General features: G+C 48.1%; 4 protein-coding genes and 1 non-coding gene across 7 annotated transcripts; 1 reads left to right on the top strand and 4 right to left on the bottom strand.

The window, feature by feature from the left end:
• Positions 1-15,178: 15,178 nt before the first annotated feature.
• On the bottom strand, positions 15,179-23,146 carry LOC141023425 (uncharacterized). Of its 3 annotated transcripts, none has more exons than XM_073500382.1 (4): positions 22,516-23,146; positions 21,851-21,987; positions 21,089-21,190; positions 15,179-16,569 (listed from the first exon to the last, which is right to left on the bottom strand). In XM_073500382.1, exons 1-4 carry the CDS (start codon positions 22,580-22,582, stop codon positions 15,499-15,501), a joined length of 1,377 nt encoding a protein of 458 aa, XP_073356483.1. In that variant the 5' UTR covers positions 22,583-23,146; the 3' UTR covers positions 15,179-15,498. The 3 variants fall into 3 exon arrangements, 2 of the variants coding, with proteins under 2 accessions (XP_073356483.1, XP_073356484.1); XR_012184851.1 differs by having other exon boundaries at positions 16,282-16,569; positions 21,089-21,276; positions 21,749-21,987; XM_073500383.1 differs by lacking the exon at positions 22,516-23,146 and having other exon boundaries at positions 21,089-21,276; positions 21,749-21,882.
• Positions 23,147-23,236: 90 nt separating this feature from the next.
• Positions 23,237-27,407, bottom strand: LOC109737073 (uncharacterized). The gene is made up of 3 exons (XM_073500381.1): positions 27,193-27,407; positions 24,735-26,245; positions 23,237-24,174 (listed from the first exon to the last, which is right to left on the bottom strand). The coding sequence occupies exons 1-3, from the start codon at positions 27,284-27,286 to the stop codon at positions 23,647-23,649; spliced, it is 2,133 nt and encodes a 710-aa protein (XP_073356482.1). The 5' UTR covers positions 27,287-27,407; the 3' UTR covers positions 23,237-23,646.
• A 270-nt stretch (positions 27,408-27,677) lies between these two features.
• Positions 27,678-40,164, bottom strand: LOC109737074 (hydroxycinnamoyltransferase 4). The gene is made up of 3 exons (XM_020296297.4): positions 33,408-40,164; positions 29,122-33,321; positions 27,678-28,753 (listed from the first exon to the last, which is right to left on the bottom strand). Exons 2-3 carry the CDS (start codon positions 29,539-29,541, stop codon positions 27,857-27,859), a joined length of 1,317 nt encoding a protein of 438 aa, XP_020151886.1. The 5' UTR covers positions 29,542-33,321; positions 33,408-40,164; the 3' UTR covers positions 27,678-27,856.
• Positions 40,165-40,453: 289 nt separating this feature from the next.
• On the top strand, positions 40,454-42,314 carry LOC109737071 (uncharacterized). The gene is made up of 2 exons (XM_045228639.1): positions 40,454-41,491; positions 41,559-42,314. Exons 1-2 carry the CDS (start codon positions 40,454-40,456, stop codon positions 42,312-42,314), a joined length of 1,794 nt encoding a protein of 597 aa, XP_045084574.1.
• Positions 42,315-44,124: 1,810 nt separating this feature from the next.
• Positions 44,125-46,414, bottom strand: LOC109737075 (origin of replication complex subunit 6). The gene is made up of 8 exons (XR_012184850.1): positions 46,187-46,414; positions 46,056-46,102; positions 45,891-45,948; positions 45,731-45,811; positions 45,475-45,586; positions 45,114-45,385; positions 44,508-44,601; positions 44,125-44,402 (listed from the first exon to the last, which is right to left on the bottom strand). It is a non-coding gene; the product is annotated as an origin of replication complex subunit 6 (transcript).
• Positions 46,415-70,795: the final 24,381 nt, after the last annotated feature.

The raw sequence follows: 70,795 nt of genomic DNA, 5'->3' as shown, positions 1-70,795 counted from the left end.
AACTTTCCCGGTGGCCGAAACTGGACTTCTTATATATAATTCTTCACCTCCGGACCATTTCGGAACTCCTCGTGACGTCCAGGATCTCATCCGGGACTCCAAACAACTTTCGGGTTTCCGCATACTATTATCTCTACAACCCTAGCGTCACCGAACCTTAAGTGTGTAGACCCTACGGGTTCGGGAGACATGCAGACATGACCGAGACGCCTCTCCGGTCAATAACCAACAGCGGGATCTGGATACCCATGTTGGCTCCCACATGTTCCACGATGATCTCATCAGATGAACCACGATGTCGAGGATTCAATCAATCCCGTATACAATTCCCTTTGTCAATCGGTACGTTACTTGCCCGAGATTCGATCGTCGATATCCCAATACCTTGTTCAATCTCGTTACCGGCAAGTCACTTTACTCGTACCGTAATGCATGATCCCGTGGCTAACTCCTTAGTCACATTGAGCTCATTATGATGATGCATTACCGAGTGGGCCCAGAGATACCTCTCCGTCATACGGAGTGACAAATCCCAGTCTCGATCCGTGCCAACCCAACAGACACTTTCGGAGATACCCGTAGTGCACCTTTATAGTCACTCAGTTACGTTGTGACGTTTGGCACACCCAAAGCACTCCTACGGTATCCGGGAGTTGCACAATCTCATGGTCTAAGGAAATGATACTTGGCATGGAAAAGCTCTAGCAAACGAACTACACGATCTTTTATGCTATGCTTAGGATTGGGTCTTGTCCATCACATCATTCTCCTAATGATGTGATCCCGTTATCAATGACATCCAATGTCCATAGTCAGGAAACCATGACTATCTGTTGATCAACGAGCTAGTCAACTAGAGGCTTACTAGGGACACGTTGTGGTCTATGTGTTCACACATGTATTACGATTTCCGGATAACACAATTATAGCATGAACAATAGACAATTATCATGAACAAAGAAATATAATAATAACCATTTATTATTGCCTCTAGGGCATATTTCCAACAGTCTCCCACTTGCACTAGAATCAATAATCTAGTTACATTGTGATGAATCGAACACCCATAGCGTTCTGGTGTTGATCATGTTTTGCTCTAGGGAGAGGTTTAGTCAACGGATCTGCTACATTCAGGTCCGTATGTACTTTACAAATATCTATGTCTTCATTTTGAACACTTTCACGAATGAAGTTGAAGCGACGCTTGATATGCCTGGTCTTCCTGTGAAACCTGGGCTCCTTGGCAAGGGCAATAGCTCCAGTGTTGTCACGGAAGAGAGTCATCGGACCCGACGCATTGGGAATCACCCCTAGGTCGGTAATGAACTCCTTCATCCAGACTGCTTCTTGCGTTGCCTCTGAGGCTGCCATGTACTCCGCTTCACATGTAGATCCCGCCACGACGCTTTGCTTGCAACTGCACCAGCTTACTGCTCCTCCATTCAAAATATACATGTATCCGGTTTGTGACTTCGAGTCATCCAGATCTGTGTCGAAGCTAGCGTCGACGTAACCCTTTACGACGAGCTCTTCGTCACCTCCATAAACGAGAAACATATCCTTAGTCCTTTTCAGGTACTTTAGGATATTCTTGACCGCTGTCCAGTGTTCCATGTCGGGATTACTTTGGTACCTTCCTACCAAACTTACGGCAAGGTTTACATCAGGTCTGGTACACAGCATGGCATACATAATAGACCCTATGGCCGAGGCATAGGGGATGACACTCATCTTTTCTCTATCTTCTGTCGTGGTCGGGCATTGAGCCGTGCTCAATTGCACACCTTGCAATACAGGCAAGAAACCCTTCTTGGACTGATCCATATTGAACTTCTTCAATATCTTGTCAAGGTACGTACTCTGTGAAAGACCAATGAGGCGTCTTGATCTATCTCTATAGATCTTGATGCCTAATATATAAGCAGCTTCTCCAAGGTCCTTCATTGAAAAACACTTATTCAAATAGGCCTTTATACTTTCCAAGAATCCTATATCATTTCCCATCGATAGTATGTCATCCACATATAATAAGAGAAATGCTACAGAGCTCCCACTCACTTTCTTGTAAACACAGGCTTCTCCATAAGTCTGTGTAAACCCAAACGCTTTGATCATCTCATCAAAACGAATGTTCCAACTCCGAGATGCTTGCACCAGCCCATAGATGGAGCGCTGGAGCTTGCATACCTTGTCAGCATTCTTAGGATCGACAAAACCTTCCGGCTGCATCATATACAATTCTTCCTTAAGAAAACCGTTAAGGAATGCCGTTTTGACGTCCATTTGCCATATCTCATAATCATAGTATGCGGCAATTGCTAACATGATTCGGACGGACTTCAGCTTCGCTACGGGTGAGAAAGTCTCATCCTAGTCAACCCCTTGAACTTGTCGATAACCCTTAGCGACAAGTCGAGCCTTATAGATGGTCACATTACCATCCGCGTCTGTCTTCTTCTTAAAGATTCATTTATTTTCTATGGCTCGCCGATCATCGGGCAAGTCAGTCAAAGTCCATACTTCGTTTTCATACATGGATCCTATCTCGGATTTCATGGCTTCTAGCCATTTGTCGGAATCCGGGCCCGCCATCGCTTCTTCATAGTTCGAAGGTTCACCGTTGTCTAACAACATGATTTCCAGGACAGGGTTGCCGTACCACTCTGGTGCGGAACGTGTCCTTGTGGACCTACGAAGTTCAGCAGTAGCTTGATCCGAAGCTTCATGATCATCATCATTAACTTCCTCCCCAGTCGGTGTAGGCACCACAGGGACATCTTCCCGCGCTGCGCTACTCTCCGGTTCGGAAGGGGTGACTATCACCTCATCAAGTTCCACTTTCCTCCCACTTAATTCTTTCGAGAGAAACTCTTTCTCCAGAAAGGACCCGTTCTTGGCAACAAAGATCTTGCCTTCGGATCGGAGGTAGAAGGTATACCCAATGGTTTCCTTAGGGTATCCTATGAAGACGCATTTTTCCGACTTGGGTTCGAGCTTTTCAGGTTGAAGTTTCTTGACATAAGCATCGCATCCCCAAACTTTTAGAAACGACAGCTTAGGTTTCTTCCCAAACCATAATTCATACGGTGTCGTCTCAACGGATTTCGACGGAGCCCTATTTAAAGTGATTGCGGCAGTCTCTAAAGCATAGCCCCAAAATGAGAGCGGTAGATCGGTAAGGGACATCATAGATCGCACCATATCCAATAGAGTGCGATTACGACGTTCGGACACACCGTTTCGCTGAGGTGTTCCAGGCGGCGTGAGTTGTGAAACGATTCCACATTTCCTTAAGTGCGTACCAAATTTGTGACTTAAATATTCTCCACCACGATCTGATCGTAAGAACTTTATTTTCCTGTCACGTTGATTCTCAACCTCACTCTGAAATTCCTTGAACTTTTCAAAGGTTTCAGACTTGTGTTTCATTAGGTAGACATACCCATATCTACTTAAGTCATCAGTGAGAGTGAGAACATAACGATATCCTCCGCGAGCCTCAACACTCATTGGACCGCACACATCGGTATGTATGATTTCCAATAAGTTGGTTGCTCGCTCCATTGTTTCGGAGAACGGAGTCTTGGTCATCTTACCCATGAGGCACGGTTCGCACGTGTCAAATGATTCGTAATCAAGAGACTCCAAAAGTCCATCTGCATGGAGCTTCTTCATGCGCTTGACACCAATGTGACCAAGGCGGCAGTGCCACAAGTATGTGGGACTATCGTTATCAACTTTACATCTTTTGGTATTCACACTATGAATATGTGTAACATCACGTTCGAGATTCATCAAGAATAAACCATTGACCAGCGGGGACCATAAAACATATCTCTCATATAAATAGAACAACCATTATTCTCGGATTTAAATGAGTAGCCATCTCGAATTAAACGAGATCCAGATACAATGTTCATGCTCAAAGATGGCACTAAATAACAATTATTGAGGTTTAAAACTAATCCCATGGGTAAATGTAGAGGCAGCGTGCCGACGGCGATCACATCGACCTTGGAACCATTCCCGACGCGCATCGTCACCTCGTCCTTTGCCAGTCTCCGCTTATTCCGCAGTTCCTGTTTTGAGTTACAAATATGAGCAACCGCACCGGTATCAAATACCCAGGAGCTACTACGAGTACTGGTAAGGTACACATCAATTACATGTATATCACATATACCTTTGGTGTTGCCGGCCTTCTTGTCCGCTAAGTATTTGGGGCAGTTCCGCTTCCAGTGACCACTTCCCTTGCAATAAAAGCACTCAGTCTCAGGCTTGGGTCCATTCTTCGACTTCTTCCCGGCAACTGATTTACCGGGCGCAGCAACTCCCTTGCCGTCCTTCTTGAAGTTCTTCTTACCCTTGCCTTTCTTGAACTTAGTGGTTTTATTCACCATCAACACTTGATGTTCCTTTCTGATCTCCACCTCCGCTGATTTCAGCATTGAATATACCTCAGGAATGGTCTTTTCCATCCCCTGCATATTGAAGTTCATCACAAAGCTCTTGTAACTCGGTGGAAGCGACTGAAGGATTCTGTCAATGACCGCGTCATCCGGGAGATTAACTCCCAGCTGAGACAAGCGGTTGTGTAACCCAGACATTCTGAGTATGTGCTCACTAACAGAACTATTTTCCTCCATTTTACAGCTGAAGAACTTGTCGGAGACTTCATATCTCTCGACCCGGGCATGAGCTTGGAAAACCATTTTCAGCTCTTCGAACATCTCATATGCTCCATGTTTCTCAAAACGCTTTTGGAGACCCGGTTCTAAGCTGTAAAGCATGCCGCACTGAACGAGGGAGTAATCATCAGCACGTGATTGCCAAGCGTTCATAACGTCTTGGTTCTCTGGGATTGGTGCTTCACCTAGCGGTGCTTCTAGGACATAATCTTTCTTGGCAGCTATGAGGATGATCCTCAGGTTCCGGACCCAGTCCGTATAGTTGCTGCCATCATCTTTCAGCTTGGTTTTCTCTAGGAACGCGTTGAAGTTGAGGACAACGTGGGCCATTTGATCTACAAGACATATTGTAAAGATTTTAGACTAAGTTCATGATAATTAAGTTTATCTAATCAAATTACTCAATGAACTCCCACTCCGATAGACATCCCTCTAGTCATCTAAGTGAAACATGATCCGAGTTAACTAGGTCGTGTCCGATCATCACGTGAGACGGACTAGTCAAGATCGGTGAACATCTCCATGTTGATCGTATCTTCTATACGACTCATGCTCGACCTTTCGGTCCTCCGTGTTCCGAGGCCATGTATGTACATGCTAGACTCGTCAAGTCAACCTAAGTGTATTGCGTGTGTTCCGAGGCCATGTCTGTACATGCTAGGCTCGTCAACACCCGTTGTATGCGAACGTTAAAATCTATCACACCCGATCATCACGTGGTGCTTCGAAACAACGAACCTTCGCAACGGTGCACAGTTAGGGGGAACACTTTCTTGAAATTATTATAAGGGATCATCTTACTTACTACCGTCGTTCTAAGCAAATAAGATGCAAAACATGATAAACATCACATGCAATCAAATAGTGACATGATATGGCCAATATCATTTTGCTCCTTTGATCTCCATCTTCGGGGCACCATGATCATCTTCGTCACCAGCATGACACCATGATCTCCATCATTGTGTCTTCATGAAGTTGTCACGCCAACGATTACTTCCACTTCTATGGCTAACGCGTTTAGCAACAAAGTAAAGTAATTTACATGGCGTTATTCAATGACACGCGGGTCATACAAAAAATAAAGACAACTCCTATGGCTCCTGCCGGTTGTCATACTCATCGACATGCAAGTCGTGATTCCTATTACAAGAATATGATCAATCTCATACATCACATATATCATTCATCACATCTTCTGGCCATATCACATCACATAGCACATGCTGCAAAAACAAGTTAGACGTCCTCTAATTGTTGTTGCAAGTTTTTACGTGGCTTGTATAGGTTTCTAGCAAGAACGTTTCTTACCTACGTAAAACCACAACGTGATATGCCAATTTCTATTTACCCTTCATAAGGACCCTTTTCATCGAATCCGTTCCGACTAAAGTGGGAGAGACAGACACCCGCTAGCCACCTTATGCAACTAGTGCAAGTCAGTCTGTGAAACCTGTCTCACGTAAGCGTACGTGTAAGGTCGGTCCGGGCCGCTTCATCCCACAATACCGCCGAAACAAGATAAGACTAGTAGTGGCAAGAAAAATTGACAACATCTACGCCCACAACTGCTTTGTGTTCTACTCGTGCATAGTAACTACGCATAGGCCTGGCCCATGATGCCACTGTTGGGGATCGTAGCAGAATTTTAAAATTTCCTACGCATCACCAAGATCCATCTATGGAGTATACTAGCAACGAGGGGAAAGGAGTGCATCTACATACCCTTGTAGATCGCGAGCGGAAGCGTTCTAATGAACGGGGTTGATGGAGTCGTACTCGCCGTGATCCAAATCACCGATGACCAAGTGCCGAACGGACGGCACCTCCGCGTTCAACACACGTACGGAGCAGCGACGTCTCCTCCTTCTTGATCCAGCAAGGGGGAAGGAGAGGTTGATGGAGATCCAGCAGCACGACGACGTGGTGGTGAAAGTAGCGGGGATCTCGGCAGGGCTTCGCCAAGCTTCTGCGAGAGGGAGAGGTGTTGCAGGGGGAGAGGGAGGCGCCAGGGGCTGTGGTGCTGCTGCCCTCCCCCCCCCACTATATATAGGCCCCCTGGGGGGGCGCCGGCCCTGGGAGATCAGATCTCCAAGGGGGGCGGCAGCCAAGGGGGAAGGGGGTGGCTTCCCCCCCAAGCCAAGTGGGGCGCCCCCCACCCCCAGGGTTTCCAACCCTAGGCGCAGGGGGAGGCCCAAGGGGGGCGCCCCAGCCCACTAAGGGCTGGTTCCCTTCCCACTTCAGCCCATGGGGCCCTCCGGGATAGGTGGCCCCACCCGGTGGACCCCCGGGACCCTTCCGGTGGTCCCGGTACAATACCGATAACCCCCGAAACTTTCCCGGTGGCCGAAACTGGACTTCCTATATATAATTCTTCACCTCCGGACCATTCCGGAACTCCTCATGACGTCCGGGATCTCATCCGGGACTCCAAACAACTTTCGGGTTTCCGCATACTATTATCTCTACAACCCTAGCGTCACCGAACCTTAAGTGTGTAGACCCTACGGGTTCGGGAGACATGCAGACATGACCGAGACGCCTCTCCGGTCAATAACCAACAGCGGGATCTGGATACCCATGTTGGCTCCCACATGTTCCATGATGATCTCATCAGATGAACCACGATGTCGAGGATTCAATCAATCCCGTATACAATTCCCTTTATCAATCGGTGCGTTACTTGCCCGAGATTCGATCGTCGGTATCCCAATACCTTGTTCAATCTCGTTACCGGCAAGTCACTTTACTCGTACCGTAATGCATGATCCCGTGGCTAACTCCTTAGTCACATTGAGCTCATTATGATGATGCATTACCGAGTGGGCCCAGAGATACCTCTCCGTCATACAGAGTGACAAATCCCAGTCTCGATCCGTGCCAACCCAACAGACACTTTCGAAGATACCTGTAGTGCACCTTTATAGTCACCCAGTTACGTTGTGACGTTTGGCACACCCAAAGCACTCCTACGGTATCCGGGAGTTGCACAAGCTCATGGTCTAAGGAAATGATACTTGACATGGAAAAGCTCTAGCAAACGAACTACACGATCTTTTATGCTATGCTTAGGATTGGGTCTTGTCCATCACATCATTCTCCTAATGATGTGATCCCGTTATCAATGACATCCAATGTCCATAGTCAGGAAACCATGACTATCTGTTGATCAACGAGCTAGTCAACTAGAGGCTTACTAGGGGCACGTTGTGGTCTATGTGTTCACACATGTATTATGATTTCCGGATAACACAATTATAGCATGAACAATAGACAATTATCATGAACAAAGAAATATAATAATAACCATTTATTATTGCCTCTAGGGCATATTTCCAACAACAACATCCATAGTGCATAGTATCATAAAGTAGTATCATAGGTGGTCTCATTTATTGCCATGCATGACACATAGTAGCATAACATTTATTATGTTACGGTATCTACCTATGTTACCATGACTCTCTCTTTCTTCTTTAATTATCTGCCACGTAAGCATGTTTGCGAGTCCCAAGTACATGATACTAGTTATGTTACCCCCACTATGGCCAGCCTAATATCTATTTTTGGAATATAACCTCAGTCGAAAATATTCAAGTATTAATTGTCTTTAATGATTGTCATTACATTCAGCTTTTTGAAAAGGAGGATAACCTCCGGCCTCTGTATCAGAATGACGCATGCAGTCATATATTATTATATTGCAAAATCCAGTAGCCGAACATCATCGACCGGAAATAAAGCAAAAAATAAACCCTGAGGCCGTATACCTCGCGACAGTACCTCCTCCAGATAGCCACTAATCCCTATGATACAAGACACCACATCTCTACTCCTATAAAAATACGAGTTGGTGATGATGGCGTGTCTGCCTTCACGCCATCTATGCCACCCGATCCGCAATGTATGGCTGAGATCGAGACAAGCCATGTGCCACTTGAACTTTTGCAAAAACACCATGTGCTTAGTGTTGGGGAACGTAGTAATTTCAAAAAAATTCCTACGCACACGCAAGATCATGGTGATGCATAGCAACGAGAGGGGAGAGTGTTGTCCACGTACCCTCGTAGACCGAAAGCGGAAGCGTTAACACAACGCGGTTGATGTAGTCGTACGTCTTCACGATCCGACCGATCAAGTACCGAACGCACGGCACCTCCGAGTTCAGCACACGTTCAGCTCAATGACGTCCCTCGAACTCCGATCCAGCCGAGTATTGAGGGAGAGTTTTGTCAGCACGACGGCGTGGTGACGATGATGATGTTCTACCGACGCAGGGCTTCGCCTAAGCACCGCTACGATATTATCGAGGTGTAATATGATGGAGGGGGGCACCGCACACGGCTAAGAGATCAATGATCAATTGTGTGTATAGAGGTGCCCCCTGCCCCCGTATATAAAGGAGCAAGGGGGGGTTCGGCCGGCCAAGGAGGAGGGCGCGCCAAGGGGGGAGTCCTACTCCCATCGGGAGTAGGACTCCTCCGTTCCTTGTTGGAGTAGGAGAGAAGGAAAGAGGGGGAGAGGGACAAGGAAAAGGGGGCTGCACCCCTTGTCCAATTCGGACCAGGGGGGGTGCGCGCCTCCTTCCTTTTGGCCTCTCTCCTCTATTCCCGTATGGCCCAATAAGGCCCAATACTTCTCCCCGGCGAATTCCCGTAACTCTCCGGTACTCCGATAAATACCCGAATCACTCGGAACCTTTCCGAAGTCCGAATATAGTCGTCCAATATATCGATCTTTACGTCTCGGCCATTTCAAGACTCCTCGTCATGTCCCTGATCTCATCCGGAACTCCGAACTCCTTCAGTACATCAAAACATATAAACTCATAATATAACTGTCATCGTAACGTTAAGCGTGCGGACCCTACGGGTTCGAGAACTATGTAGACATGACCGAGACACCTCTCTGGTCAATAACCAATAGTGGAACCTGGATGCTCATATTGGCTCCCACATATTCTATGAAGATCTTTATCGGTCAGACAGCATAACAACATACGTTGTTCCCTTTGTCATCGGTATGTTACTTGCCCGAGATTCGATCGTCGGTATCTCAATACCTAGTTCAATCTCGTTACCGGCAAGTCTCTTTACTCGTTCCGTAATACATCATCCCGCAACTAGCTCATTAATTGCAATGCTTGCAAGGCTTATAGTGATGTGCATTACCGAGTGGGCCCAGAGATACCTCTTCGACAATCGGAGTGACAAATCCTAATCTCGAAATACGCCAACCCAACAAGTACCTTCGGAGACACATGTAGAGCACCTTTATAATCACCCAGTTACGTTGTGACGTTTGGTAGCACACAAAGTGTTCCTCCGGTAAACGGGAGTTGCATAATCTCATAGTCATAGGAACATGTATAAGTCATGAAGAAAGCAATAGCAACATACTAAACGATCGAGTGCTAAGCTAACGGAATGGGTCAAGTCAATCACATCATTCTCCTAATGATGTGATCCCATTAATCAAATGACAAATCATGTCAATGGCTAGGAAACATAACCATCTTTGATCAACGAGCTAGTCAAGTAGAGGCATACTAGTGACACTCTGTTTGTCTATGTATTCACACATGTATCAAGTTTCCGGTTAATACAATTCTAGCATGAATAATAAACATTTATCATGATATAAGGAAATAAATAATAACTTTATTATTGCCTCTAGGGCATATTTCCTTCACTTAGACAGAATTTTGGAGCAGGGACATCCCATATAGTCTAGATGTTCTCACATACAGTAAAAAGACAAGCTCGAGTCCATTCTCCTTCTCTCGAAAAGGATACAGAGTCTTCTAGACCCTTTCCAAATTCCTCGCAAACGACCCTCCCCTTTCTCCCAGCGCCAGCCGGCGTTGAATTGGGTGACGATCCCTCCCCACCCGAGCTCGGAGGTCCCGCAACCATGGTCACCCATACACAGAGCTCGGAGCTCCCGCAGCCATGGCTGCCCGTAGACAGAGCTCCGCCCTCTGGATCTCGCATCACCGCTCTCCTCTGCTGCCTCTCGGACTTCCCTTGCTCTGGATCCATCCACCAAGAGCCCAGCCTCGCCGCCAAGTCCTATGTCCCGACGGCAAGCGCCGCCGCATCGGCCCCCCTGCTCGACTGCGTCGGCTCTCCTTCAGCTTGTCGCATGGTGGGTTGCGCCAGCCTGCCAGCCAGCCCCGCAGCCCCTCGCCGAGATGGGCCCGACTCGCCCGAGGCCCACGAGGTGAGGCAGCCGCCCCTCCTCGCCTGGTGAGGCAGCTGGAGAAGAAGCTGCGGGACCAGAGGCTGCCGCAGGACGAGATCATGTGCTGCTGCTGTATCTGGTGGTTTTAGAAGGGCTGTGCTGGGAAGAGGAGGCAGTGTTGAGAGTCCTCGATCTGGAACAGGACAAGCTTGGGCTGCACCGGTGTGTTTGCTGCTGCTGAACTTTTCCGGGGCATTGGAGATGCGGAGGAGTTTTTCTGGGGGGATCTGCTTGTTCCCGGTACGTCATGTGTTTCTCCTACCAGATCAAAAAAATTATCAATTTTTGGAGTACAGTTGTGTATCAAATCCGTTCATGATTGAAATTATGGTCTCCCAAACATGTGATTTGTGATGTTTAGGAACGAATTGTTTGTTGATCTGCAAAGGGGGATTCAATTAATTTTTAGTTGTACAAGAAGGGAGAAGGGGGATTCAGTTAATTTTCCTCCTCATGATCAAAAGAAACAAAATCTTTGTGGATAGACGGGGTTCACGTTAATATGCAGACTACTGGTAAGGGCATTAAAACTTATATTTGCTGTGAAATGGTTGTAGATGCTTGATTACGATATTTTCAAGTGCTGTAGGTGTAAGGCTGTGGGAAAACGTTTTCATGGTCTAATTTTCTAATTAATGTATGGTACATCAGAATTTCTGGTCCACTAATGCCCCTCCATTCATTTCTAATATAGGGAACAATAAACAATTCTAGATTGTTTACCACTGTAATTCTGATTTATTTATTTTAGCATTTTAGGTGTCTTTTGGGTCTATTTACCTGACACAGACATAAGCATTTTCAAGCTCTTGAATGCTTGTAAACCTAATGAACATGACAGTCTAAATGCTTCTAAACCTAAAGAACTACATAGTCACGATAATTACAAATTTAGCAATGCTTGTAGGGTGCTTCGTTTCCTGATTATGCGGCATTCGATTGCATGCTATCCTGATTATGATGTGTTGTCAAATATGACAATATTTCATCAAAGGCCATGTCCATTTTGTTTGTAATTTCACAAGTACATGATCAACTTATAAACTGAAATTTTCTACTGGTAACATATATTTTAAGCACTGCGGTCATCAAGTATGCACATTGCCGCCTCTTTGGACTTGCGCTTTCTGTATGTCTCCACAAAGTATACCATGTTGGTTTTGAATAATTTTGATTATAGCTTAGTGAACTGCAGTTGATTGTTGTAGTTGAATGTATGCACGAGACATAAATCCTGGATTCTATATTTCGTCCACCATGTTTGGACCTACAGGATGTTTTTTTGCCTAATTACTTGACAAACCCTTAAGTGAGAACATACAAGTATACAACAATGGTGTGCTGAAGGTGTTCGGCGATTAATATTTCCTCTCCAGGGATAAAGTAAAATAAAATCATGTATGTGAGTTCTTTCTGTTAAGTGGACATTCCAGCCGAAAAAGGGCAACAGTAGAACAATGTGGCAGTCTGTTAATTTATTTCCTTGATATGATCCTCTCTTCCAAATGGCCAAATGTGACCGACTTCCTATATCTGAGTAATCATCGCAGTTTTTTTTGTAGAATGCATGTAAGCTCCTCTGCAGCGTTAGTCTCTGTAGACAAATTTCTTTTGCGTGTGGTGCAGGTCTTCACTCAGCCTTCTTTTGCAAGTTCCTTTTCTGTGCACAGAAACACCAAGAATAAAGCTTTGTAGGGATAAACAGGACTTAAAACAAACTAAAATAGAAAAAGTAATTTGTATTTATCAGGCAAGTCACACTTTCGGAATGTATACCTTGTAAGCTCAAGTCACACTTTCGGAATGTATACCTTGTAAGCTACAGATTATATTCATACTACAGCTTGAGTCTGAAATTGTATCGATACATGAAAATGTCATGTGTTCCAAGAAAAGTATGTTAGCTGTACAACCAATTTTGGTGTGCATTTCTTATTTATTTATTTTTGAGTTGGACGTGTGCATTTCTAATTAGAAGTAGAAGAAGAAAGATGTGACATGGACTTCCTAAGATTCACATACACATAGTTGAATAGTATACTTAGTGAAATACTAACAAAAATCAACAATCTTATTTATTTTGGCGACAAATGCTGGAGTGTCATAGCTGTGCGTAGCATTTCGTGAAGGAATAACATAAATGGTGGTCTGGACAAACAAAAATTGAATATTTTTTTAAGCTTCTTGGAGTACAAAGCATCACACAAATTTTTTCTTCATGAAATTTTGCGCACAACCAAAAAAATGAAATTTTGTTGGAGAGCAGGATTGCACATCTGACGGAAGATAAATATATCAATATGGTTAGACATGAGACCTACTCCCGCACAGGTCAATCTCAACATGCATCTTTTTGTTCCGTGCAACGCACGGGCATCTTACTAGTAAATGAAAAATACACACACTTTATGCTATGCCTTCAAGAAGGGATCGCTGCACGTGCGCCGATGATGGCGAGTCTACCACGAAGTTGAACTCCGGATTCTCATCCCCAAAGCCAAACTTCAATTCACCACCTTCAACAAGGACACGACACATGCGCGCGATGACATAGTCTGATCAGAGATCTTGTGTTTCCACCGGAGTGTACAAACTCGTCGCTGCAGCGTACCATCTGCCCTTATCCGTCTGCCGACGCCTCGATAGCCGGATACCTCCGGAGAAGACAACAGAAGACAAAGACGTCTCATACCGCCTGCCTCCCGCTACTGTCGCATCACCTTCGATCCGACAGCAACAGGCTAAACATGACACCTCCGCCAGAGCCACCGTGCATCACTTGCCGGTAGCAGGCATGACTTGACGTCTCCATATAAGACACTATGCGTAGCATCCGCCGACAACACATCCACCGGTGGCTTCACCTGCCGGCGACAGGCACCGCCCGATAACTCCGATAGAAGCACATGTTTCATCTGCTGAGCCGCATCGAACCTGATCTGTTGACGGAAGAGACGTTCCATACCGCCACCAACCTTAGAAGGCCGTCACCACCTCGAGATCCAGACTTTGAATCGCCCACATGATCTCGGAGTCCGCTGTCGTTGATGAAGAGGGGTCGCCGCCCCGATTACGGGCGCTACAGGGAGCACCCACCGTCGCACCAGCCGTTGTTGTCGTCGCCCATACAACAGCAACCGCCGCCGCGATCCCGCATCTGAGGTCGCAACCGCCACCCGCACCCCGTCATCCAACATTAAGCGACGTGTCGCGCCCCTGCCGACAACCCGTGCAACCCCCATGAGCTACCACCACCGCACCGACCCGAAGCACGGGAGGACCCAGCCGGAGTCAGCAGCCACCGGAAGGAAACCCCAGCCAGGGACCGCCACCGCCGCCGGTGTGGAGCCCAGCGCCACCCGAGGTGCCGGCGGCCAGATCTGGCCGCACCAGATCGAGCCACGACGGCCAGCCCGGGCACGCGGCGAACGGCCCCCCATGCAGCCACCAGGATTCGCAGCGGGTGTGCGGCACGCGCGTGACCCCGCCGCCGACGCCCATGGCCGCGCCGCCACGCCCCGCCGCCAGCGCGCCGCCACCTGCTGGAGATGCCCGCCCGCGACGAGCCCGCCAGCTGTGGGGAGAGAAACTCTCGCCGCCGCCGACACCGACCGGGCTTTGCCCGGCGGTGCGCCTCGGCGGCGGCGAGGGGAAGGGATGGAGAGGAGGGGGCCCCTACCGGCGGCTAGGGTTGGCCCGCCCCGGTCGCCCGCGGGAGCGACTCTGCTGCAGTGTTGTTCACTCAAGTACTCTGACCAATAATACATAAATCATTTTGCTAAACTTTGAAAACTTCTTTCGAATACGAATTCAAATGTATGCTCCCGCTACACTCGTCCATGTTGGTTAAATTTATGGTCAAAAGTTAAATCATGAAAAGTGTGGACGCACTACATTATGAAATAGAGGGAGTATCATGGAAGCATGTAGACGGCTGGTATCACTGGATATTACCCCTGGCAGGGTACCACGCAACTACCTCTCAGTTGTGAACTTGCTCCAGTGCGGCAGCTGTGATAAGTGCAAGTGATCATTGTCTGTACATGATGGATTGATTGACGGTGGATGACAATAGAGATTTCCTGAAAACCTGTACCATAATTTTTTTAATGGACAAAAGATTTAACTTTCAGCAATTGAGGGGAGTTAGATTTTGGTTCAAATTGTAGATTAGTGGCGGTCTCAATTGTAACTTGTGAAACACCAAGATTTAATGGAAAATAATCATCTTGGTTTTGGTTCACATATTGCAAAGTAATTCATCATAATATATTCTGTCGATGCAAAAAAAATTATGATTATTTACACTATCTTTTGAGGCTTGTATCAGGGTGTCATTTTTTCAAAGAAAATTTGTAAGGGAAGCCCCTAGAGTATAAGTAGGAACTCAAATCCATGAGGACTTAACCCAGATGGTGGGATTGTATGGCAACTCCCCTCAACCAAATGCATTGGGATCACTTCCTCACGGTGTCATACTGTCATCTATAGGCTGGGATCACTATTATGTTGTCCGGGCTTTGCAACCTCTACAACTGCCATAGATGCCCAGATCGACAGATAATTTTTATTTCTTTTCGTCGAGCTTTTCCCGGTGCTTCTTCCCAGCACGATGTTGTATCAGCATTGTACCACTATTGCACTGCTCACAGAAATATACTATCTGCCGTTTCTCCAACTTTTCTGAGTTCGCATTCTTCCTGTTAGAGCAATCTGAAAGTAGTTCATTTGCAGCCTTACGACTGCTCGCTTTCACGGTCTTGCCTTTTCCGAGTACCTCCTCTATCTTCTGTTGGTGCCTGCTGCTTCTGCAATGATCCTCAAATTGAGATTTAGAGTTACATTCGGCCTCGCACATTGTGCAATTCCATTCCGAGGGCGGTTTTTGGTTCTTGGCCATTTGTGGTGCATTGTTTTTCTCTTCCTTGGTTTTCGCGCTTAAAACCTGAATGTTTAGTTGGTGTCTCTTGCCTGCAAGATGGTTCTCCAAGTCTGATTCACAAGTACACTGAGCTTGGCAAATTCTGCAGGCCCATCTTGAATCTGGATTCAGTTTTTCTTTCCTTGCCATGCTCTTGCCTTCAAGCAAGGACTGAACCTTTGCTTGGTGTCTTATGCCCCTCAGGTGGCTGTTCAAGTCTGATTCGCTGGTACATATAGCTTGGCAAATGCTACAGCTCCAGGCTGATGGTGGCTTCTCTGAACGCTTCGGCACATTGATGGCATGCGATTTTGCTTCCCCCGCCGCGACGTTCTTCGGCATGGATGTGGCTGAGATGTTCTGCCGGTGTCTTTTGCCCTTGAGGTGCGCTTCCAACCCCGATTGGCCCGAGCCAGTTGCCTGGCAGGTGTTGCAACTCCATTTTATTGAGGAGGTTTTCTTCTGCTCTGTACCAAGAGAAGGTTCTGCTGCTGTTGTCGCCTTCTGACCACTTGCCGTAGCTCTTTGGTCCAGTGTTGCTACATTTAACAAGTGCTTCTGCCCAGCATAATGCTGCTGCAAGTTCTGCTCACTAGTTGCTTGCACCTCACAGACGGTGCAATTCCATTTCATGGGTGTTTTGGGCTTCTTAACCGGTATGGTTATTCCTGTTAGTTCCCATTTCTCCGCAACCGATGTCTTACTCTGAGGAACAGCCTGCTTGATAATTTAACTAAGATCATTAGTAAGTGAACTGAACCTATGAAAACAAGGAGAACAGACTTGCTACTGAGTTACATGCAGTTCTAATAGGCCATTGGCAAGTTGACTTGTAAGAGCAGTTAAGCTATTATACCAAGTTACATGAAGTTTGGTCAGACCAGTAGTAAGTGATCTTGAAAACATCTTTTTTTCTTTAAAAAACGTGCACCAGCCTTACAGCAACAACCAGAAAAACTAAAGAGAAAACTAAGCAAAACAGAAAGAACAACATAAACTAAAATCAAGTACTTGGGCAGTAAAATCTGTGGAAAGAAGAACAATAACACAGGATCCCCTGGATTTACAGGAGGAAAATCTGTGCTATATATAGGAGGTAAAAGAGGAAAGAAAGGCAGAAGAAAATGAAAGGGTTGATTTGGAATGTTAGGGGCTAGGGCCTGATTCTAAAAAGTCCTTCATTAGATCTAATATTTGTGATAAAAGAATTGATTTTATTGGTTTACAAGAGACCATTAAAAATGAGTTTACCAAGAACGAGCTGAATAATCTTAGTGGAGGTAGAAAATTTGACTCAACCTAGAGGGAGAGCAGGGGGTATCCCGGTGGGGATTAATAAAGATACTTTTGAGATTATTAATGTAGAGAAGGGGATCTACTTCATTAGAACACTCCTTGATAAAAAAGCCAAACTTGAATGGAATCTAATTATTGTATATGGAGATGCTCAAGATGTGGGTAAAGCTGCTTATATGGCAGAAATATCCAGAGTCTATCAGAATAATGCCTCTGTACCATGCCTTAGGGGGGGGGGGGGGGATTTCAATGTTATAAGGAAATCTGCTGACAAAAATAAACCTGGTGGATATAATCACTGGAGTTTTGTTTTTAATGCTATTATTGAGCAAGCTGGTTTAAGAGAACTACCTTTGAATGGGAGAAAATTTACCTGGGCTAATAATCTACCTGAACCCACTTATGAAAAACTAGATAGAATCCTGATCTGCCCAGATTGGGAGGATCATTATCCCCTGACTGAGGTTTATGCCCTAGAAAGAGAACTTTCGGATCATACCCCCTGATCCTTGACACAAGGGAGAACACATATTCACCACCTATTTTTAGATTTGAAAACTCCTGGATGATGAGAGAGGGATTCAAAGAATTTGTTATTAAATCTGGTCTGCAAAGTATCATGGTGATACCACTGAACAATGGCAGAGAAGAATGAGAGTGTTTAGACGGAAAGTGAGAGGGTGGATTTTAAACTCTGATGCTTGGTATAGAAAAATTAGAAAAGAGATCCTAATGAAATTAGATGCTATAGACAAAAATGCTGAGATTATGGGCCTTTCTGCTCAGGATAGAGAAGAGCAAAAAGACCTAAGGTCTCAATTACACGGATTGCTAAAACAAGTAGAAATGAAATGGCTTCAAAGATATAAAGACAAAGAAATAAAAGATGGAGATTGTAATACAAAGTATTATCATGCTAAGGTGAATGGGAGGAGGAGAAAAAACAGAATTCTTTCCTTAGAACAAGAGGAAGGGGTGATTGAAGGAAAAGACAATCTTATTAGATACATTACTGACTTTTACAAAAAACTGTTTGGGCAACCAGACACATTTTCAATCAACCTCAATATTTTGGGGGGGCAAGCAATTACTAGGGAACATGCTGACACCCTGGTTAAGCCTTTCTCAATGGAAGAGCTTCAGGCAGTTGTTTTTGGGATGGAGAAAAATAAAAGCCCTGGCCCAGATGGAATACCAGTTGACTTTTACCAACATTTTTGGGAGACTGTCAAGTGGGATTTGATGAAACTTCTGAATGATTTTCATGAGGGAAAATTAGATATCACGAGACTTAACTATGGGATTATTACTTTGGTCCCAAAGTCTAAAGATGCTAAACAAATCCAAAAGTTTAGACCTATCTGTCTACTGAATGTTAGCTTTAAGATTATTACTAAAGTCCTGATGAACAGATTAAGTAGAATCATTAAACCTATCATCCTCCCAACACAAACTGCTTTCATCAAAGGGAGATATATCATGGAGGGGATTGTGATTCTTCATGAAGCCCTTAACTCTATACACCACTCAAAACAAAGTGTTGTTTTGTTTAAAGTGGATTTTGAGAAAGCATATGACAAAATAAAATGGCCATTTGTTTACAAAATGCTAAAAATGAAACAATTCCCTGATAAATGGTGTGATTTGGTTATGCATACCATGATAGGGGGACAAGTTGGAATTAAGGTAAATGATAAGATTGGACCCTACTTTAAAACATATAAGGGGTTGAGGCAGGGAGATTCTATGTCCCCACTGCTTTTTGACATAGCTGCAGATGCTTTGGCTATAATCTTAGATAAAGCCAAGCATGCAGGCTATGTTAGGGGGGGGGGGTACTAACTGAATTAGGGGATAATGGAGTAAACATGCTGCAATATGCAGATGATACCATTTTCCTACTCAATGATGATGAGGATAGTGCAAAAAATCTTAAATTCATACTCACAGCTTTTGAGCAGATGTCTGGACTAACTATTAACTTTCACAAAAGTGAGGTTTACCTTTTTGGGGAGGCCAAAAACAAAAGTGAGATTTATCAAGAAATATTTACTTGTAGTAAGGGGGAAGTCCCCTTTAAATATCTGGGACTACCTGTTACTAATGTGAGACTAGGCAATAAATTTTGGAAGAGTGTGACTGAAAAAATAGAAAAGAGATGTGCTTGCTGGCAAGGGAGACTATTAAATATGGTTGGGAGAGTAACTCTAGTCCAGGCCTGCCTGACAAATATGCCTATGTATATGATGTCTTTTTACCCCTTGCCAGTGGGGGTTTGGAAAAAAGATGACTTCTTCAGAGCCAGACTAGTCTGGCAGGAAAATGAAGATAAGAAAAAATATCATCTAGTCAACTGGAAAACATGTTGTTTGCCAAAGGATTTGGGTGGTCTAGGAATACTAAATCTTGATTGTATGAATAAAGCCTTGCTAGCAAAATGGCTCTGGAAATTAGAGACAGAAGATGGGATGTGGGTCAGAATCCTTCTAAATAAATATGTAAAAGGAAAATGTATATCTGGAATTAAAAAGAAACCTGGTGACTCTCAGTTTTGGGGGAGCCTGATGCAGATTAAAGACATATATTATAAAAATATAAAAAAGAAATTGGGAGATGGACAGAACACTAGATTCTGGGAAGATTGGTGGGTAGGGTCTAAGCCACTGAAAGAGGCCTACCCAAACCTTTATTTCATCAGCTTAACCCGTGACATTTCGGTGGCCCACGCCATTGACATGGGATGGGGGGGGGGTTAAGTTTAGAAGGAATTTGTCTGGAGATAAAAGAATTCTATGGGATAGTTTGAAGACCAGATGTGAGGAAGTGAGAATGTATGCGGGCAAAGATCAGCCACTGTGGATGCTGACAGCCAACAGACAATTTTCAGTGCGATCAGTCTATCAACAGTTAGTTAAAACAGATGTGGGGTTTCCACACAATTTTCTTTGGAAAGTGAAAATTCCAGCGAAAATCAAGATGTTTCTCTGGCTAATTGCCAGGAAAAGTATACTAACCAGAGATAATCTTGCAAAAGGAGGGTGGAAAGGTAATCAGAGATGTGTGTACTGTGGTCAAAATGAAACCATAGATCACCTCTTTTTCTCTTGTTCTGCTGCAAAGTTGCTTTGGAGTTTGATAAAATGCTCCTTCAATCTAAAAACAGCCCCGACTGGGGTTGATGATTGCCTAGGAGTATGGATCAAGAAATTCAGGCTAGAGGGAAGGAAACTACTGCTAGTTGGAATGTCTGCAATTCTTTGGGCTATTTGGAAATGTCGAAATGATATAATTTTTCGAGATAAATTGGTCACTGACCCCATGAAGTTGGTGAAACTAACTTGCAATTGGATTGTGGATTGGGCTGTTTTGCAGAGAAAAAACCGGGGACAAAACCTGCTGATGCTGGGGGCAAAACTAATCGAGCAAGTAGCAAGTGAGGTATACAGAGCTTCGCAGGGAGAGCGGGAGTTCCTCGTCTGATGAACTGAAGATTTCGTTTTCTGAAGATGGCTCGATTTTCCCTTTCTTGTTTTTTGCTTGCTGGAGGCTGCGCCCTCGTGCTCAAAAATGGTCGCCTGTGACCCTAGAATTTGAATTTAGACACTGGTTCTCTTTGGATGTTGGTAGCTGATTAGGTGTCGCTGTCGTGAACTGGAACTCGTGGTGGTTTCGTTAATGAAATCGGAGGCCCCCCCCCCCCCCCCCCCCCCCCTCTCTTGCTCAGAAAAAAACTTGGGCAGTAAACTTGCCATGTTCCATATTTAAATACTACCAAATCTTAGGTATGCACAGTTAAAGAAATTCTCACGTATTGTGAATTATGATCACAAGATAATCAGTTGGAGTTTGAGGGGATTCATGACTGTAAACAGCACCCTATAATATATCGAGACAAAACAGAGGACATATGTAAAGAGTACAAAATGGACAATGCCCTCACCTCATTGGAGCCCGGCAGCCTCTGCTCATCAGACACTGCATTCTGTCGAGCCACCTTACCATCGCACGTCGTCAAGCATTCGCCGGCTGCTGTCGGCGTGGCCTGCTGGCCGCCAGTGGCGGCGCGCAGGGCCATGGCGCGCTCTATCTTGTACTCCCTCCATCCCAAAATTCTTGTCTTATATTTGTCTAAATACAGATGTATTAAGTCACGTTTTAGTATTAGATACATCCGTATCTAGACAAATGTAAGACAAGAATTTTGGGACGGAGGGAGTAAGAGCAGTTAAGCTATTATACCAAGTTACATGAAGTTTGGTCAGACCAGTACTAAGTGATCTTGAAAACATCTTTTTTTTTCTTTAAAAAACGTGCACCAGCCTTACAGCAACAACCAGAAAAACCAAAGAGAAAACTAAGCAAAACAGAAAGAACAACATAAACTAAAATCAAGTACTTGGGCAGTAAACTTGCCATGTTCCATATTTAAATACTACCAAATCTTAGGTATGCACGGTTAAACAAATTCTCACGTATTGTGAATTATGATCACAAGATAAGTGGTTGGAGTTTGAGGGGATTCATGTAAACAGCACCCTATAATATATCGAGACAAAACAGAGGACATATGTAAAGAGTACAAAATGGACAATGCCCTCACCCCACTGGAGTCCGGCAGCCTCTGCTCATCGGACGCTGCATTTTGTCGAGCCGCCTTACCCTCACATGTCGTCAAGCATTCGCCGGCTGGTGTCGGCGTGGCCTGCTGGCCGCCAGTGGCGGCGCGCAGGGCCATGGCGCGCTCTATCTTGGCCAGCTCGGCTACTATGATCTCCTGGCGAAGGCGGTCCTTCTGGAGCTGCGACAGCAGCGCGTCCCTCATCACCAGCATCGGGTCTCCTGCATCAACAGCATTGTGTGGCCATTAGGTGTGTCAGCGTGACAAGAATTCTACACCAGCGCGTCCCTTTGAACAAGAGTTCCACCACATCTGATCTGCTGATTGAAGAGGAACAGGTTTGCAAGTGTTTCTTCTTCTTTTGGCGGTACGATCGAAAAAATTATGTCTAATTCTTTAACCTGATGCCTCACAAACAGATCCGAAAAACAAGCTAAGAACGAACACATCTCACCATATCTACTGTTCTACGCCTGATACTACAATTATGACGCAGACTGGAACCTGCTTCCGTGTTGAAAATTGAGGTTTGAGTATCCCCCTTTTTTTGTCTGAAGAAAGAAGCAAAAGATTTCTCTAATAAATTGTAAGGTATCCCAACGGTGCAGGTTCCTGAGTTCTTGGCTTGGAATCGAAGCAGTGGCCTGTGGCCTGCATCTGAACCCAGGAAAACTGAAACAAACAAAAGAGTGGCCAACGATCGGGAGACAGCGAGGAGAAGGTAAGAGTGACAGTGACTCGACGGTTACCGTGCGGCGGAGGGCGTCGGCCGTCGCCGGCGTCGTCGGTGGATCGGCCGCGGCGGGAGAACTCCATCGGTCTGGTCCCAGTGGTAGCAGAGCAGCGACGGCGAGAAGAACCTGAGGCCGGGCCGCCGGAGTTGGTGGCTCTGCTCGGGGGACGAGAAGAGCTGAGGGCGGGCGTTCCAGGCAAAGGAGCGTGAAAAAGCAAATTGGGCCCGATCACACAACGAACGGCGGCTTAAAGATGTTTTGCTTAGTCGCAAAGGAAACCGAAGCCGAAATGCCGAAGCGAGTTTGAACGGTGAGGATGCATGCGTCGTAGACAAACTTGGGATAAATGAGATCTTGTTTACACGGCATCGTCCTATTTCCTGCAGGTTTCTACCATCTCCTCAAGTCAAAGATATCTCTCTCCTGCAGTACCAATAAATAAGCATCCCTCTCCTACTCTTTATCAAGCAACAACGGCTCTTGTAAAACCTGTGAACAGACTGAACCATCGAATAACATCAGCGGGCACTTCAATTGCTGCCGACATTTCAACCGCAATCGATGTCTAATTCTCAAAGCAAACTTGCCACAGATGCGATCCGATAAGTAAAGCTGCAAGATTCCGCAGGTAAAATATGTGAATCTAGTAGCGATTGTTCTCAAATCACGGAACAGATGAGATTGCATGCAGTACAACACATCTTCAGAACCTGGACAGCACAAGGTAGCTCAGGTATTACTTACAGCTACTATCTTATTAAAGCCTGTGAACTCAACTCAATCAGCACCGGAAATGAGTAGTCCCCTCTTTTCCAAAAGGGAAAAAAGGGAACACTCCTTTCCAGTTTTTAACTAGAAATATATAGCAGAAAACCTAATAAGAACGTTACACTAGTATGTACACCTGCGTGGAACATTTTGACACCTAGCTAGGGTATAGGGACACAGTCCGGTGACATGAACACGTAACCAGAGACTTCTAAGTTCTTCACAGAAATAAACTCCGGTGCAGCCACCGACATGGGAAGTTGCAGGGGCGCCGTGCTAATAACATTTGAAGATTCACACGTTAATCAGACACTAACCCGTCGTGCGATAAACGCGAGACTTCACAACGAACCGCTGCCGCTCTGCAACTGCTGCCTCTCAATGGCGTGCCTCAAGGTTCTCCCTGTGTTTCTTCCCGGCGAGATGCGACTGCATCACCTTCTCGCTGGTGCACTCCACTTTGCATAAATTGCAGAAGGGAAATCTTCTTACAAACTGCTCCTTCGGACCTTCAGTACCCCTGCGGTCAACGAAACGCTTGCCCTCCTCGTTGCCTCCTCCTGCCTGCCGGGTCTGTGCGCTCTCCTGATGACTCCTCCCTTTGAGATGGTGGCTCCCGGCTTCTGTGTGCAGGGCCTGCGCGCTTTCCTGGTGGCTGCTGCCCTTGAGATGGTTGCGCAAGTCAAATCCAAAGGCTTTCTGCCTGGAACGCAATGTCTCAAGGTTCAACCGGTGTAGTTCGCCTGCTTTGTGTTGCATCAAGTCTTCTTCACGGGTCAGGTTCACTTGACAGAGGGTGCAATTCCATTCTTCAAGTGGCTTCTGCCTCTTCGGTGATGGAGTTGTCACAACCGGTCCAAAAACCGGTCTCCTTTTCACCCCACTAGGCGTGGTTTGGGTATTAGGCTGAAAATTTGTTTAGATTATGGAGCATTAGTATAGTAAAAGACTAGTGAAAGGAAGGTAAACTCAGGCACATATACTACTACTACTACTACTACTACTACTACTACAATCAAGTTCTACAATAAATTTTGACGATGAGATGTAAATATATTAAGTTGCATATTTGAAGAACTTGCCCAACTAAAGTAGTTGCATATCTGAAGAACTTGCCTAACTAAAAGTTTGCATAACTAAAGTAAGTTGCATATCCAAAGAATTTGCCTAACTAAAGTAACTCAACACTTCTATGAAACGGGATCAGTAAGCTATTTGGTATCATTTATGTTTCACATTTCCTATATAGCACATACATGTTGATTAACACGTTACATCCGAAGTGGCTACCAGGATTGTGTGTCAGTTTCATTTAAACCAAGGGAAAAGTATTTGCCATGTTGGTCACTGAAGATATTACTGAAGTGAGCAATTGCCAATCAGCCACAACTTAACTATTGGCGACACCACAATAGCAAATGGAAGCAGAAACAAACAAGAACAAATTAAAAGATCAAGCCACTCACCTCGTTGAATGCTGGTCTCTTCTGCTCATTAAATGGGGACTTCTTGCCAGCCAGCGCATGTTGGTGAGGCAATTGCCTCCGTTCATCGATGCAATCTTTCATGGTAGGCTTAGCAGGCTTTGGCTGTTCACTTCCCTGGATTCCACTCTCCTCCATCAACTTTACAGCATGTCTATCCTTTTCTTCTGCTTCGTGCTGCTGACCAGAGACATCACGCTTTGGCTGTTCACTTCTCTGGATTCTATTCACCGTCAGCTTCACGGCATTGCCATCCTTTGCTACTGCTTCACGTTCCTGACCAAAATTTTCACGCTTCGGCTGTTCACTTCTCTGTATTTTATTCTCCATCAGCGGCGCGACATGGCTGTCCTTCGCTTCTGATTTGCGTTCCTGACCGACGGCAGCACGCTTTAGCTCTTCGCTTATCTGAATTCCACTCGCCAGCAGCTGGACGGCATGGCTGCCCTTCAATCCTGCTTCCTGTTCCTTGCCAACAGCTGCAAGAGGCTGTTCAGTTCTCTGAAGTTCACTCTCCATCAACTGCAAGGCATGGTTGTCCTTCACTTCTGCTTTGATTTCTCGGCCAACGGCTGCACGCTTTAGCTGTTTGCTTCTCTCAATTCCACTCTCCATCAGCTGCGTTGCATGGTTGTCCTTCACTTCTGCTTTGCTTCCTTGACCAATGGATGCACGCTTTAGCTGTTCATTTATCTGAATTCCACTCTCCATCAGCTGCACAGGGTGGCTGTCCTTTGCTTGTGCTTTGCTTCCTTGACCAACGGCTACATGATTTAGCTGTTGACTTATCTGAGTTCCACTCTCCATCAGCTGCACGGCATGGCTGTCCTTCGATCCTGCTTTGCTTTCCTGACCAATGGCTGCACGCTTTAACTGTTCACTTGTCTGAATTCCATTCTCCATCAGCTGCACGGCATGTCTGTGCTTCAATCCTGCTACGTGTTCATGATCAACAGCGACACGGCTCTCTATTGCCACCTGCTTGCGCAACAATGCTGGCTCTGCTGGTTTGGCAACGACATTGGTCACAGCAGGTACCAAAGCTTCTTCCACTGCAGGGTCCTTGCTCAGTGACCGGAATAGTTCCACTTCAGGAAACGCTGAAGGAGTTGCTACAACTGGCCTAGATGAGCTGCCGCGTTCATGCTGCTCAGCATCATCGACTGGCCTTCGCTGCGGCACTGGTGACGGCGACCGTTCAACGTGTGGGTAAACAGGAGGTATCACTTGCCCCGAGGGACTCCTGTACCACCAATAAGCTTCCTCACAGGACCGCGGCGTGCGGTACATCACCTCTTCCCGTGGCGTCATCAACGGCAACCCACGCAAAGCGCCAAGCCCTGCTAAGCACGCGGTCATGGCACGCTCTGTTTGGGCAAGCTCGCACAAGATCATATCGTGGCGGATGCGCTCCTTGTGGAGCTCGTGCAGCAGCTGCTCCCTCCTGAACACCAGCGCCACCATGTCTGCCTGTGGTGAGTCAGCATCATTGCCTTCTCGTTGCCAATGGACAGAACGATCAGTACTATAAAAGGACAAAGTATTGTACTAACCGTGCATCATATGATATTCTTTTTCATGGCATCACATGTTGTAACATCAAAATAATCAGAAAGTATTTATGATCATCACATCATAATATAATCATTATAAAATAGGGAAGTTTTGGATTTCTGGAGGTATCTTTTCAAGGATCTACCACTCTTAAATATAGTTTGCAGTGATTTGCTACTTTTAATCCCAAAAAAATGAACACGACCCAGGCACAGGCAGGATTGCGGGGCAGAGCATTGTGGGTGACAGAGCTTAAGGTATCACTGCCGACGGAGCATAGTGTTCCAGGGAAATGGCGTGCGCCGTTGCAGTGGTAAATAATAGCCTATTCATAGACTTGTGAATAATGTTTCTAAAGATTTATATGTTCAGACACAAACCTTTAGCGGTTTCTCTACCAAAAAAGTACAGTTTCGCTAATTCTCATTCGTCGAAGAATCTCTTGGTTCACAGTCGACGCCGAAAACCGTCGATCCGGTATTTTGCTATGTGCAAGATTTCATAATTTTTGGTAACTCTGAGAACAAATACTACATTCCTCTTTTGCCCAGGATGAACCAATCATTACATCACAGTGATATTTTTATAACTGTATGAACAAATTTATGAAATCAACTGAGAATTAGGGTGAACAAGAACTAAATCAAAGAATGATCATCTGTCTCCCTTAGATTTGCACACTCTACCAAAACAATCTCACGCTAATCCCCGAACCTCTCTTGCGATTCGCCAAAAAAAAACAATGTGCAGTCAGGAACGAATTTCAACACAAGAAAAATTCACTCTCTTCACACAAACCGCAAAGCATAGACAATGGAACGGCCGTAAGAATAGAGAGAAGATTTGGCAGTCCCGGACGAGAGAGGGCCCGGCGGAGCCTCATTACCGTGCGGCGGCGGAGGATCGGGGAGGCGGCGGCCATCGCCGACGCCGACGCCGTCGGCCGCGGCGGTTGCTCGGCCTCTGTATGCGAACTCCATTGCAATGCAATGTCGCAGCCGGGGCGGAGGTTTGGTTAGGGTTTGGTTTGAAGTGGAGGGAAGTTTTGGTTTTGGGACGGAGGCACCGAGGGGAAGACGGACTCGCCCTCCGATAGCGCGTTGGTTCGCGAGATTGGTTGCGAACTCGCAGCGCAACTGCCCCTCCGTTGATTGGGCCCGCCCGCCCAGTGCGCTGCGTCTGTGGGGCCCAGTCCCCGGCCCGTTGCTTACTCAAATTCGGATCACGTTTTCTCTCAATTTTTTTAATAAAAATAAAAATGGATCACATGGTCTGGCAGTTCTTTTGCATGTAGTATTTGAGTAATTTTGATCCTTTTTCGCATGAAATTCTGATTATACACGAGTAGTATTTGTGTATGAAGTTCGTCTGAAAAAGGCATAATTCTGCTTCAGTTCAAGGGTACAAGCAGAAGTGTATACGTAGAACGGTAGCCATGCTCATACACCCCCCATCCAGTTCTGCCAGTTATTAGTACTATATACTCTCACGTGCACGTTCCACATTACACGTATCACGTGGACGTAGCACGATCATGGCTACGGTGAGTCTCACTCCATGGCGGCCATCTCCTCGAAGAAGAGCTCCTTGAACCTCGCCATGCGATCCGGCTCCAGCGAGACGGCCACCGCCACGTCGCCGCCCTTGCCCGGGCAGCTCATCAGGTACACGAACCCCGGGTAGAACATGAGCGCCGGCGCCAGGAACGCCGGCTCGCCCCACCCGAAGTCGGCGTCGTGCGACGGCATCCCCATCCAGCTGATCACCCGCAGGTCCGTCCCCGGCAGCCCGCTCCTCGGCAGCGCCCCCATGTCCGCCGTCTCCAGGTAGTCCACCACCGACCGCGCGTACTCGTCGCCCTGCCCCGTCGCAGCGCGGAGCCGCCGCGCCCCGAACCCGAGCGGGCCGGACAGCAGGTCGCCCACCCTCGCGGACACCGACGTGCGCACCACCGCGTTGCCGAAGTAGGCGTCCAGGAGCGGCGGGGAGAGGCGGGCGCGCATGTCGATCATGGTGTAGAGGCGGGACTCGGCGTCGGGCGCCAGGGAGCGCGCCGCGCACGCGCAGCGCCAGACGTGGGCCACCAGCGCGCGGAACGTGGACACTCGGGGCGCGCCCGCGCGCGCCCGGAGCGCCGCGGCCTGTGCGCCGGTCACGCGGAGGATGGCGCTGGCGTACTCCGACGACGGCTTGACGCCGCCAGCGGCAGGAGGATCGGTTGATGCGGGGGTGGTGAGGCGGTACTCGCGGCTGTGGTCGAAGTGGACGGCCGGCGGGGAGCGCGCGCGCAGCGGGGTGCGGTCGAGGGACGGGGGCACGGTGGCGCTGGCGTCCCCGCGGGCGATGTTGGCCCACGTCTGGATGAAGTGGAAGGCGCTGCGGCCGTCGATGACGAAATGGTGCATCGCCGTGCCGAGCGCCACGCCGCCGCACCGGAAGAAGGTGACCTGCGTTCATGCCGACACGTCGCCTGTTATAATCAGTTTAGGTGCGCTAACCATTACTAGGAGTGAAGCTAGTTAGCCACCACTACTAGTAATCGAAATATTAATAGGACAGGCTAATCAACTTGTAGAATTGGCATGTTTGGAGTTCAAACTGCGGTGCTTATACGTCACCGGGATGAACTGAGACAGAGCCCGTGTGGTTGGTGCGCTTGACCTTGACCATCTCTCTCATCTCAAAGAATCTATTCAGTCTTCTAATCTTCCCACTCCCATACAGTTGCACTAATACAGTACGCCATGCACGTAAGGAAAATGATCGATTAATTAAGTAGTACACGCGAAAATAGAAGATGATCCATGCAGCAAACCTGAAGCATGAGCAACGGGGCGCCGGCGCCGGCGTTGTCATACGGCGGCACGAACATGTCGCGCATCTCCTTGGACGGCGCGAAGCCCTGGAAGTCGTCGAGCGCGGCCTCGGACCGCGCGACGACGAAGAGCGCGCCCTGGTCGTTGCAGTTGATCTCCGCCCGGCCGCCGCGGCCCGCGCCGAGGCGGCCGGCGAAGGGGTGGAACGGGACCAGCGCCCTGGCCAGCGCCGCCCTGAGGACGCCGGCCGAGAAGAAGGACTCGGCCTTGCCGTCGCCGCGATGGGGCGCTCGGAAGAAGTAGACGGTCGGGGAGTAGCCGTTCCTGGCGCCGAGGTCGAGGTTGGACAGCCAGAGCGCGCGCCGCGGGGTGGCCTCGCTCGGCGCGACCAGCTCGGACGTCACGACTTGGACGGCCATCGATCTCTGTGGTTAGTGCAGTGCGCGGCCGGTGCAAGTGCAGCAACTCCATGGAGGGGGCCTGGGTTTTATAGGCGTCTCAAGGTGAGTTTGGTGAGGGGGTTTCCAACTTTCCATGATTAACTCTTGCGAAAAAGGGAGCTTCTCGTCATCCATTGTTGGATCACGGTGTGGACGAAAGTAAAATCGTGGCGCATGCAGAGAAGGTGATTTTACCAGTGGGTCGTCCCTGCATGGCGTGATCTGACGGTTGGGAGGACACGTCATTACATATTGCAATTGCACAAGAATTCCCACTCGCGTGGGGTTTTTTTCTTCCTGGGTATGTTGGGTTCGTTTTGTGTCCACGAGAGCTGTGAGTGACAATAGCTCACATAATTTAAAGACAGTTCTTTCTCGGTCTATCTATCCGTTAGGCTGGTCATAGTGGAAGTAACTTAGACTAGTAACATGCATAGTATGTTATTAGTCTATGTTACTATACCTTCATAGTGGGTAGTGTCATATGCGTGGTAACATAGATGGGTTCATTTATTACTTTGTAGACTCATTTTGCATTGGGAAGCGCTATGTGATGGTAACATATTATGTTACTCTATTTGCCTCTCTCATCATTAACTACTTGCTACCTCATCATTTTTGCTTATGTGGCATCTATGTTACTACTATGTTACTCCCACTATGACCAGCCTTATACTATAGTGCTAAACATACTACCTTGATCACTAAATGTAGGACATTTTGGCAGTTTTCTACATTAGTGAACAGAGGGTGTAGATCACAATTGTTAGGTCTACGCAACCGCACCACTTAAACCTAACGCTTGTCCCGGCTTGAGACGATCTATGAGCTCAGCTAGAACCACCGAGCTCATCTCCCCTGACAAGCCAGCAGACGACGTTAACAGCTTCAGATATGGTGTTGAAGCCTAACAATGACACTTAGCTCCTCACCAAAGATGGCGTCGAAGCCTAATGTTTATGCACTTTTAGGCGGGCTTACATACTAAAAAAAATCAGGCAATGATGGAGCAAGGAGCCGCCTTATTGCAACAGGAAGCACTAATGATGCATGATGAACGGTAGGGGTAGTGCAGGGTCAAGTTTTATGACTCGAGGCGAGGAGATCTGGAGAAGATGAAGATAACAACACGAACGCTGAAGCAGTGATGGATGAAGATTGAGGAGGCAATAAAAAAGATGAGCTTTGGGGGTCGATCAACAGTAATTCTTACCAGTGTGACCCGAGGTGTGTTTAACCCCCATGTAATCGATATTTTATTTCGTTGTCTATAGTTTTCTTTTGTTGTTAGTAGTTATTTGCACTGGAACCTCCAAGATGTTGTTTTTTGTTATGTTAGTCCTTTAATACTGGAACCTGATCCTTATTTGGGACTATATGAAAAAAAGCAACTCTTCGTGAACTTGTTCTGTCGCCTGAGGCCATGTCTCCATGTTCTTCTGCACCCTCTATCGTGGACAGGCCATTGCCGCCTTCTTCTCTGCAGGGGTGGCATCGTTCGTATGGGTCAACTATAAAGCAGGTGACAACTCAAATGAGTTGACTCGATGAGCCGAGCTCAAATACTGGCTTAAGCAATGTCAGCCAAGCCAAGTGCAGAGTCAATTACAGGTGGGCCCCAAAATCATATTTGCAGTCAACCAGCTCATCGCATGATTACTTTTTTTTGAAGTTACACCTACAATCCAGATTATGAGTTCTGCACTTGTAGTTTTTCATTAGAATAACCATATGTATCGTTGCAATTTCCTAAATCTTTTTCGGATCAATATTCATGATCGCAAGTGTTAGATGTGCCACAACTCCTCCAAGATTCCAAACTGGCCAACCAACTACGCTGGCTTTTGAATGTTTTGCTAGTTTGTACGGAGGTCTCTCGAGATATCGTAATCATGCTTAAATGTCGCGTCTGGCAATTACGTAATGATTTGGTCCATGATAAGGAGATCCTGCCTGTGGACGTGACGATGATCTTCTTGCATTGGACAGCTATTACAAATCAATTGGTGATGCCCGGAAGTAAAGCACCAAGGAGACTCTCAAGGGTAAGATGCTATGAGGCATGGAGGCCGTCGACGCCAAACCCCCTACATCTACGCCGCCCTCTCCGTGGCCGGCACCGCCGGTGGCGAAGGTGGCCCTTGCGGTGAACGAGTCATTCTTGAATGGTACGGCAGCAACGGGCATGATTCTTAGGGATCACGACGGCATAGTCATTTTTGCAGCTTACCGGTACATATTTTTCAGCTGTAATGGCTCTTTGGAGGTGGAGTATAGCACTGGCTGCCCAGCATACCTCTCTACCGGTCATCATTCAGTCTGATTCTGCGGAGGCACTGACAACTTCATTTTTCTGATGGTCTCTCTCGCTCCACATATGGTCATTGAGTGGCAGAGATAAAGGCAACAATGAAGGATAGGGAGTTATTCCTCAGAAACTTCGTCGTGAACAAAATGATGTGGCAGATTGTTTGGACAAGTAAGTTGCTTGGAATGTCCCACGGCTGTGTGATTAGGCCAAGGACCCTCTTGTATCAAGAAACTTTTGCCTTTTGACTGTAACACCATAGTTATGAAATAAACTCCTTTTTACCCCGAAAAGAAAAACTAATGACGCTGGCTTTGCTCGGACCATGTCCAATAAAGTCGTCACGCTTGAAACTTCACGTGGCGGAACGCATTAGAGCAACTCTAGCAAACCCCGCATCCCGCCGACCCGGAAAACGCGTTTGCAGTTCGCGCAAAAGCGCTTTTGCGGGTCGGCGCAGACTGGTACAGATGCAGACCCCCAAACGGATCCGTAAAAAAGTATATTCGCGGAATATGCTTTTTTACGGGTCGGCTATGCGGGTTCTATTCGGGCACCAGCGCGACGACCCGCAAATCAGAAAAACTGCAAATCTCGCATTTGACATAGGGTTTCATAAACAAGTTCAAATTCAAACAACATAAACAGTTTGCGCGCAAATAAAATCGAAGTTCATTACGCAAAAGAGGGCATGCAAAGGTTTGAGCCCATGTCCGGCATCATCTTGGGGATCGATCTTCGCTCCGCGCCATGGAGTCCATCTTGAAGTTCATCGGCGCCACCGTATCCACCTCGGTCGCTTGTTCCAACTCCCGCACCAAAATCATCCACATTGCCAGCATATGGAGCAGAGAAAACATCACCGGAACTGGAAGACGGAGCGGCCGAGGCGACCATTCTCCTCTTCAAGATCTCTCTCCTTGCCATATCATGCCATGTTTTGGTGACGTCGTCCATATCATTGCGGTTCATTGACATGATCTTGTTCTCTTCGGCGAGCAACAATGACATCGATTTGTTTTCAGAGGCGCGTGCTTTTCTCTCCTCAATGGCAGCTTTGCGGAGCCCCTCTTCCTTGAGCATTTGCCTTTTTCTTGCTTCTCTTTTGCCTTCTTCTCGGCCAACTCTTTCTTGATCTCCAACGACTTCAACAACATCAACTCGTTTGATTGCATCATGGCATCAATCTTCTCCCTCAAGCTCGATGCTTCTTGCTCTCTCTTCATCTTCTTTTTAGTCTTCTTGTCGCCATCGGGTTTGTGCAAATTTCTTGGGCCATCATCATCCTCATCTTCACTCATGTTTGTAAGTGAGCCTCTCTTTGGTGGGGATTCTTTGTCGATCAACTTCCACTTCTCGCACTTTTGGAGCAACTCCCAACAATGCTCTAGTTTGAAAAATCTGCCTTCCGAAGCTTCCATGTCCTTGTATCTATGTTGAGCAATCTTGTCCTGCACAATATGAACAAAGTGATCCAATCATTTCCCATGATGCAATATGATGATGCATAATTTGAACAAAGGCAAAACAAGCTCACATAGTCGGACTCCACGGTGCCACTTGAAGGTGCATTGCGTACTTGCTCCAAGCAAGCTGCCCAACGGCTGCACATAGGCTTGATATTCTCCCAACGACCTTGAAGCAATCGAGATGTGCGTGGAGTCCTATTGGGATACTTTTTCATAATGCGGAAGTATTGATCTTCGATCCTTTGCCAATATCTCTTGGCGGTTTGAGAAGTACCCGTGCATGCATCAAGAGACACCACACTCAATGCTTGGATCAAAGCTTGATCTTCCAAGATCGTGTAGTTCTTCGATCTTTGGTTTTTCCCAGTTTTTGCTTGCGATTGCTCAAACGCTTCCGCTTCGATCTCCTCCAATTCGTCCGCACAACCATGATCATCCACGCCGCCCTCCGTTTCATTGTAGTCGAATGGTTCGAAAGGGGCTTGATCAATGTCAACCGCGTTCGTGTCCAACAAGTTCACGAACTCGGTTGTTGCATTGTTCGAACCACCGCTATAGCGAACGATAACAAGTCAAGAGCTATCGAGAATAATGGCGAAAAATGAAAGGGAATCGCCAAGACCGAAGAGGCATACCTTCCGGCCATTTCATCGAACACCTCGCTTGCGGGGAGAGCGGCACCGTTGAACGGCATCGCCGGAGCACCTCCTTGCGGGGGGATGGAGTGAGAGGTTGAAGAAGGTGGCTTCCTTGAAGCCGGAACCTTCCTCCGCTTTGCGCCCGCGGCCTTGCCGGCCTTCTCCGCCGCCGGCCGAGATCGCACTGCGGCGTTGGCGCCCGGAGCGCGGGCCATCGCGGTGGGGGCAGCCAGATTCCCGTCCTGCACGACCACGTTGCCCTGCCGCTTGCGGGCAAGCGCGGCGTGTGCTTGGGCGACGGCGGCGGGGCCAATATGGCCGGCGACGAGATCCGCCCGAGCGGAAGGGGCGTGCGCGACCTCGACGGCGACGGGGGACAGCATGGGGTCGTCCATGGCGGCGAGGGAAGGCCGGGGAGGAGCAGCCGGAGCTTGCGGAGGGGGGGGGGGCAATGGTGGCGGAGGGTGCGGGGAGCGGGAAAGGGCGTGCGGATATGTCCCTCCCGTCAAATCTCGCGCCGGATAGGGGTTCAGCTCGGGTCGGCCTCCCAGCCCGTGAAGATAGAGGTTGGGGAAGAAGATTTGCCGCGCCCCGCAAAAAAATTTGCGGGCCGGGCGGGATGTGGGATCTGATCATGCAAATTTTCTGGTCCCGACCCGCAATTTGATGGTTATTTTACGGGCTGGGGCTTTTTGCGGTGTCTGCTAGAGTTGCTCTTAGACCGAGACAGATGTCTGGCCTGCTAAGAACGCAGGTTGGTTATTTTACCAGGATGAGTATATACTGCTCGTGCATCGCATGTCTCGGGCTGGGACTCATCAACGAATGTATGTGATAAAGTTGATTTACTCGATCGATCGATTGACCAGGTCCCCCGTTTCTTGACCCTATGCATCGTCGATCGCTCTGTCCCATGGCCACGGGCAGTCGATCGACGTGCACACGGTTCACCAACCCCGCAGTCTCTCTCCTACGAAGTGATCCATCTAGCTAGCTAGCCAGTTCAGTGGCGCGCCCGCAGCATGCACGTACGGCGGAGGCGAAGGAACGGTTGGTACATAACGTATGATGAGTGGCGAGGGAACGGAAGCGCAAGAGCAACTCCAGCGGGCGGATTGAAATGGACGTTAATTGTCATTTTTTGTCCGTTTGGATCGTCCGTCTGATGGTTCGTGTCTTTTTTTAAGTGGGTCGACCGATGCGCCAAACAGGGATTTCTTGACATATTCGCCTCGCTATTTCGTCAAACACATAGCATGTAGGGAGCTTGCAGGGAGGAACGACGCCGGAGCACGAGCGTCGTCTACGCACGGTCGCTGCTGCTGCCGCCCTGTTGCTCCCTCCCCGCAGCTCCACCATGTTGCTCGCCCAGCTCGCGCCACCGCACCCCGCAGCTACCACCGCAGCCCCAAGCTCGCGCAAACCTGCAGGAGCACAACCGCCGCTCCAAGCTGAGCGCGAGGTGCCACCCCAACCCGCGGTCTCCACTGCAGCCCCGAGCTCGCGGCGAGCATGGTGGCTCAACACGGTGAGCATGACGCGGCTAGGCGAGGCCGCGCAAGCACGGACGCCCCACGCCGGTGCACAGGCGCGGGAGGAGCATGAGCCCGCCATGGCAGAGCACGGGCCCCGAACGAGGACGAGCCCGCCTGTCCTCTGCTACAGCTGCGCGAGCACAGGAGCGGCACGGCTGGGTGCGGCGCGGGGGGCTACCGGTCCAGCAGAGGCGGACGGGTGTGGGGGAGGCGGTGGCGAGGGCGAGAGCGGCACAGGGAGCGGCGAGGCGAGCGTGCTGGTGGAGCAGATGCTACTCCGACGCATCGAGATGGAGACGACGAGGACGACGAGGAGAGCAACGACGCCTGCTCTGACCCGTTCAGCAGTGCGGGGACAATGACCAGGGGCGGCGAGGTTCGAGGGCCAACGAATAAAATAAGTACGAGAGAGAGGTGTGCGGGTCACACATGGGTCAGGCCCAGACACAGACGGACGAGGCGGGCACAGAAAACGTTCGCTTTGTGTCCACTTTTGACCCAAATATGAAACGAAAATGAGTCCGAACAAATATAAAATGAACACAAAATGAAAATGAGTCTATACGTTAGGCCGACGATTTTGTGTGTTTTAATTCAAACGGACAAGCGCGGACGATTTAGGTCGACCCGTTGAAGTTGTTCTAACGTAATCAATCAAAGCTAACCCAATATCCTCACTCATCTTCCAACGGGTTAGATTACACCCGTCCCCTCCTGCTCCTCGTTTACATGGTGATGGTGGCGTGGGTGTACCTTGTCCTCGGCCCGTGCGTGCGGGGCTAACTATTCGTGGCTGGGTCAGGCATGGTCGGTCAGTGTCACGCTGTCACTGATCGGCACCAAACGTAGGAGAAAACCGTTCATTCTTTGGGCTGCCGGTCACTTCCGATTCATGGGCAGGCGTCTTAGGTTCAGAACTGCACCTGCCACCGGCGGACCAATAAATGTGGCGACCGAAAGCGCTAGGTTGGATGAATTTGGGAGAAAAACCGAATGCTTTCGACGGCTACGAATGTCGATGCCTGATTTGCCCGGAAGAGTTTTCACACGTGTGTTTTTTCCCCTGCAAAGCTCACATGATTCTTTTGATGCAGTATCATGTCAATTTAGGTTTGAAAGGAGACGGGGCAATTTTGAAGCTCATTACCTGGTTAGGCATTCGCTACTACTCCCTCTGTTCTCAAATATAAATCTTTCTAGAGATTTCATTAAGTGACTACATACGGAGCAAAATGAGTGAATCTACACTTTAAAACATGTCTACATGCATCCGTATGTTGTATTGCATTTGAATTGTCTAAAAAGACTTATATTTAGGAACGAAGGGAGTATATTTCTCTTAGTAGGCCGCCATGTTTGGCTGGGCACTCACCATGATATTGTAGGATGGGTTTAGTGGCATGCATATGTAGGTCCAACCTGCCCCGCGCGTTGCATTTTTCTTTTGGCTCGTTTGTTGCCTGTCTTGCACCTAAATTTTAGCCCACACGATGTTTTTGGCTGAGTAGGAACGCTTGAATCGGCCTTTTTTCACAACCAGGCCAGGGCGATGCAACTAAAGGTATGTGTGCGTTGGAGGCTGCACAGATGGAGCCACACTCGAGACGTCGTGTTGTTTTCGAAAGCGCCGTCATAACTACCCTCACCCTTCTCTCACCGCTCTCTCTCTCCACTCTCACACCGGCGGGCGATCTGGACAGCGAGCAGCGGTGGCGAGCATCCGAGCGAAGAGCTGGATGGCGAGCACCAACGTCGATCACCAGCTTCACCACCTCACCGACAGGCGCTCGGCAATGGCGGTAAGCCCTCTGTCCCGATGGAATCGATTTATACCATGTCCACATCCAATTTACGCATCGCGCAGTAGGCATCTAGTCTATCTTCCGGGCTCAATTGGGCACTCGGTTTAGGCATATTAGACTAGGGATTTAGGCAGTTTGAATGGGATTGAGTACAATTTTCATTAGGAGGGAGGGGTACATCGAGCTTACATCCATTCAAACCCATCCCAAGAAGCACTACATCCTAGCCGCAGCGAGCCTGGAGGCGCTTGGGGCGCGGTAGCCTTGAGGCTTGTAATCGTCCACCTCCATGGGCAGTGTACGGTCACCTGGCTCCAACGCCCTGACCACCATATCCACCGCTTCGCCATTGCGAGCATCCTCAGGCTCCACCACAACACCCACCATCTTCTCCTCCTCCTCGTCCTCCAGAACGATGGTGGTCGGCGCTACCACGACGACCAATTGGTCATGAGGAGCTCTGACAAGTCTGTACTTGGCCCATTTGGCTCTCTGACCTCGATCGACCGATTCGGATATACTCATGAAAAATAAACTCATGTGAAGGTCTTCTTAAAACGGTGTGAAAGGAAATAAAGGTGGCAATTGCAAACCTAGGGAATGAGATCAAAGAACCAAATCGAATTTTGAAAAATCAGACCTAAAATTCAAACCTCACAATGGGAGTGAGTCCGGCAGAGGATCAAAGATACATCTAGATTTTGGCTGATGGTGAGCGGGGTGGCATGTAGGGGGCATAAATCCATCATCGGGGAAACGGGATCAAGGCCATGGCCGGAGGTGGGATCCCAACTACGTATATTTGCACCAGTCCAACCAGTCCCACTTCTTCTTCTCTTTTTCTGTTTTTTCATTTTCGTACTTTCCTTTTTTTTCCATTTTCGTTTTCTCTTTTCTATTAACTTTCCTTTTTTTTCCTTTTTATATTTTTTATTTTCAAACTCATGAACATTTTGTGAAATCCGGGAACATTTTTAAAACCGTTAAATATTTTTCTAAATTCATTTTTTTCAAAATTGTGAACAATTATTGAGTGGTAGAACATTTTTTAAAATTCAAACATATTTTTCGTGATCATTCTCTAAAATTGGTGAACATTTTCTGAAATTCGAGAACACTTTTTTCAAATTCATGATCATTTTTTGAATTCGTGAACATTTTTGAATTGGTGAACTTTTTTGAATAGACGTTTTGTTTTAAATTCATGAACTTTTTTTAGAGATCATGAATATTTATTTAAATTGGTGAACATTTTGTGAAACCTGAGAACACTTTTTAAACCTATGATTTTTTAAAATCCAATAAAGATTTCAAATTCATTTTTTTTAAATCATGAACAGTTTTTTCAAATCCGAGAACACTTCTTGTTGCCATTGCTCGCCCTGGCCATCGGCCTCTTCTTGGTGGCCGACCATGTGATCTACATCTTGGCCACCATTGATGCGGTCGCAACCGTCTTGGCTTTGGGTCTCCTCACCATCGTAGCCTTCGCCACCGGCACCATCCTCGAAGGTGATATGCTCCATGAAATCCTGGTAGTAGGCCCGGTCATCTTGGGCTGATGTTTCATCGAACAGGTTGCGAGCGAGTGGTAGGTTGGTCGTTGGAATCACCTTAGGCCGCTTCTTTTGCATCTCGGTGGACGACTGGCTGGCGCCGGACATAGGTGTGGCGTTGAGGTCAATGATCACGGAAAGGGGGTGGGCGGCGCGACCATGCTCACTTTCGCCGAGCAACCTGGCGAGGTGGAGGGGCGGGTTGCTGCAGGCTCGTGTGGGAGTTGGAGTACCGCCATCTGCAGCATCCTTGACGAGCGCGGCGACCCCGCCCATGGAGGGCGAATAGCCGACGAGCTCGTGCTCGCCGCGGCCATAGTGCCGGCGGTAAGAATGGCCGACGTGGGTCGACCGAATCCTAGCATAAGGAGGACCTTCTGCATGGACTTGACCATCATGGTCTCATTCTCCTTGATGGAGGCATACTGTTGCGCGGCCGCTGCTAGGAGGGTGGCGTTGGCGGCGGCCTTTCTCTTCGCATCTTTGGCCCTCTGATTGGCCCTCTTCTCTGATTCTCGGGCCCTCTCCTTCGGCGTGAGCTCCTTCTTCGGCTTCTTCTTCAAGGGGGCGCGCGGCCACGCCTCCAGTAGTGGCGGGCGGGAAGGCGGCGGCGGGGTTTGGCACGTCGGCCATGGCGGGAGAGTTTTTGGGGAGGAAGGGAGAAATGGGGTGGACCTGCCACCGATGCGCGGGCCAGTAGAAGGACATTGGCGAGCGTCATGCGCGTCCGTGCCGATAAGGTCCCCGCCCAAATTTGGGCCAAAATGGGTCATGGACGGACAAAAAACAAACGTCCGTGCGTATGGGTCGCTGTGTTAGGCCGCGACTTGTGTCCATTTTTTGCCTAAGTTTCTCGTAGCTAAAGCTCCTCCTAGCTTTTCTTGTAGCAATCTGGTTATCGTCTCCACTTTTGTTTTGCTTCCACGCTGCTGCCTGCTATCCCTCGTGATCGATCGTTTCTGCAATCTATATTACCGACGTGAAGTGCGATAAACGTAATTAGGTAGGTAAAGGTGATACCTCACTATTCAGTAGTCACCGCCGTGCATGCAGAACTAGTGAGACTGGACATGGCGCTTGTAAGCCATCGCCGACGATCAACAGGCGACAAAATACCCATCGACCGATTACCAATCGGCGGGTACTGTTTCACCGTGTCTAGAATTGCTTCACGAGCGAACGTGCGTACGTTCCAAAACCGTCGCTCACGAGAGAAACATGTATGCGTGCGTGCCGATCCGGGCAGTTTCAGAATGTGCAGCTAGAGCATCTCCACCCGCGCCACCAACAGGTCCCCCAAAGACGTTTTTTTAGTGCCGGTGGCCGAAAATCTGTCCAGTCGCGTTCCCAGATCTAATTTAGCGCCGGTTTAGGCCGAAATAACAGCCGGCAAATCCGAGCCGAACCTAAGCGCCCGAGGGGCGCCTGGAGGCACCGGCAGAAGCGAAAAGGAGCGTGGGGCCGCTCTGTCGGCGAGAGGAGGCCCTTTTCCCGCCGTTTCCTCCTACTTTCCCCCCTCGGCTTCCCTCTCATTATTCATTCCTCCCGCCAATCTCCTCCTCCTCCCCTCCCAGCCGGCCGCCATGCCGCCGAAGAAGTACGTGGTCCCCCGCGCCGCGACGGATGCCATCACCACCGCCGCCCAGCCGAAGCAGAGGAAGCAGAGGGCGCCGCCGTCCAAGCCCCCGGACATGTCTAACACCGACTGGAGGGCGGAAGTTCAGCGCCGGGAGGCTGTCACCACCGGCCGACGGAACAGGACGAACGCCAAGAAGGCCCGGGACAGGGCGGCGCTCGCGGCTACGGCGGTGGCGGAGCAGGCGGAGCGCTCGGCCGAACAGGCCGAGGCGGCTCGCGCGGGGATGATGAATCCACCCGGCGGCCACGGCCCGTACGCGTCCTGGAGCCAGCAAAGCGTCGGGTCTCCGTCCGGCTTCTCGTCGTCGCCACAACCATGGGGGTGCAGGCCGTCGCCGGGCTATGCCGACGGCGACGCGCACGACGGGTTCAACCCCAACATCACCTTCCCCCATGGTCACCCGGCCCAGCGCATGCCCTCGCCCGCCTTCGTCGGCGTGCAGTACCCTCCGTACACCTACTCACCGCCGGCCTACGCAGCCTCCCCGACACCACCTCTCCGCCGTGGCGCGCTGCTCTTCTCACAAGCCTCCTCGTCGCATCTCGGCGACACCGACGCGACGGAGGCCGACATGAACGACATCATCACGACCGGCTCGGCCGCCGCCGCCGCCTTCCCCGGGTTCACCGCCCAAGACGACACAATCGACCTCAACGGCGACATGGACGGCGAGCTCGACTACGGTGAGGAGGAGCCAGAGGAGGAGGACGAGGACGAGGAGGAGACGGCGCCTGCTCCGGCGAGGAAAGGGGAGAAGAAGAAGAAGAAGAAGCGGGCGGCCAGGACCGGCGAGCCGCGCATCAAGTGGGCGTCCAAGGAGGACAAGTGCCTCGATGAAGCGTGGAAAGTCATCTGCCTCGACCCGACTACCGGCACGAACCAGAGCATCGACACGTATTGGGAGCGCATCAAGGCCGAGTTCGACGAGCGCAAGCTCGTCGACCCCTACTTCAAAGGCGTCTACATGCAGAGCGGGTCGAAGGCAATGGCGAACCATTGGGGGACTCATCCAAACGACGTGCAACAAATGGCATGGGATCGTCGAAGAGATCGCGGCTCGCCCGAAGAGCGGCGCCAGCATCAAGGATCAGGTATGGCACGTCGGTCTCCCTTTTCTTTTCGCCGTGTTCGCGCCGGCCTACTGTTGTTCCTCGGCGCAGCTGGTCCGGATGTTCGCCATGTTTCGCCAGGACAGCAGCAACCAAGATTTCAAGTACCTCCATGTCTTCAAGCGGATCCAGAAGTGTGAGAAGTGGGCGGATACCAGGCGCACCCTCACCAAGGCCAAGGAGACGTACAAGCCGGACACGCCGACACCGGGCGTGGCCGACGGACGCCCGGACGGCAACAAAGGGGCCAAGAAGGGGAAACATGCCGAGTTGGCCACCGCGCGTGTGCAAGAGTCCATCGAGCATTGCATCGCCGACGCCCAGACCCGAGCCGCCCAGCGGGAAGAGAAAACCGAGGCGCAGTGGTCGGTGTTGATGACGAACAGCGTCGTCAAGCTCGACCTGCTCCGGACCAACGTCGCCGCGAAGAAGAGGAACACCGACCTGGCTTTCCTGATGGGCGGCGTGGACATGTCGGCGATGGACGAGCAGGTCAAGGCGTGGTACCTGGCGGAGCGTGGCCTCAGCCTGAACCAGATGCCGTCGACCACGGCGCCAACTCCCACGCCGACGCCTACGCCACCGCCAAGCCCGAGCGATGATGCCTCGACGACGCCCAGCACAGAAGTCGCGCCGACGCTGACCAGCCCTCGCACGCCGACTCCACCGACGCCGGAGGCCGACACCGTCGTTTGAGCTCGATGCAATGCGTCCGTCCTTTCTTTTGCACGCCGAACTTGTTATTTGATCGCCGAATTGTGGCAACATGATCGCCGAACTGTGGCGCTGATCGCTGGACTGGTGGCTTTTTTGGAAGCGGGAAACGGACCAAGTTGGAATTTGCGACGCCTTGGGGGCGGCACCTGGGGGCGTGGCTGGGACGTAGATCGCCCCTAGGGCCAAAAATCGCCGGGCAAGCGCCCGAAAGAGCGCCGACCTATGCGCTGGGGGCGGACGAGTGGAGATGCTCTTAGCGTGCTCGGCGACGCATCTGACGAACACCGGCTGCTACCGCAACTTGTATATACACACAATTATGTACTAGTACTAACAATGTGCCTGAATTTTTGACCCTGCTGGGGTTCGGGCTGGTCTGGCTGCTGGATAGGATGGCGCTTTTGCTTTGTGTTTGGGTCCTTGTTCCTAGCTTTGTGTTTGGGTCCTTCTTCTAGCCTTTTGAGTTTGTTGTGCTGAACTTGGTTGCGGTGAACTAGATCTTGTAGCTCGCTTTTGGTTTCCCTTAATGGAAATCGGAGGGGGGAAGCTCCTCTTTGATCAAAAGAAATGTGCCGCCGACCTAATCACTGTGGTGCGCACTCGTGATCTTGAAAGAGGAATTTGTATGAATCACGCTGACCATTGCCGAGAGGCAGAACTCAGTAAAGTGGATGTCAAAATACGGACGACGCTAGCAGCCGTATAGAGGAGGCGCGAGCGGCCACCGGTGACGGCGTGAAAAGGGGCGATCCAAGCATCCGAAAACGGCTGAAAACATCCGAATGCCCTACGAAATTGTAAACCCAACGACCCAAGACTAGGAAAATGCAGCCTGGCAGTGGAGGCAAAAGCGCAAGGTTCGTCGAGAGCTTTTCACACGCGCCACTTTTTCTACCCAAAAGACAGAAACATTTACAGAAGAGTATCCCCTGATTGCACAACACTTTGTACCATGTCAGCGCCTTAGAGCAACTCCAACGCAGGGACCCAAACAGACATGGATTTTGTCCGTTTGGGTCTCATGTCTGATTGGCGGACATGGGGCGGACATTGCGGGCATCCAACGGAAGAACCCAAAAGAGGATAGAGCGGATAGCAGCTACACCGGCGCCCCGCCTCCTCCGTGCCGGCACCGTCTCCCTGGCGATCCGCGGGGGCTCCAGCTCCTCCTCGCCGACCACGATGAGGTCCTCGAGGAACGAGCTTGCCAAGCTCCTCCTCGCCCGCCTGTCCAGCGACCCCAGCGGCAAGGGCGCCGTCTCCTCGACGACCCGCTCCTTCTCTTCCTTGATGGGGACCTCGCAGCACGAGCTCGCCGAGCGCGGCGAGGGGGAGATCGTGGCCTTCGACGCCGCGGCGGCCGCCTCGTAGTCCCCCCTGAGCTACAGGAGCAGGTCGGCGGCCGCCAGATCCGCGGCCGTGAAGAGGCCCCGGAGCCAGCCGAGCTCCCATTCCAGCCCGCAGCGGACGGCGAGCGACGACATGGATGGACGGAGCAGCGACCGATCGGTTGCTATGCTTGGCCCGGCAGCGAGAGGAGGCCGAGGAGTAGGATTGAGATGGAAAGGGAGATCTTTTTTCTTGTTCTGGAGATGTGTGGATGCGGATGAGAAGAAACAGGATGGAGGCGTGGGCTGCACGGGCGGCTTTAGCAGGGAGCCGGCTCGGTCGGTGCGTGGGCAAGGCACTGCTAGGTGGGACCAGGAGCGGACACGAGCGGGCGACAGCGGTCGACGAGAGCGTCCGCTTGTGTCCGCTTCGTACCCATTTTTCCTATATTTGGGCCAAGTTTGGGTCAGGGAGGACAGCAGGCGGGCACCCGCGTCCGTTTGGGTCGCCCCGTTGGGTCAAGTTTTGTGTCCGGATGACCCAAACGGACAAAATGGGTCTCTCCCTTGGAGTTGCTCTTACAAACATATCAAAAACGAAGACGGATGGAGCAAGAAGTGCCCTTTTTGCATCAAGGGCCAGCTCCATTCCTTTCATGCTGATTTAGTTAGCTGGTGGCGGCGTCTGGCGGTTTCTTCTTGAAGTTCAGCTGAGCTTGCTTCCTGGGCTTCGTAGGGTCTTAAGAAAAAACAGCGAGAGAGGTCATTTTAGCTGATGGGCAGTGTGAGGGTGCCAGTGGCATACACAGGGATGTAAGCAATTGCAAAGTATTCCTATACCAACCTGGTTTGGTTTGCTTGCTCGTGGAGATAACTGAAGACTTCCACTGATTGTACGCTTGTTTCTCCATCTTCTTGTGCCTTTTGTGAGTTGGTAGCTGAAAGTGCAGGAATCAGGCAGAGCAGTCACAACAAGGATATTGAAAGAAGAAAAATGTGTTGAACAACGAACTGCAAACTATGTGTCAAAAACCAGCATCCACATATGTGGCAAACGGGAAGCTATAACAATATTACTAGCTGCAAGTCTATGCTGCATATTATGCAGATGCATTTGATCTCACTTCATTAGTGCCTTCTGGTTGATCAGTTACCAAACACTTGTAGTTTTACGTCATGAATTTCACAACTAATAATTAAAGTAATGCTTGAAAAGCAACTCATATTAAGCAGGTTCGTACATCTAGCTCGTCATCATTGTCATCCCCCGATGATTCATCGGAATGATCGCTGTCATCCTCATGTTTCCTTTTGCTAGGCAATCCAGCAACTCTGCATCAACAAATGCAAATTACAAGCTGTTGCAATAAATGGCAATTACCCAGCCCACAAACTTTTAGCTATCATGTATGAAGAATGATTGCATTGATGTTAGAGCATGTGTGCATACCTCTATTTCCTTTGATGGAGGTTGGATCCTTCTTCTCCTTGGCTATCCCAGAAACATCAAAACAAAGGTCTCCCATAGATGTCGAAACCGGCAGCCAGCACAAATAACAGTCAAAACAGGATAATGAAACAGCACCAATCTAAACATGTATATATGAGATGCAGGAATGCGCAACTGCATGCAAAGATATGACAAATCAAGTCCATTACCGTTGTAGATTCAGAGCTAGATGTACCACACAGGTCAATTAGCTTCAGTTTGTCAACTTTGAGCTGCAGGGGAATTGAGGAAAGATTAAGTACTAAAAGCAACAAATCATTTATACGCTTCCAACGAGCATGCAAAATGATTCTGTTGTCACCTTATGCCTCTTTGCACATAAATAGAACACTGTTGCAGTAAACACTGGCCGACCAAAGTCCGTGCTTGAGCGCCGAGAAGGAGGCAATGCAGCCAAGAAACGCTCCTTGTACCTGAAGCATACAGTATTACCATCAGTACATCAATCGAGGCTTCAAGCATCCAAAACTCTGCATCGCAGGCCAATTTGCATAACCAGACATCAATAGCAAGTTAGCCTTGAGGCACAACAGAACTACCAAAGGGAGCAGACTCACAGCACGAATCCCTTCTGCACAAAAGGTATCAGCCTGACACAACCAAACTGAATGCCCAATTCGCGCACATCCAATGTCGTCCTACAAGAAGAAACCGCTCCATTCATCAATACCCGTTACTTGCACGCATGAATTAGTGAAACAGAAATGCAATGTATGCCTTCTCCGACATCCCACTCATCCACACCGCCTCTGACCGATCAAATATCACCTGAAACCTGCTCAATTATCAGACAAAAAAGGCGGGTCAGGCATGCCTTAAACAGCCGGCAGGAACCTCCAAATGGGCAATCCGTCGAGCACTTGGAGAGCAAGCCAAACTCACTTGGTCGCGGCGATCTCGAGGCAGATGATGGCCTTGCACACCTCCCCCTGCGCGAAACCAGCATCAGGGACACGTACAACAGAGAGGTCGAGGGAGAGGAGGTGATTCCAGGGGCGGTGCAGGATGCTCACGATGCCGAGGACGGAGGAGTCGAAGTTGATGTCCTAGAGGGGTCGGAGCTCGGCGGCCTTGCGCACGACGGGGCGGGAGCCGGAGAGGCCGAGGCGGGCGGCGATCGCCGACATGTCCATAGCCGCCGGCGGTGGGTTGGTGGCGGGAATTGGCGCGAAGCGGGGGCGGGACCGGGCCGGCGGGAGGCGGGGTCGGTTTCGGCATTGGAGTGAAGAAATTGTGGCGATTCGGATTGTTTTGGCGGGGAAGGGAGATGACGCGCGCTGGGAATATGCTATTTTTCGCGCCTACGCAATGGGTGGGTGGGCTTGGCTGCTGGGTTGGGCTAGGCTCGGGTGGGCTCGTGAGTGGTCTGAATGAGGAGTGCATCTGCTATTTGTTTTTCAACAAAAATAGTAAGGCCCAAGGAAATGTCAAATAAAAAATGCATTTTTACATTGGACTCGACTGCAAATCTGACGACAGATTTTTTTGACATGGCAAATCGAACATTTTTATGGCAGTTTATGCTTGCCGATGATGGCAAGTTTAGTTGGCAAACATGATAAATCTGACTCAGTTTATTTGTTTACCACGAAATTGTCGTGCTTGCAAACTAAATTTGTCATTCCCGCATCAATTCCGGTTTAGTGGTGGATTTTGTTTTTGGTTTTTCCTTAAGGGCCGGCCTGGTCAGTCCACCTTATTCTGTCCGTTGCGTATTTTTTTTTATTTTGTAAACACAGTACAAACGTAGATGCTCGTACATACGCACACACACTCACCCATATGAACTCACGCATGCAGCTCTACCCCTGTGACCACCTCTGAAAGACTGAGCTGGCACATCATCTTGAGATTGACGAAGTCGCCCGGTTTTATGACCATGTCTCGTTTCTCGCCACATTTTCCGTCTATCCGATCGTCGATACGGTTGTCTACTGACGTGTGTATTTGTTTAGTCAGTTGTGTGCTCCTCCTGCCCCCTGTTTACGTGCCCGCTTTTACCGTTCAGAGAGTTTGACGCATTTATCTCCCACTGCTATCGCCTCAGCTTCCTCGAGCTCTATGCTTTGGGTTCTCTAGTCATCATATTTGGGGCTTCCCATGGATTTGCTGGTCGATCTTGGCCACTTCGTTCATGTGGTGCATCCGTCGCTGCTGAAGGAAATATGTCCTAGAGGCAATAATAAAGTTGTTATTTATATTTCCTTATATCATGATAAATGTTTATTATTCATGCTAGAATTGTATTAACCGGAAACTTAGTACATGTGTGAATACATAGACAAAACAAAGTGTTCCTAGTATGCCTCTACTAAACTTGCTCGTTTCTCAAAGATGGTTATGTTTCCTAACCATAGACACGTGTTGTCATTTGATGGACGGGATCACATCATTAGGAGAATGATGTGATGGACAAGACCCATTCGTTAGCTTAGCATTATGAGCGTTACAGTTTTATTGCTATTGCTTTCTTTATGACTTATACATGTTCCTCTGACTATGCGATTATGCAACTCCCGAATACCGGAAGAACACCTTGTGTGCTATCAAACGTCACAACGTAACTGGGTGATTATAAAGATGCTCTACAGGTGTCTCCAAAGGTGTTTGTTGGGTTGGCATAGATCGAGATTAGGATTTGTCACTCCGTGTATCGTAGAGGTATCTCTGGGCCCTCTCGGTAATGCACATCACTATAAGCCTTGCAAGCAATGTGACTAATGAGTTAGTTGTGGGATGATGCATTACGGAACGAGTAAAGAGACTTGCCGGTAACGAGATTGAACTAGGTATAGTGATACCAACGATCGAATCTCGAGCAAGTAACATACCGATGACAAAGGGAACTGTTGGGTAACGTAGCAATAATTCAAAAAAATTCTACGTGTCACCAAGATCAATCTAGGAGATGCTAGCAACGAGAGAGAGGGAGTGCATCTTCATACCCTTGAAGATCGCTAAGCGGAAGCGTTACAAGAACGCGGTTGATGGAGTCGTACTCGCGGCGATTCAAATCGCAGAAGATCCGATCTAGCGCCGAACGGACGGTGCCTCCGCGTTCAACGCACGTACAGCCCGGGGACGTCTCCTCCTTCTTGATCCAGCAAGGGGAGAGGAGAAGTTGAGGGAGAACTCCAGCAGCACGACGGCGTGGTGGCGATGGAGCTCGTGGTTCTCCGGCAGAGCTTCGCTAAGCACTACGGAGGAGGAGGAGGAGTTGGAGGAGGAGAGGGCTGCGCCAGGCAAGGGGTGTGGCTGCCCTCTCTCTCCCTCACTATATATAGGGGGAAGGGGGTGGAGGAGGCGCCCTAGGGTTCCCTAGGGGAGGGGCGGCGGCCACAGGGGAAACCCTAGATGGGTTTGGGCGCCCCCACCCCTGGGAAACTTGCCCCCCAAGCCGGGAGGGGTGGCTGCCCTAGGGGACGTGCCCCCACCTCTCCACGTTACGTGAAAGGGGTTGGGAGGGGCGCACAGCCCCTTAGTGGGTTGGTGTGTCCCCTCCCCTTGGCCCATAAGGCCCCCCAACGCTTGCCGGGGCCTCCGAAACACCTTTCGGTCACGTTGGTCGTCACCCAGTACTCCTAGAACAATTCCGGACTCCAATACCCTTCGTCCAATATATAGATCTTTACCTCCGGACCACTCCGGAGTTCCTCGTCACGTCCGGGATCTCATCCGGGACTCCGAACAACCTTCGATAACCACATACTATTTCCCATAACAACTCTAGCGTCACCGAACCTTAAGTGTGTAGACCCTACGGGTTCGGGAACCATGCAGACATGACCGAGACACCTCTCCAGCCAATAACCAATAGCGGGATCTGGATACCCATAGTGGCTCCCACATGTTCCATGATGATCTCATCGGATGAACCACGATGTCGGGGATTCAATCAATCCCGTATACAATTCCCTTTGTCTATCGGTATGTTACTTGCCCGAGATTCGATCGTCGGCATCCCAATACCTCGTTCAATCTCGTTACCGGCAAGTCTCTTTACTCGTTCCGTAACGCATGATCCCGTGGCTAACTCATTAGTCACATTGAGCTCATTATGATGATGCATTACCGAGTGGGCCTAGAGATACCTCTCCGTCATATGGAGTGACAAATCCCAGTCTCGATTCGTGCCAACCCAACAGACACTTTTGGAGATACCTGTAGTGCACCTTTATAGCCATCCAGTTACGTTGTGACGTTTGGTACACCCAAAGCATTCCTACAGTATCCGGGAGTTGCACAATCTCATGGTCTAAGGAAACGATACTTGACATTAGAAAAGCTCTTAGCAAACAAACTACACGATCTTGTGCTATGCTTAGGATTGGGTCTTGTCCATCACATCATTCTCCTAATGATGTGATCCCGTTATCAATGACATCCAATGTCCATGGTCAGTAAACCATAACCATCTATTGATCAACGAGCTAGTCAACTAGAGGCTTACTAGGGACATGTTGTGGTCTATGTATTCATACATGTGTTGCGGTTTCCAGTTAATACAATTATAGCATGAACAATAGACAATTATCATGAACAAGGAAATACAATAATAACCATTTTATTATTGCCTCTAGGGCATATTTCCAACAGTCTCCCACTTGCACTAGAGTCAATAATCTAGTTCACATCACTATGTGATTGTAATGAATCCAACACCTATGGGGTTTGTTCATATCTCGCTTGTGAGAGAGGTTTTTAGTCAACGGGTCTGAACCGTCCAGATCCGTGTGTGCTTTACAAATCTCTATGTCATCTTGTAGATGCAGCTACCACGCGTTACTTGGAGCTATTCCAAATAACTGCTCTTCTATACGAATCCGGTTTACTACTCAGAGTCATCTGGATTAGTGTCAAAGTTTGCATCGACGTAACCCTTTACAACGAACTCTTTTTCCACCTCCATAATCGAGAAAATTCCTTAGTCCACTAGATACTAAGGATAAGTTCGACCGCTGTCATGTGATCCATTCATGGATCACTCTTGTACCCCTTGACTGACTCATGGCAAGGCACACTTCAGGTGCGGTACACAGCATAGCATACTGTAGAGCCTACGTCTAAAGCATAGGGGACAACCTTCGTCCTTTCTCTCTCTTCTGTCGTGGTCATGTTTTGAGTCTTACTCAATACTCACACCTTGTAACACAGCCAAGAACTCCTTCTTTGATGATCTATTTTGAACTCCTTCAAAATCTTGTCACGGTGTGTATTCATTTGAAAGTACTATTAAGCGTTTTTGATCTATCCTTATAGATCTTGATGCTCAATGTTCAAGTAGCTTAATCCAGGTTTTCCATTGAAAAACACTTTTCAAATAACCCTGTATGCTTTCCAGAAATTCTACATCATTTCTTATCAACAATATGTTAACAACATATACTCATCAAAAAATTCTATAGTGCTCCCACTCACTTCTTTGGAAATATAAGTTTCTCATAAACTTTGTAAAAACCCAAAATCTTTGATCATCTCATCAAAGCGCACATTCCAACTCCGAGATGCCTACTCCGGTCCTTAGAAGGATTGCTGGAGCTTTGCATACTTGTTAGCATCTTTCAGGATTGAAAAAACCTTCTGGTTGTATCACATACAACATTTCCTCAAGAAAATCGTCGAGGAAACAATGTTTTTGGACATCCTATCTGCAAGAGTTCATAAATAATGCGGTAACTGCTAATATAATTCCAACAGACTCTTAGCATCGCTACGAGTGAGAAAATCTCATCGTAGTCAACTCCTTGAACTTGTCGGAAAACATCTTAATGACAAGTCGAGCTTTCTTAATGGTGACACTTACCATCATTGTCCGTCTTCCTTTTAAAATCCATCTGCACCCAACAGCCTTATGACCATCAAGTAGTTCTTCCAAAGTCTATACTTTGTTTTTATACATGGATCCTCTCTCGGATTTTATGGCCTCGAGCCATTCGTCGGAATTTGGGCCCACCATCGCTTCTCCATAGCTCGTAGGTTCATTGTTGTCTAGCAACATGACTTCCAAGACATGATTACGTACCACTCTGAAGTAGTACGCACCCTTGTCGTCCTACGAGGTTTGGTAGTGACTTGATCCGAAGTTTCATGATCACTATCAGAAGCTTCCACTTCAATTGGTGTAGGTGCCACAGGAACAACTTCTTGTGCCCTGCTACACACTAGTTAAAGTGGCGGTTCAATAACCTCATCAAGTCTCCACCATCCTCCCACTCAATTCTTTCGAGAGAAACTTTTCCTCGAGAAAGGACCCGTTTCTAGAAACAATCACTATTGCTTCCAGATCTGAAATAGGAGGTATACCCAACTGTTTTGGGTATTCTATGAAGATGCATTTATCCGCTTTGGGTTCGAGCTTATCAGCCTGAAACTTTTTCACATAAGCGTCGCAGCCCCAAACTTTTAAGAAACGACAGCTTAGGTTTCTCTAAACCATAGTTCATACGGTGTCGTCTCAACGGAATTGCGTGGTGCTCTATTTAAAGTGAATGCGGTTGTCTCTAATGCCTAACCCATAAACGATAGTGGTAATTCGATAAGACACATCATGGTATGCACCATATCCAATAGGGTGCAGTTATGATGTTCGGACACACCATCACACTATGGTGTTCCAGGCGGTATTAGTTGTGAAACAATTTCCACAATGTCTTAATTGTGTGCCAAACTCGTAACTCAGATATTCATCTCTATGATCATATCATAGACATTTTATCCTCTTGTCACGACGATCTTCAACTTCACTTTGAAATTACTTACACCTTTCAGTAATTCAGACTTGTGTTTCATCAAGTAAATATACTCAGCATCTACTCAAATCATCTGTGAAGTAAGAACATAACGATATCCACTGCGTACCTCAGCACTCATTGGACTGCACACATCAAAATGTATTACTTCCAACAAGTTGCTTTCTTGTTCCATCTTACTGAAAACGAGGCCTTTCAGTCATCTTGCCCATGTGGTATGATTTGCATGTCCCAAGTGATTCAAAATCAAGTGAGTCCAAACGATCCATCTGTATGGAGTTTCTTCATGCATATCTACCAATAGACATGGTTCGCATGTCTCAATCTTTTCAAAAACGAGTGAGTCCAAAGATCCATCAACATGGAGCTTCTTCATGCGTTTTATACCAATATGACCCAAATGGCAGTGCCACAAGTATGTGGTACTATCATTACTATTTTATATCTTTTGGCATGAACATGTGTATCACTACGATCGAGATTCAATAAACCATTCATTTTAGGTGCAAGACCATTGAAGGTATTATTCAAATAAACAGAGTAACCATTATTCTCCTTAAATGAATAACCGTATTGCGATAAACATAATCCAATCATGTCTATGCTCAACGCAAACACCAATAACAATTATTTAGGTTTAATACCAATCCCGATGGTAGAGGGAGCGTACGATGTTTGATTACATCAACCTTGGAAACACTTCCAACACATATCGTCATCTCACCTTTAGCTAGTCTCCGTTTATTCCGTAGCCTTTTGTTTCGAGTTACCAACACTTAGCAACCGAACTAGTATCTAATACCCTGGTGCTACTAGGAGTACTGGTAAAGTACACATTAATATAATGTATATCAATATACTTCTGTCGACCTTGCCTGCCTTCTCATCTACCAAGTATCTAGGGTAGTTCTGCTTCAGTGACCGTCCCCCTCGTTACAAAAGCACTTAGTCTCGGGTTTGGGTTCAACCTTGGGTTTCTTCACTAGAGCAGCAACTGATTTGCCGTTTCATGAAGTATCCCTTCTTTCCCTTGCCCTTCTTGAAACTAGTGGTTTTACTAACCATCAACAATTGATGCTCCTACTTGATTTCTACTTTCGCGGTGTCAAACATCGCGAGTTGCTCAAGGATCATCATGTCTATCCCTGATATGTTATAGTTCATCACGAAGCTCTAATAGCTTGGTGGCAGTGACTATGGAGAACCATCACTATCTCATCTGGAAGATTAACTCCCACTTGATTCAAGCGATTGTAGTACTCAGACAATCTGAGCACATGCTCAACGATTGAGCTTTTCTCCCTTAGTTTGCAGGCTTAAGAAACTTGTCAGATGTCTCATACCTCTTGACGTGGGCACTAGTCTGAAATCCCAATTTCAGTCTTTGGAACATCTCATATGTTCTGCGACGTTTCAAAAACGTCCTTGGCGCCTCAATTCTAAACCGTCAGCATTACGCACTGAACTATCACGTAGTCATCAAAACGTGTATGTCAGATGTTCGCAACATCCACAGACGACGCTCGAGGTTCAGCACACCGAGCGGTGCATTAAGGACATAAGCCTTCTGCGCAGCAATGAGGATAATCCTCAGTTTACGGACCTAGTCCGCATAATTTCTACTATCAACTTTCAACTAAATTTTCTCTAGGAACATATCTTAAATAGTAGAACCAAAGCGCAAGCTACAACATAATTTGCAAAGACCTTTTGACTATGTTCATGATAATTAAGTTCATCTGATTATTTAATAAACTCCCACTTAGATAGACATCCCTCTAGTCATCTAAGTGATACATGATCCGAATCGACTAGACCGTGTCCGATCATCACGTGAGACGGACTAGTCATCAACGGTGAACATCTCCACGTTGATCGTATCTACTATATGACTCATGTTCGACCTTTCGGTCTCTTGTGTTCCGAGGCCATGTCTGTACATGCTAGGCTCGTCAAGTCAACCTAAGTGTTTCGCATGTGTAAATCTGGCTTACACCCGTTGTATGCGCACGTTAGAATCTATCACACCCGATCATCACGTGGTGCTTCGAAACAACAAACCTTCGCAACGGTGCACAGTTAGGGGGAACACATCTCTTGAAATTTTAGTGAGGGATCATCTTATTTATGCTACCGCCGTTCTAAGCAAATAAGATGTAAACATGACAAACATCACATGCAAATCATAAAGTGACATGATATGGCCAATATCATCTTGCGCCTTTGATCTCCATCTTTGAGGCGCGGCATGATCACCTTCATCACCGGCATGACACCATGATCTCCATCATCGTGTCTTCATGAAGTTGTCTCACCAACTATTACTTCTACTACTATGGCTAACGGTTAGCAATAAAGTAAAGTAATTACATGGCGTTTTTCATTGACACGCAGGTCATACAATAAATTAAGACAACTCCTATGGCTCCTGCCGGTTGTCATACTCATCGACATGCAAGTCGTGATTCCTATTACAAGAACATGATCAGTCTCATACATCACATATATATAATTCATCACATCCTTTTGGCCATATCACATCACATAGCATACCCTGCAAAAACAAGTTAGACGTCCTCTAATTGTTGTTGCATGTTTTACATGGCTGCTATGGGTTTCTAGCAAGAACGTTTCTTACCTACGCAAAAGCCACAACGTTGATATGCCAATTTCTATTTACCCTTCATAAGGACCCTCTTCATCGACTCTGATCCGACTAAAGTGGGAGAGACAGACACCCGCTAGCCACCTTATGCATCAAGTGCACGTCAGTCGGTGGAACCTGTCTCACGTAAGAGTACGTGTAAGGTCGGTCCGGGCCGCTTCATCCCACAATGCTGCCGAATCAAGATAAGACTAGTAACGGTAAGCAAATTGAACAAATCATCGCCCACAACTACTTTGTGTTCTACTCGTGCATAGAATCTACGCATAGACCTAGCTCATGATGCCACTGTTGGGTAACGTAGCAATAATTTAAATTTTTCCTACGTGTCACCAAGATAAATCTAGGTGATGCTAGCAACGAGAGAGAGGGAGTGCATCTTCATAACCTTGAAGATCGCTAAGTGGAAGCGTTACAAGAACACGGTTGATGGAGTCGTACTCGCGGTGATTCAAATCGCGGAAGATCCGATCTAGCGCCGAACGGACGGCGCCTCCGCGTTCAACACACGTACAGCCCGGGGACGTCTCCTCCTTCTTGATCCAGCAAGGGGAGAGGAGAAGTTGAGGGAAAACTCCAGCAGCATGACGGCGTGGTGGCGATGGAGCTCGTGGTTCTCCGGCAGAGCTTCGCTAAGCACTACGGATGAGGAGGTGGAGTTGGAGGAGGAGAGGGCTGCGCCAGGCAAGGGGTGCGGCTGCCCTCTCTCTCCCTCACTATATATAGGGGGAAGGGGGGTGGAGGAGGCGCCCTAGGGTTCCCTAGGGGAGGGGCGGCGGCCACAGGGGAAACCCTAGATGGGTTTGGGCGCCCCCACCCCTGGGAAACTTGCCCCCCAAGCCGAGAGGGGTGGCTGCCCTAGGGGAGGCGCCCCCACCTCTCCACGTTACATGAGAGGGGTTGGGAGGGGCGCACAGCCCCTTAGTGGGCTGGTGTGCCCCCTCCCCTTGGCCCATAAGGCCCCCAACGCTTGTCGGGGCCTCCGAAACACCTTTCGGTCACGCTGGTCATCACCCGGTACTCCCAGAACAATTCCGGACTCCAATACCCTTCGTCCAATATATCGATCTTTACCTCCGGACCACTCCGGAGTTCCTCGTCACGTCCGGGATATCATCCGGGACTCCGAACAACCTTCGGTAACCACATACTATTTCCCATAACAACTCTAGCGTCACCGAACCTTAAGTGTGTAGACCCTACGGGTTCGGGAACCATGCAGACATGACCGAGACACCTCTCCGACCAATAACCAATAGCGGGATCTGGATACCCATATTGGCTCCCACATGTTCCACGATGATCTCATCGGATGAACCACGATGTCGGGGATTCAATCAATCACGTATACAATTCCCTTTGTCTATCGGTATGTTACTTGCCCGAGATTCGATCGTCGGTATCCCAATACCTCGTTCAATCTCGTTACCGGCAAGTCTCTTTACTCATTCCGTAACGCATGATCCCGTGGCTAAATCATTAGTCACATTGAGCTCATTATGATGATACATTACCGAGTGGGCCTAGAGATACCTCTCCGTCATACGGAGTGACAAATCCCAGTCTCGATTCGTGCCAACCCAACAAACACTTTTGGAGATACCTGTAGTGCACCTTTATAGCCACCCAGTTACGTTGTGACGTTTGGTACACCCAAAGCATTCCTACAGTATCTGGGAGTTGCACAATCTCATGGTCTAAGGAAACGATACTTGACATTAGAAAAGCTCTTAGCAAACGAACTACACGATCTTGTGCTATGCTTAGGATTGGGTCTTGTCCATCACATCATTCTCCTAATGATGTGATCCCGTTATCAATGACATCCAATGTCCATGGTCAGGAAACCATAACCATCTATTGATCAACGAGCTAGTCAACTAGAGGCTTACTAGGGACATGTTGTGGTCTATGTATTCACACATGTATTGCGGTTTCCAGTTAATACAAGGGATTATTAATTCTATGCCCCGGTTCCTTAGTTGTGCTCACTTTTCCCCATTCTTTAACTTTTTCCTCACTTCTCCCCATGTGTCGGGTTTTCTGCTTTCACATTTTCCTCACTCCCCCCCCCCCCGAAAAATTGCTCAAAAAGGACCCAAATTTCGCAAATGGGGAAAACTTAGCACAACTAAGGAATTGGGGGCACAGATGGAATAATCCCTTTATACAATTATAGCATGAACAATAGACAATTATCATGAACAAGGAAATACAATAATAACCATTTTATTACTGCCTCTAGGGCATATTTCCAACAGGAACAACATATGTTGTTATGCGGTTTGACCGATAAAGATCTTCGTTGAATATGTAGGAGCCAATATGAGCATCCAGGTTCCGCTATTGGTTATTGACCGGAGAGGTGTCTCGGTCATGTCTACATAGTTCTCGAACCCATAGGGTCCGCACGCTTAACGTTCGATGATGATTGGTATTATGAGTTTATGTGATTTGATGTACCGAAGGTTGTTTGGAGTCCCGGATGAGATCACGGACATGACGAGGAGTCTCGAAATGGTCGAGAGGTAAAGATCGATATATTGGAAGGCTATATTCGGACATCGGAAAGGTTCCGAGTGATTCGGGTATTTTTTGGAGTACCAGAGAGTTACGGGTATTCGCCGGGGGAAGTAGTGGGCCTTAATGGGCCATACGGGAAAGGAGAGAAGGGCCTCAAGGGATGGCCGCCCCCCCATGGGCTGGTCCTAATTGGACTAGGAGGGGGCGGCGCCCCCTCCTTCCTTCTCCCCTCTTCCTCCTTCCCTTCCCTCTCCTAGTTGGAATAGGAAAGGGGGGGCCGAATCCTACTTGGACCGGGAGTCCAAGTAGGAATCCCCCCTTGGCGCGCCCCTTCTAGGGCCGGCCTCCTCTTCCTCCCTCCTTTATATACGTGGGCAGGGGGCACCCCAAAGGCACTCCAAGATTTGTCTTATCCGTGTGCGGTGCCCCCCTCCACAGTTACACACCTCAGTCATATCGTCGTAGTGCTTAGGCGAAGCCCTGCGCCGGTAACTTCATCATCACCATTGCCACGCCGTCGTGCTGACGGAACTCTCCCTCGGCCTCAACTGGATCAAGAGTACGAGGCACATTGCTACCTCTTGAGCACTGCGTTGGTTTTCCCTTAAAGAGGAAAGGGTGATGCAGTAAAGCAGCGTAAGTATTTCCCTCAGTTTTTGAGAACCAAGGTATCAATCCAGTAGGAGGCCACGCACGAGTCCCTCGCACCTACACAAACATATAAAATCCACGCAACCAACACAATAAAGGGGTTGTCAATCCCTTCACGGTCACTTACGAAAGTGAGATCTGATAGATATGATAAGATAATATTTTTTGTATTTTTATGATTAAGATGCAAAGTAAAATAAAAGGCAATAAAAATAGCTAAGTGTTGGAAGATTAATATGATGGAAAATAGACCCGGGGGCCATAGGTTTCACTAGTGGCTTCTCTCGACAGCATAAGTATTACGGTTGGTAAACAAATTACTGTTGAGCAATTGACAGAATTGAGCATAGTTATGAGAATATCTAGGTATGATCATGTATATAGGCATCACGTCCGAGACAAGTAGACCGACTCCTGCCTGCATCTACTACTATTACTCCACACATCGACCGCTATCCAGCATGCATCTAGAGTATTAAGTTCAAAAGAACAGAGTAACACTTTAAGTAAGATGACATGATGTAGAGGGATAAACTCATGCAATATGATATAAACCCCATCTTGTTATCCTCGATGGCAACAATACAATACGGGCCTTGCTGCCCCTACTGTCACTGGGAAAGGGCACCGCAAGATTGAACCCAAAGCTAAGCACTTCTCCCATTGCAAGAAAGATCAATCTAGTAGGCCAAACCAAACTGATAATTCAAAGAGACCTGCAAAGATAACCAATCATACATAAAAGAATTCAGAGAAGATTCAAATATTGTTCATAGATAAACTTGATCATAAACCCACAATTCATCGGTCTCAACAAACACACCGCAAAAGAAGATTACATCGAATAGATCTCCAGAAGAGAGGGGGAGAACATTGTATTGAGATCCAAAGAGAGAGAAGAAGCCATCTAGCTAATAACTATGGACCCGAAGGTCTGAGGTAAACTACTCACACATCATCGGAGAGGCTATGGTGTTGATGTAGAAGCCCTCCGTGATCGATGCCCCCTCCGGTGGAGCTCCGGAAAAGGCCCCAAGATGGGATCTCACGGGTACAGAAGGTTGCGGTGGTGGAATTAGGTTTTTGGCTCCGTATCTGGTAGTTTGGGGGTACGTAGGTATATATAGGAGGAAGAAGTACATCGGTGGAGCAACGTGGGCCCCACGAGGGTGGAGGGCGCGCCTGGGGGGGGGGTAGGCGCACCCCCCTACCTCGTGCCTTCCTGGTTGCTTTCTTGACGTAGGGTCCAAGTCCTCTGGATCACGTTCGTTCCAAAAATCACGTTCCCGAAGGTTTTATTCCGTTTGGACTCCGTTTGATATTCTTTTTCTACGAAACTCTGAAATAGGCAAAAAACAGTAATTCTGGGCTGGGCCTCCGGTTAATAGGTTAGTCCCAAAAATAATATAAAAGTGTATAATAAAGCCCAATAATGTCCAAAACAGAATATAATATAGCATGGAATAATAAAAAATTATAGATACGTTGGAGACGTATCACACGTCATCGAGTTGAACGTGTGCTGAACACGGAGGTGCCGTACGTTTGGTGCTAGGATCGGTTGGATGGTGAAGACGTACGACTACATCAACCGCGTTGATATAACGCTTCCACTTTCGGTCTACGAGGGTACGTGGACACACTCTCCCCGCTCGTTGCTATGCTTCTCCTAGATAGATCTTGCGTGATCGTAGGAATTTTTTTGAAATACTACGTTCCCCAACAGTGGCATCCGAGCCAGGTCTATGCGTAGATGTTATATGCACGAGTAGAACACAAAGAGTTGTGGGTGATAATAGTCATACTGCTTACCAGCATGTCATACTTTGATTCGGCGGTATTGTTGGATGAAGCGGCCCAGACCGACATTACATGACCGCGTTCATGAGACTGGTTCTACCGCCGTGCTTCGCACACAGGTGGCTAGTGGGTGTCTGTTTCTCCAACTTTAGTTGAATCGAGTGTGACTACGCCCGGTCATTGTTGAAGGTTAAAACAGCACACTTGATGAAAAATCGTTGTGGTTTTGATGCGTAGGTAAGAACGGTTCTTGCTCAGCCCGTAGCAGCCACGTAAAACTTGCAACAACAAAGTAGAGGACGTCTAACTTGTTTTTGCAGGGCATGTTGTGATGTGATATGGTCAAGACATGATGCTAAACTTTATTGTATGAGATGATCATGTTTTGTAACAGAGTTATCGGCAACTGGCAGGAGCCATATGGTTGTCGCTTTATTGTATGCAATGCAATCGCCCTGTAATTGTTTTTACTTTATCACTAAGTGGTAGCGATAGTCGTAGAAGCAATAGTTGATGAGACGACAACGATGCTACGATGGCGATCAAGGTGTCGCGCCGGTGACGATGGTGATCATGACGGTGCTTTGGAGATGGAGATCAAAGGAACAAGATGATGATGGCCATATCATATCACTTATATTGATTGCATGTGATGTTTATCCTTTATGCATCTTATTTTGCTTAGTACGGCGGTAGCATTATAAGATGATTTCTCACTAAATTTCAAAGTACAAGTGTTCTCCCTGAGTATGCACCATTGCGACAGTTCGTCATGCCGAGACACCACATGATGATCGGGTGTGATAAGCTCTACGTTCACATACAACGGGTGCAAGCCAGTTTTGCACACGCAGAATACTCGGGTTAAACTTGACGAGCTTAGCATATGCAGATATGGCCTCGGAACACTAAGACCAAAAGGTCGATGTGAATCATATAGTAGATATGATCAACATAGAGATGTTCACCATTGAAAACTACTCCATCTCACGTGATGATCGGACATGGTTTAGTTGATGTGGATCACGGGATCATTTAGATGACTCGAGGGATGTCTATCTAAGTGGGAGTCCTTAAGTAATTTGATTAATTTAACTTTAATTTATCATGAACTTAGTACCTGATAGTATTTTGCATGTCTATGTTGTTGTAGATAAATGGCCCGTGCTACTGTTCCGTTGAATTTTAATGCGTTCCTAGAGAAAGCTAAGTTGAAAGATGATGGTAGCAACTACACGGACTGGGTCCATAACTTGAGGATTATCCTCATTACTGCACAGAAGAATTACGTCCTCGAAGCACCACTAGGTGCAAGACCCGCTGCAGGAGCAACGCCAGATGTAGTGAATGTGTGGTAGAGCAAAGCTGATGACTGCTCGATAGTTCAGTGTGCCATGCTTTACGGCTTAGAACCGGGACTTCAACGTTGTTTTGAACGTCATGGATCATATGAGATGTTCCAGGAGTTGAAGTTAATATTTCAAGCAAATGCCCAGATTGAGAGATATGAAGTCTCCAATAAGTTCTACAGCTACAAAATGGAGGAGAATAGTTCTGTCAGTCAACATATACTCAAAATGCCTGGGTATCATAATCACTTGACTCAACTAGGAGTTAATCTTCCGGTTGATAGTGTCATTGACAGAGTTCTTCAATCACTGCCACCAAGCTACGAAAGCTTCATGATGAACTATAATATGCAAGGGATGGATACGACAATTCCAGAGCTCTTCGCGATGCTAAATGCTACGGAGGTAGAAATCAAGAAGGAGCATCAAGTGTTGATGGTCAACAAGACCACTAGTTTCAAGAAGAAGGGCAAAGGGAAGAAGGGGAACTTCAAGAAGAACGGCAAGCAAGTTGCTGCTCAAGTGAAGAAACCCAAGTCTGGACCTAAGCCTGAGACTGAGTGCTTCTACTGCAAAGGGACTGGTCACTGGAAGCGAAACTGCCCCAAGTATTTGGCGGATAAGAAGGATGGCAAAGTGAAAGGTATATTTGATATACATGTTATTGATGTGTATCTTACTAATGATCGCAGTAGTGCCTGGGTATTTGATACTGGCTCTGTTGCTCATATTTGCAACTCGAAACAGGGGCTACGGATTAAGCAAAGATTGGCTAAGGACGAGGTGACGATGCACGTGGGAAATGGTTCCAAAGTCGATGTGATCGCCGTTGGCACGCTACCTCTACATCTACCTTTAGGATTAGTTTTAGACCTGAATAATTGTTATTTGGTGCCATGCAGCGACCCGACCTCAGACGGTCAAGCCTCTGTGCTTAAGTGTCATCCCTGGATCGGTATGCTGACACACACAGTACTCGAGGATTGATAACAGATGTAAATCACATGTATAAAGTAACATAAATACTATTACCTCAATCCAAATAGCGGAAGTAACAACAAGGTTGTGGATTCCCATCAACACCAATGGCAAATTTGAGTGTAGAAATCGTAACCCTAACGTATCACTTACTCGTCGTAAGAAATCCTGCAACATGAGACGTAGCAGCCACAAAGGGTCAGTACATTGAATGTACTGGCAAATTCACACTGTAGAGCAATGCTGAATAATGGCTATCACTACATGCATATATGGCTGGTGGAGGCTCTATGGTTAACATATTTTTGCGAAAAGCCAATTTTTCCCTACTGCAAAGGAATATATTTTATTTGACTACAAAGTTGGTTGATAAATATTGAGAAGGTTCCTCCAACTCAATCCCAATTAAAAGTTAACAACCCAACCAATTAATTAAGTAAAGTGATGAGATCAATATGATAATCCAAGAACCAGATACTCAAGATGTCCATAACTGGGGACACGGCTAATCATGATTAGTTTGTACACTCTGCAGAGGTTTGCACACTTTTCCCCACAAGACTCGATCTCCTCTGTTGGATTTCTCGCACTACATGGTGTTTGAGAAACGGATGACCGAGACACAGTCTTTCAGAAACATTCACTCTAACCCTGGGTAGACAGTACCAACCTACACCCCCTGCATCTGCTAGCCTACCACTGGAAGAGGTCATGCAACCTACTCAACTATGATAGAGCCCATAATAGCTTGTGGCTGCACACGGAAGTTTCTAGCATGAATAATCTTATGATCCCTTTGAGCCTGGGTGGCGAGCCGTAGGATGATCACACGGGTCCTCCGGGATATCCTAGGACAACACTGGATTCTCCAGGTGCCCGCAACCAATCCACCCAGATGTGTATTAAAGTAGCCACCTTAAGTTGAACCATTAAGTAAACAATCTCACATCTGTCATGGAATTCACTCAAACCCAATCCACGTCTACGAGCATAGCATGACAATATAAGCATAGCGTAATGGTAACTCCCAAGGTTTGAATGCAGGGCAATAGGCTCCTACCTCATCAACTAGTTCCCAATACCCACATGTTATCAATCCTACTCATGCAATGTTTGAGGGTTGAAACTAATGCATAAAAACTGGGTATGAAAGGGATATGATCAAAGTGTGAACTTGCCTCGTACTGTTGATGAAGATGATTTGCACTCATAACTCTTGATAGATCTACTCGTCACACTCCGATCAATCTATCGTAAGCAAGCAATAGTAACCACACATAAGCAATCACTCAAAAGATCGGGAAGAACGAAGAAGACAATTCGGAAAACATCAAAACCAAGCAAATAATTCTTGCAACATAAAACAATTCTAACAGTACCAAAATTATGTGAATTTGGCCTTATCAGAAAGTTTAGGTCAAGAGCTTTAATTTGCAAAAAGAATCAACTCAAACGGAGTTATAAAACTTAAGCTATGATCAAACTAAATCCAAATACAAATCTGTTTGAATTCAAATTTTAAAACTTTCAAAAACATGTTTAAGTTGATTATCTGAATAGAGGGGATCATAACGAAGAAGTGGGCGTTGGTTTCGTTGGATTTGGACTAACGAGTAAAAAGTTGTAATAGATTGAAGATTAGGGACTAATCCATAAATAAAGTATTCACGGATGGGTCCCTGGCCGAAAACTAAAATAAAAAGAAAAATCTTATCGAACGAACGTTCGCTGCAGAACCCTATAGAACGAAATCGTTCGCTACGAGAAGCTAACGAGCGAACGCTCACTAAATAACCTAACTAAAGAAAACCGGGTTTTTTTAAAGAAAACCGAAAAAAAACTAAATTAAAAAACAGCGAACCGGGGCGGTTATTACCGGTCCACGGCGGGTCAACGGCCACGGCGGCTTCCCGCGGCGGCGGGCTTCGATGGCGGCGGCGCGGCTAGTAACGGCGAGGCGCGGGCGGCGGCAGCAAGGTGCGGCGGCGGTGGTGCGGCGCGGGGCAGGGCGAGCGGCGGCGCGTGCAGCGGGGCGGCGAGATGCGAGGCGGCGGCGCATCGGCGTGCGGCGGCGGTGAAGCAAGGAGAGAGAGAGGGTCCGAACGCGGCTTTATAAAGAGGAGGGGGGGCGGGGGCTTGCGGAAGGGGGCAAAGAGCCCGGCCTCGGCACGGACGTCGAGGTCGGCGCGGCGGCGCGTCGTGGCGGCGGCAGACTCCCGAGCGGAGTCCTGCTTGGGGACGGAGACGAGGAGGTGGGCCGGCTGGGCTGGCTGGCTGGGCCGCGGCCCAGTTCGGTCCAAAAGGAGTATTTTTTTATAAAACATTTTTTTTAACAAACAACAACCATAAAATAAAACAAGAAATATTAAAAATTATATATAGCATATTATATATGAAAATTTTCAGAAAAAGATCCTCTAGAACATGAACATTTTTCTAGAGTCAAATAAAATCCACACAAATTTAAATAAAGCAAAGAGTGCTACAGCTCTAATAAAATCCAATAAAAATCATTTTGAAAAAAACCAAAATGATTTCAATTTTATTTCTCTCCAATTTTCTGATGTAGGGAATCATTTTACCCTAATTTCCATATATTTTGTTTTTGGAGGAAAATAATTTGAATAAAACCCAAATAACTCCAAATTGAAAATAATTTCCAAAAGGGGCTTTAAATTTGACTCTTTGAAACTTCCAACTCATATTTCATATAATTTGAAGAAGTCATTTTATCTTTTCTCATGAAAATAATTGAGTTGCTTGAAGTTCTGAATTTGAAATATTTTCAAATGAAATTCAAATATTTTCAACAACCCTTTTCATTTAAATAAATGGAAGAAGACATGTCATCTTCTCTCTAGGGTTTTGTATTTGAAAAGAATTTGAATTCACGGAGATCATAAATGCAAAATGAAAGTTTGGGAAAGTCCTTTTATTCCCTCTCATTTAACTTTCAAAAGTTTCAAATTTCACTCACTTTCAGTCAATCAATCACACAACAATCAAACAAACAATCAATCAATCTATTAATATAACATTCCAAAATTTAGAATTTTGGGATGTTACAAACCTACCACCCTTAACATGAATCTCGTCCTCAAGATTCGGAGAGGTTAGAAAGAAATAGGTTAGGTTTGGGGGTCTTCTCAAAATCCATCGATCGTCTCCGGGGTCTCGGATGCTACCACCCTTAGAAACATGGTTACAGTTCCATCAAAACTCATATACTCCATCCATTATTCTTGACAGTGTTGGTCTCCTCAGATTCTCAGGAAAATTCCTTTTCTGGGCTCTTCCAGTAGTGGCATAACCTTTTCCTCAATACTTCTGTCCTTTCTTCTTGGTAGGATTCTTCCGAGACGGGATCTTCTGAGCTGACGGGTCTGGCGCCAATACTAAACAACTATCGACATCTCATGGTGGTCAACCATTTATGGTTTCTCCTGCAGGAAATGGATCTGGGTTGAACCTCACCGTATATCCTACGATTGGCAAGAGCTGCCTTGTACAAGGGAAAAATACTTATACCATTCTATGGTTCAAACAAGGTTTTGATCGTCGTCTCTCTACTATAGGTAAGTCACTGATACGTCTCCAACGTATCTATAATTTATGAAGTATTCATGCTATTATATTATCCATCTTGGATGTTTAATGGGCTTTACTATGCACTTTTATATTATTTTTGGGACTAACTTATTAACCTAGAGCCCAGTGCCAGTTTTTGTTTTTCTCCTTGTTTCAGTGTTTCGCAGAAAAGGAATATCAAACTGAGTCCAAACGGAATGAAACCTTCGGAAGAGTTATTTTTGGAACGAAAGCAATCCAGAAGACTTGGAGTGTACGTAAGGGAAGCAACGAGGAAGACACGAGGCAGGGGGCGCGCCCTCCACCCTCGTGGGCCCATCGTGGCTTCCCTGACCGACTTCTTTCGCCTATATATATCCATATACCCTAAAACCATCGGGGAGCAGAATAGATCGGGAGTTCCGCTGCCGCAAGCCTCTGTAGCCACCAAAAACCAATCGGGACCCTATTCCGGCACCCTGCCGGAGGGGGATCCCTCACCGGTGGCCATCTTCATAATCCCGGCGCTCTCCATGACGAGGAGGGAGTAGTTCACCCTCGGGGCTGAGGGTATGTACCAGTAGCTATGTGTTTGATCTCTCTCTCTCTCTCTCGTGTTCTTGAGGTGGTACGATCTTGATGTATCGCGAGCTTTGCTATTATAGTTGGATCTTATGATGTTTCTCCCCCTCTACTCTTTTGTAATGGATTGAGTATCCCCTTTGAAGTTATCTTATCGGATTGAGTCTTTAAGGATTTGAGAACACTTGATGCACTACAAAAAAAGACACATCCGTGACATTTTGGGCCGAACGAATTTTTTTTCTGTCATACATATGACACTTCTATGACGATAATTGTGACAAAACCCGGTATCATCATAGATGTGGTGGGCTCCTACTTCTATGACAAAAAATCATGACAGAAAATGGGCTTTTCGTCCTAGGCGGGCCGGAGACGCGGCTGCATGACATTCTTTGGGCCGTCCATGACGGAAAAAACCGTGGTAGAAGCGAGGGCGAGGAAAATTTCGGGGAGTTCCTGGTTACGGTGGGAGGTCGGGGGCCGAGCGATGCGCGTTTCTCTCGTACACGTACGCGCGTGTGTGCGAGGCGTTGGCTCTAACTGAACCCGAGCGAGGCGTTGGGCTCTAACTGAACCCGAGCGATTACACTGCAGACTACGCGTTACTGAACCCGAGCGATCGATCGATGGCTGTTAACTGAACCCGATCGAGCGATTCCTTCGCTACTGCTGCTAACTGAAGCCGATCGATGCTGCCTCTGGGATGAACAGTGAGCGTTGCGGGGGGGTTTGGATGAACAGTGAGCGTTGCGGGGGGGGGGGGGGGGGGTTGGATGAACAGTGAGCGGTGGCGTTGCCTCTGGATGAACAGGACCCCGTGGTGTGGTGGAGGGCTGGATGAACAGTAGACGATGGAGGGGTGCCCGTGGAGGGGTGGTTGAATAGGACCCCGTGGTGTGGAGGGCTGGATGAACAGTAGACGGTGGAGGGGTGCCCGTCGAGGGGTGGTTGAACAGTAGCCGGTGGAGTAGCGCGCGGTGGAGGCTGGATGAACAGGAGCCCGTGGAGGCTGGAGGAGGTCGACGGTGGAGATGAACAGTATCCCGTGGAGTCCCGTTTTGCGGTACGCCACACCCCTCCCGATGAACAGGACCCCCGTTTCGACCGTGGGAGGTCCGTTTCGTCCGTTTTGCGGTACGCCACACCCCTCCCGATCAACAAGACCCCCGTTTCGACCGTAGGAGGTCCGTTTCCTCCGTTTTGCGGTACGCCACACCCCTCCCGATCAACAGGACCCCTGTTTCGACCGTAGGAGGTCCGTTTCCTCCGTTTTGCGGTACGCCACACTCCTCCCGATCAACTGGACCCCCGTTTCGACCGTAGGAGGTCCGTTTCCTCTGTTTTGCGGTACGCCACACCCCTCCCCATGAACACGAAGCATTCCGTTGCCTCCCCATGAACACGACGCATTCCGTTGCCTCCCCATGAACACGACGACGACGCTGTTTCTCCGTTCCGACCCAGCCATGTACACGAGCCCTGGCCGTACGTATGCGCGAGTAGGCGTTCAAGACCCCGCCCGTATGTACACATACGTGGCCGTATTTTCTTTCTTGCACCCTGGCCGCTGTACGTACGTGTACATGCTACGTGCGCGCCTCTACTACGACACGTACGCGCCTCTACTACGACACGTGTGCGCCTCACGACCAGAATGACAACGCTACGTACGCTTCGACCAGGTGGGTCCCGATTGTCAGGCACTTCCTTGCCTGCGAAGATGTAGCTGGTGGGTCCTAGCAGTCAGGGGGCGAATCAATTTTTTTGTTGCCCGGACGCACTTCCTTGCGTGCGAAGATGTAGCTGGTGGGTCCCAATAGTCAGGGGCAAACGTTTTCACGAAATACGGTGGCCCGTCCGGTGGGTCCCCGCTGTTAGGTGGAGGAATAATTATTTTGCACGTAATAAGGAGGCACTTCCTTGCTGCGCCCGTGGACCCAGCTGTCAGCCTCTCCTCGTACAGTCCACGTCCGATGGAAGCCGTTCCTTGACCACGTTGACCACGCCGCGCCGAGAGCACCAGGGCGGTGGACGACGGCGAGGCCTAGGAAGGGGACGACGCGGAGCCGGGGAAGACGTGGCAGTGGATGCCCACGCATAGAGGAGTACGAGGGTTCACTGGTTCGCTGCGGTGTGAGGCTGCCGTCGCCGCAGAATAACAGGGGGTGTGGGTGAGTAGAGGGATGGCCTGGCCAGCGGTGGGAGTAGTAGGGGGCGGTGAGGCCTCCGCCGCATCGCAGCCGGCCACGGGAGGCAGGAGCACGAGGCACGACCGGCGCTGGTTTGGGCGGCTGGAGCAAGAAGACCAGAGGTTGAAGAAGCACTACGGCCGTTGGATGGACATCGTACGGTCACTGGAGCTAGAATCGTGCATATTGACTAAGTTGACAAAGCCCTCCATCCCCGTCAACTTAGTAGGCCCACAAGTCAACCTGCCACTATACTGGGTCCCAGCTAACAGGGGGAGTATTCATATTTTTGTGCGTAATAAGGAGGCACTTCCTTGCGTGCGAAGATATAGCTGGTGGGTCCGAGCTGTCAGCGGCTGTAACATTTTTTTTCGTGAAATACAAAGGCCCTTTCGGTGGGTCCCTGATGTCAGGAGGAGGAATCATTATTTTGCGCGTAATAAGGAGGCATTTCCTTGCGTGCGGCCGTGGACCCAGCTGTCGGCCTCTCCACGTACAGTCCACTTCAGATGCATGTCGGTCGTTGACCACGTTGACCAGGCCGTGTCGAGAGCACCAGGGCAGTGGACGACGGCGAGGCCTAGGAAGGGAACGACACGGAGGCAGGGAAGACTCGGCAGTTGTTTCCCATGTGGAGGGGAGTACGACTGTACGAGGGTTTACTGGTTCGTCTGCCGTCGTCGGAGAATAACAACAGGTGTGGGTGAGTAGAGGGATGGCTAGGCCAACGATGGGAGTATGATGGGGCGGTGAGGCCTGCGTGGCAGCAGAGCCGGTCGCGGGGAGGAGGGAGCAGGCAGTCCCGCCGGCGCTTGTTTGAGCGGCTGGAGCAGGAAGAGCAGAGATTGAAGAAGCACGACGGCCGTTGGATGGCCATCCAACAGTCACTGCTTGTGTGTCAACCTTTTTATTAGGAAAGCCTCAAATCTGTGGAAAACAGCATACAGCCCATCTGCCATTATTTCTAATAATTTACAGCCCATTTGCTAATTATTAAGGTTTTTTGGAGCCCATATTCTTTTTGTTAGCATTACAGCCCATATTGTGGCCACGGTTAAAAAATTATACGAAATTTTGCATATTTCGGTGCGGTCCGAACTGTTTTTAATCCCGAAATTTCGACTCACATTCAAACTGATTTTAAAAATAAATGTATATCAATATAAAATCCAACAAATTCTCCACGCATAAAAATTAATGTAATTTAAAATCTCGAAATGAAAAAAATATATTTGAAACTAATTGCCGGTTTGATGTGTTTAAAAAATGTACAGCCCATTTCTCATTACTGATGGGCCATTTTCTCGGCCAGCCGAATGAAAGCTCTCCTCATCTTGAAAGATTTGCAGCCCAACAGGCCTGACAAAGCGACTTACTTGGCAAATCACAAAAAAATTGGGTTGTGGCCGTGGACCCAGCTGTCAGCCTCTCCACGTACAGTACTCTTCCGATGGAAGTCGTTCCTTGACCACGCCGCGCGGAGAGCACCACGGTGGTGGACGAAGGCGAGGCCTAGGAAGGGGACGACGCGGAGCCGGGGAAGACGCGACAGTGGAAGCCCGCGCGGATGTGACGCCCCCGATTTGACCGTACACTAATCATGCACGCAAATGTGTACGATCAAGATCAGGGACCACGGGAAGATATCACAACACAACTCTACAACATAAATAAGTCATACAAGCATCATAATACAAGCCAGGGGCCTCGAGGGCTCGAATACAAGTGCTCGATCACAAACAAGTCAGCGGAAGCAACAATATCTGAGTACAGACATAAGTTAAACAAGTTTGCCTTCAGAAGGCTAGCACAAACTGGGATACAGATCGAACAAGGCGCAGGCCTCCTGCCTGGGATCCTCCTAACTACTCCTGGTCGTCGTCAGCGGCCTGCACGTAGTAGTAGGCACCTCCAGTGTCGTAGGTGTCGTCGTCGACGGTGGCGTCTGGCTCCTGGACTCCAACATCTGGTTGCGACAACCAGATAGAAAGGAAAGGGGGAAAAGAGGGAGAGAGGCAACCGTGAGTACTCATCCAAAGTACTCGCAAGCAAGGAGCTACACTACATATGCATGGGTATATGTGTAAAGGGGCATATCAGTGGACTGAACTGCAGAATGCCAGAATAAAAGGGGGATAGCTAGTCCTGTCGAAGACTACGCTTCTGGTCATCTCCATCTTGCAGCATGTAGAAGAGAGTAGATTGAAGTCCTCCAAGTAGCATCGCATAGCATAATCCTACCCGGCGATCCCCTCCTCGTCGCCCTGTTATAGAGCGATCACCGGGTTGTATCTGGCACTTGGAAGGGTGTATTTTATTCAGTATCCAGTTCTAGTTGTCATAAGGTCAAGGTACAACTCAGGGTCGTCCTTTTACCGAGGGACACGGCTATTCGAATAGATAAACTTCCCTGCAGGGGTGCACCACATAACCCAACACGCTCGATCCCATTTGGCCGGACACACTTTTCTGGGTCATGCCCGGCCTCGTAAGATCAACACGTCGCAGCCCCACCTAGGCTCAACAGAGAGGTCAGCACGCCGGTCTAAACGTATGCGCGCAGGGG

This window comes from Aegilops tauschii, chromosome 5, assembly GCF_002575655.3.
Source record: "Aegilops tauschii subsp. strangulata cultivar AL8/78 chromosome 5, Aet v6.0, whole genome shotgun sequence".
Lineage (NCBI taxonomy): Eukaryota > Viridiplantae > Streptophyta > Magnoliopsida > Poales > Poaceae > Aegilops > Aegilops tauschii.
The sequence above is the reverse complement of the archived record's forward strand: the minus strand, read 5'-3'. Positions and strand labels throughout refer to the sequence as shown.

What these genes read in the sequence shown, in the direction of transcription:
- LOC141023425 (XM_073500382.1), bottom strand. Translation starts at nt 22,582, where the DNA reads ATGGAGTTCTCCCGCCGCGGCCGATCCACCGACGACGCCGGCGACGGC. An exon ending in CCGACGCCCTCCGCCGCACG is followed by an intron (nt 21,988 to 22,515) that starts GTAACCGTCGAG and finishes CTGTTGATGCAG; the next exon opens with GAGACCCGATGCTGGTGATG. An exon ending in GGCTGCCGGGCTCCAATGAG is followed by an intron (nt 16,570 to 21,088) that starts GTGAGGGCATTG and finishes ATTATCAAGCAG; the next exon opens with GCTGTTCCTCAGAGTAAGAC.
- LOC109737073 (XM_073500381.1), bottom strand. Translation starts at nt 27,286, where the DNA reads ATGGAGTTCGCATACAGAGGCCGAGCAACCGCCGCGGCCGACGGCGTC. An exon ending in CGATCCTCCGCCGCCGCACG is followed by an intron (nt 26,246 to 27,192) that starts GTAATGAGGCTC and finishes GGCAACGAGAAG; the next exon opens with GCAATGATGCTGACTCACCA. An exon ending in AGAGACCAGCATTCAACGAG is followed by an intron (nt 24,175 to 24,734) that starts GTGAGTGGCTTG and finishes ACAAATTTTCAG; the next exon opens with CCTAATACCCAAACCACGCC.
- LOC109737074 (XM_020296297.4), bottom strand. Translation starts at nt 29,541, where the DNA reads ATGGCCGTCCAAGTCGTGACGTCCGAGCTGGTCGCGCCGAGCGAGGCC. An exon ending in CCCCGTTGCTCATGCTTCAG is followed by an intron (nt 28,754 to 29,121) that starts GTTTGCTGCATG and finishes GCATGAACGCAG; the next exon opens with GTCACCTTCTTCCGGTGCGG.
- LOC109737071 (XM_045228639.1), top strand. Translation starts at nt 40,454, where the DNA reads ATGCCGCCGAAGAAGTACGTGGTCCCCCGCGCCGCGACGGATGCCATC. An exon ending in ACATGCAGAGCGGGTCGAAG is followed by an intron (nt 41,492 to 41,558) that starts GCAATGGCGAAC and finishes ATCGTCGAAGAG; the next exon opens with ATCGCGGCTCGCCCGAAGAG.